The sequence below is a fragment of the Corvus kubaryi genome, unplaced genomic scaffold (genome assembly GCF_017639235.1).
Source record: "Corvus kubaryi isolate FWS band 111438036 unplaced genomic scaffold, C.kubaryi_AGA036_p1.0 65110, whole genome shotgun sequence".
In the NCBI taxonomy this organism is placed as follows: domain Eukaryota; kingdom Metazoa; phylum Chordata; class Aves; order Passeriformes; family Corvidae; genus Corvus; species Corvus kubaryi.
In genome coordinates this window covers 51779-118202 of record NW_024581773.1, presented here as the reverse complement: position 1 = coordinate 118202, position 66424 = coordinate 51779, and the positions used below count along the sequence as shown (strand labels likewise).

General features: G+C 41.8%; 2 protein-coding genes across 2 annotated transcripts; one reads left to right on the top strand and one right to left on the bottom strand.

Moving 5' to 3' along the window:
• Nucleotides 1-6401: 6401 nt before the first annotated feature.
• LOC121673028 (usherin-like) lies at nt 6402-35108 on the top strand. Its single transcript, XM_042046044.1, has 11 exons — nt 6402-6648; nt 7467-8983; nt 9987-10305; nt 22227-22436; nt 23610-23848; nt 24437-24654; nt 26656-26832; nt 27769-27852; nt 29710-29954; nt 32049-32279; nt 34491-35108. Exons 2-11 carry the CDS (start codon nt 7467-7469, stop codon nt 34578-34580), a joined length of 3330 nt encoding a protein of 1109 aa, XP_041901978.1. The 5' UTR covers nt 6402-6648; the 3' UTR covers nt 34581-35108.
• A 340-nt stretch (nt 35109-35448) lies between these two features.
• On the bottom strand, nt 35449-60892 carry LOC121673029 (BTB/POZ domain-containing protein KCTD3-like). Its single transcript, XM_042046045.1, has 18 exons — nt 60691-60892; nt 56978-57031; nt 55518-55563; nt 54580-54653; nt 54063-54121; nt 53773-53853; nt 52922-53056; nt 51994-52084; nt 49671-49861; nt 45751-45866; nt 42515-42602; nt 42267-42383; nt 41109-41279; nt 39795-39950; nt 38754-38850; nt 37287-37471; nt 37043-37181; nt 35449-36703 (listed from the first exon to the last, which is right to left on the bottom strand). The coding sequence occupies exons 1-18, from the start codon at nt 60762-60764 to the stop codon at nt 36121-36123; spliced, it is 2457 nt and encodes an 818-aa protein (XP_041901979.1). The 5' UTR covers nt 60765-60892; the 3' UTR covers nt 35449-36120.
• Nucleotides 60893-66424: the final 5532 nt, after the last annotated feature.

The following is a 66424-nucleotide window of genomic DNA, read 5'->3' as shown; positions in this document are numbered from 1 at the left end:
AGAAATTAGACAAATACAGATGGAAATACATTTTTGAAAAGGTGCCAATCAGTGATGTTTGATGAATTTTAAAGAAATAATTATGAAAGAAAAAAGAAGAGAAAAGCAAAAAAGAGAAGGAGAAAGAGGAGAATCTCACTGAAATAGCAATGTTGACTTTGCCCAAAGAGGTTTCTTTAAGGTTTTACCATCAAAAGTGCAACATCATTGGTGTTTTAAAAGTGTACTGCTACCCAAAGGCCAACTTGATTTTATCTGATTTCATTTTAATGTGCAATGCATCCTAGTTTTCTTTGTGTTGCTTTGCTTTCAAGTCAAAGCTGGGGATTCAGATGCCCGGTGAGACTGCAGCAGGTCCCAGCCATGCCAGGAAAGAAAACTGTCTCCTGTGAAAATAGGCAGCAACTCCATGAGACAGATTCAGCTACATGCAATTCACAGTTCCTTACATGCCCTGCCAAGAAGGAGGAAAATGAATTGCAATGTAATATTTTTAGATCAGGTATCAATTGTTGTTATTTGCAGAATATTTTGCGTTTAGATTACTGCTGTTTTTAAAGGTTTGTTCCTAGTACAGTCCACAAGCCCATGTAGGACAGTTGGCATAGGAAGTGATTCAGTTATGTGGCAAGTGAAACAGGCTGCGCAGATTTGGGTTTTTATTAAAAATGCTGCTAGCATGGTGCTGTTAGGAAAGGATGAGAACATGGGGTCACAGAGGAGAGAAAAGTTGTGTTCTCTGGTGTTGATGGCAAAACTACCATTTGTCTTAAAAATAAATTACAAGAACATTCTTAAAGTTAAAAAAAGAGAAAGCATTCATTTTGCCAGGAATCTCAAAAAAAGAACACTTTATGATCACACAATCAACATTTATGTTTTAATAAGAAACTATTTCATGTGCTTTACTTTGTGGGCTGAATTTATTCTAATACATTTCTAAACTAAAATTTCCTAAATTTATTTATAGAAAAGCAGGCTCAAATATAATGAATTTTTTGAATGTAATTTCCTTGCCACTGTAGAAGAAAGTGTATCGATCCATCTCTGGGCTGGGAGAGGAAGAGTGTCCTTTCATCTCAACAAAAGACAATTTGGATGAACATGCCCTGGACAAAAATGTTTAAAAATTATTTCAGGCTTAATAAGGGACAATCTGGATTTGCAAACTTAAAAAAGTTTTATTTAAATATTTGTCTAGTTTTCTTTTTTAATTTCTTTGGGTTTTTATTTGCCATAAAAATTATTACCTGTGTAGTACATTTTGCTGCTATTGAAAGCCTGTTGGGTCATATCACATAATCAAATCATTATTTGAAATTAAAAATAGGTGTTGAAAGGCAATTTTTAAAATTCTAACACGAAATGCAAAGTTCTTAAAATGAAAAATTTGAAGAGTGAAATTTACAAAAAAAAAGTTTAATGAAAAGTCTAAATTTTTTTTCATACAAATTGGGAGGAAGATAAATAGTACAACATCAATTTCTTGTAAAAAAATGGAAATTCTGATTACCTGTAGGCAAGATAATTTCTGGTTAAATGAATAACATGTTGGTTTCTGTTTGACTAACCTTTGAGGTTTTTCAGTACTAACATGGGAATAATTTATATTCCAGTCCGCATTGCTACAGGAATAGACTCATAGATTACTTGTGTATCCATAAGTTAGATCCTTGTGAATCTGAGCATAAGGCTTTAGGAAGAGAGTAGATTTTTTAAATGGAAAAGACACCGCATGCATGATATAAGCCCGCGAGCGAAGGCAGCCCAAAGGACAAGTTACTGTTTGCATGTGAATAGGAGCTCAGTGCAATGTTCAGAGTGAAGGCAGGGGCTAAGAATAGTCTGGGAAATAAGACTGAACATCAGAGTCAAGGTAGAAGTGCTCCCAGTGCTTTGCAGAAAATGGCAAAGAGTCTGGATTAGACAGGGAACTGGATAAGAGGATAATGACAAAGGTGAGGATAAACTGAGTATCTTTATAAACCCCCAAGCACTCCCCCTTGCTTCTGTCACATGTGGAGGAGTCTGTTTGACTTCCTTGATGGGGAATTTGAAAGTTTCCATCATAGGATGGTGGGATTGATCTTCTGGCTGTCAGGAGACCATAGCTTTCTCCTCCCTTTTCCAGGGAGAGTTCCCCATCTCTGCCTCTAGACAAGGGGATGTTCCACTGAACTGCCTTCCCATCGTTTATGTCCATGGGTTATGAAAGAGCTGGCTTGGATCCCTGTGCCACTACTCCAATTAACAGCGTGGTAGTGTCTGATGCCACTTTAGTTAGAGGCTTGTAGAAAGAATGAGCTAGCTTTTTATTCAGCTATAAAAGATACCTGCCAAGGAGAGATTATGGTAGAAAGAGAAGATAGGGAGAGAGAAGAAACCAGAGCCTAACCTTAACATGACTGGTGATGACTTGCTGAGCTTTGATGATTACCCCTGAAGAAGGGACAGATACTCAAGCTGCCTGTTGAGCAGCTCTTCAGTGGTTCAGAGATCTTCTGATGTGTCTGTCATGGTCTGAACTCATGCCCTGAGACCTAGGCAACTGGGTAAGCTGGCCTGCCTTGAAAGATGAGGAAAAGCCCAGAGTGACACTCCTGGAAAGTGCTGCTTCATCAGATCGATCGATTCAAAGATGACTAGGTTGTGTAGTTGTATGCAGTTTAAACATTTGTGCAGGGAGTCCACCCGTGCCGAGTATTATTGACAGCTACAGATCAATGCTAATTTTTGATCATTTTCAGCCTACAAAGACCTCTTGACCCTGTTGCCACCTTAGGGGCACTTCAAGTAGTCAAAAGCAGTCACAGTAGGCGGTGTAAAATCATCAGACCCTTCAAGGCTGTACAGCCTTGCTCATGCCTGGGAGGAGGACCAAGAGGTAGCAAAGAAGGCAGGCACCTTGCATTATGGATGCCACTGTCTTTGAACGGCATGAAAGACTATGCTAATTTGTTTCCAGACTTTTAAGTGACTTCTGTGTTCATGAATTAAAAAATAAACAAACAAAAAAGGCAATCTGAAGCAAATCTTGACAGATACATTATTCATGATTCATGTTCTCTCGTTTTATGTTTTGAAAAATGTGTTAAAACAAGGTTTTATTTTAAATAACTTTTATCCTAATTTACAGTTAGAAGAGTGGAATTAGTGGAGGAGTGTATTTGTTGCTGTTAAGAGCTTGTGCTGCCACTGGCAGCATGTGAAGCATTTTACACAGCAAAACCAAAGATCCTGCTGGAAGTAGTGGTAGTGCCGCCAGAGCTGCACCAGGAGAGGAGACCAGGCTGCCAGAAGCAAGGACTGTGTCAAAGGCTGGGCTCTGGGCTACAGAGTGTGATCAGGTCACAGTGGCTTGTCACAACCTCCCTCCTCCCTCAGATGTCCATTTCTATAAGTGTTTACATGGAAAGAATGAAAGGGCCATAGAGGAGGAATGTGAGACTGCACACACTTAAATGTTTGCTGGATTATTCTTAATTTAATGACTGATGGAGTGAGAATGCGTCACAGTTGGAGGCAGGAGGGCATGGGCTTGTAGTCCATTGGATTTCATGGTCAGTCAGTCTATGAACATCTTAATGTTCACATTAAAATTTTATTTTGTTGGTTTTCTTTTAATGGTGAATGAAATCTGGACTGTTAACATGTGTAAACATGGGATATATGAGTTTATGGCTTTGCAGAAGAAGACTGGGAGAATATTCCAGACAATGATTTTGTTCCCGCACTGTTTAAGGCTGTGTCGTTGTCCTCTGAAGCCAAAGTTACAGTGCTATCAGTGCAAGGTGTATTTTGTAATTTATATTTGACCATTCCAGCAGGACAGTATTTCTAGGCTGAAAATGTCATGGGAGGACATAAAGTGATTCTTAAAATGAATCACCGAGTCTGCCATCCATCCTCTTTTCAGCATCAGCCTTTGAGCTGAGCAAATTCACAACTGGCAATGGCAGCAGTGCAGGGGGAGAAAGCGTGGCTCTGTATTCTGGGAGTACATCCCCTGAGCTTACTTCAAAACCAAACAAAACAAAAATACATGTAAACCGTTTGCTCTTCAAGAAGTATCTGTAGGAGCCAGGGATAAAAGTCATCCCTGGAAGGAATGGTTTAGCAGTCTCCAGAGAACATGATGAACTGCAGGCAAGGAAATCCCTCCATCCTTGTTTCATTTCAAAGTGTAGTGAGGGTTGTAAATAATTAAATCTTGGGGTTTAGTGGGAAAATGGTAGAGGGTGATGAAAAATATGCTGGTTTTCTGTTTAGAAAAAACAGAAATCTAGTGTTCTGTAGCACTGCTGTCACAAGAAGCCACTCGATGATGCAGCTCATTAAAAAGCAGAGCCATAGCTTTTTGTCTGATGTTTTTAATAATGTGTTTGTACCTTCAGAGAGCCTCTGTGTAGCAGTTCAGGGGCAATAATTTAATGCTGTGTTCTCCCTTCCTCCCATCCCCACCCCCGAACCACGGAATGTAAATTTTAGGCTTTTAAAAGTTCTGTTTTGAAAACCTAATAGATAACTGTCCTCATAAAAACTATTAATACAGACTACATCCAATTGTAAAGCTAATTTTAATCATGTTTTGTGCCAACATAATTTCTGATGCCAGATTTTTATGCTAAGCATGAGCCTCGATTTAAACGTGGTTCTTTAACCTGCAGTTCATAATTTCGCAGTCGGCTGTATAGGTTTTTTGGCTATGGCAGTTTAAACGCTTCCACTTTCAAGGATCTAAGCCATAAATGTTTATTAAAAGAATCTATAATGAAATCAGGTTTGTTATTTTTTTAATGGCTGCCTTGAGTATGTTGGATGACTGAACGCACGTTGTTAATCATTAAGTACTCATGTTACAAAAAGTGTTTGATAGTATTGCCATCTAGGGGCTGAACGAAATTCTCCATACCGAAATAAACTGTAATTGAACAGGTGCTGCTATTGATAATATACATATGTTTTTGCTTTATAGCCCACATGCTTTCCATGTTTCTTATGACAAAAGATATCTCTAAATATCCCATGGCAGCCAGAGCTTTTTTATATATAATCTGTTCGAAGTGATTGCTATTTGCATTTCAGCTTATGCTTTTTTGGCAGTGATGACTGGGAATTCCTAACAAAGAATTATACTTTTTTGCATTATTAATCTTGCTAGTGTTTGCCCTGTTTAACAGAAAAAAGGAATCATTTATCAGAAAAGTATGTTTATAATCTGTACTTGTGGCATCTTCAGATTTAATATTCATAATGGTCATTCAAATGCTGTGCTATATTTATCTAAAAGACTAACTCATTGTTTTGAGGAAATAACTATTTAAATATTTATGATCTAACTTTTAATATTTTAAAAAATAAATTAATATTTCTTTAAAATTTGTTTCTGAGTCTGATAGCTTAACAAATGTTTAAATATTAAACAATTGAAAATGTTAGCATTTAACAACTTAATACGACTTACTGACACAGGGAAATTGACTTCAGCTTGTTCTATCACATGAACGCAACTGAATTCCTGCACTCCCTTTCTTGTGGTCTATATAATTCATGCCAAAGTACAGCTAAAAATGAGATTAAATATATCAGTGATCAGCTGAACTCCTTTTTTTCTTTGCTCCTCTGATCAGACACATCTGCACAGTCTCCTACTAGAACATGTTACTCCTGTTCTTTTGTTGGTCACTGTGCCTTTTGTGACTGTTCAAAATAATTCCACCCTCCTGCCTAGATCAGACTTTGTGCTGAGGCTCTCTTTGCCTGAGCAGTGTCAGGTCTGTGTCAGATGCTGTTTGGGGTGCGCTGGGACTCCAGTGGCTGCTCCTGGCCATGGCTGATGTCCATCAGCCTGCATCCCCACCATACCCCTCTGCTGGGCTGTGCTCTGGTGTGGGAGCAGGTCAGCCCCGGTCCTTGCAGCCCTGGCTGAGCCTGGTGGGATTCACAAACTGTTTATCCAGATTACAATGCCCTAAGTAGCTTGAACAGGACAGCATGCCTCTGAAATGTCACATGTACACACAAGAGGGATAAGATTTCTGTAGAGCCAGGAATCACTCATGTACCACAGATTTTTACATGCTTGAGTCCAATTTCAGGAGGCCTCATTCTCACTGAGCAAGCTCAGACACATGCTGAATGAACTGTAAGTTGTGTCCTAGCTGAGATTCAGTCTGTGGAGGAATCCCAAGGAATTAGCTCCAAAGGCTCCACCAGAATGATAGATAGTATTTTTAAACCCTAATTTCTTTTTGAGGTTCAATCATGAAAAACCCCCCAAAAAAATCCTGGTAACCAGATGGGGTATTCTGCAAAGCAGTCAGAAGTGACCCACAGCTGAGGCCTCATTTTCCAAGTGACATAAACCACAGATGCTGATTACTTTTTTAACTAACTCAAACATCTGTATTCTTGCTTCAGGGAACAAAGCATCAGGCTCATTTATTTGGATTGAAACCTTTCACAACATATCATATTCATGTCGTAGCTGTAAACAACGCCGGGCAGGTTTCAAGCCCCTGGACATCTGTGCGAACTTTGGAAGCTTCACCCAGTGGCCTGAGCGACTTCACTGTGGAAAAGAAAGAAAATGGCAGGGCTCTGCTGCTGAAATGGTCAGAGCCCTCCCAACCCAACGGTGTGATTAAGGTAATACTCATCTTGACAGTTCACTTGATTAAAAAAGAGAAGGGAAATGCTGAATATCAAATTAAAACATTTTTTGCTGAAAAAGACTCAACTGTATGCATTATAGTTTAAAATAAGATGTAAGTCCTATGTAAGCACAAGACACTCTGTGAGTTCTCTATGCTTGTCACTTTATTAAAATGAATATTAACATCCTTGTGCTACTCTGTGACTGTAAATTTTCATTTACACTGAACCAAATTGTTCATTTAATGCATAGAAAGCTGCACATGAAACCTCATAATCTTACTTGTTGTACACTGAACATCACCAAAATGTGTTTCTAGAAAACCTGGGTTTGACAGAATGTTGTTCTGAAATTTGAGACTTCTTTTAGCTCAGTGGTTTCAACTGAGTGTAAACCTTTACCTGCAAGGTTTGCAACTACAGAGGTTTATTTGGAGGTTTTTTTCCTTAAGTGATTTTCTTTAGAGCTAGTCCGTGAGAAGCTTTCTGCTGGCCTGTGAGAGCCTCGCAATGAAACTTGATAACAATCAAATATAATGAAAACTGTCACTAAGTGATTTATTACTGCATTCAAAATGAAGAAATCATGAAAATTGGATCAAAACATTCCTTTTGTATCAGTGATCTGATTGTTACTAGCAAGGAAGTAAGTTTCTGAATCATTGGCTAATAGTCCTTACCCTATTGCAAAGATTAAGGATCTCATCTACTTGTTATTGACAAAAATTGTTTTGTTTTGTTTTCCTTTTATCCTGGCTTCTGTCCTTCCTTCCCTGCCTGCCTTTCTTTCTTTTTCTTTCTTAATTCACCAGATGTACAATGTTTTCAGCGATGACCACCTGGAGTACAGTGGTTTATCTCGCCAGTTCCTGTTCCGGCGCCTCGAGCCGTACACCCTGTACACCCTCATGCTGGAGACGTGCAATGCAGCAGGCTGCACTCGCTCTCCACCCCAGCCAGTCTGGACAGATGAAGCTCCCCCAGTGTCCCAAATGGCACCTGTAATCCAGGCAGTGAATGCCACCAACATTGAACTGAGCTGGTTGCAGCCAGTTAATCCGAATGGAAAAATAATTCGCTATGAAGTTATTCACAGACGCACAGAAGAGAATGTTGTGGGGCACGGAGCAACAACGGAAGATGAGAAAATTGTTTTCACAGAATATAACACTGAAAGTAATACATTCACATATAATGATAAAGGTTTGCAGCCATGGACAAGATATGAATATAAAATACGCACCTGGAATGCAGCAGGCTATGCTGACAGCTCCTGGACAGTGGCAAAGACTAGTCAAACTGCCCCAAAAAGTCTTGCTGTCCCCAGGTTATCCGTGGTGTCGGCCAACCCCCATAATGTGCTCATATCCTGGAGGCCCCCGGCACAGCCCAATGGCATTCTGCAGTCATACAGGCTGCTGAAGAATGATGTTCTCTATCCTTTCAGCTTCGACGCTGCTACTCTCAGCTATGTGGATGAGGACTTGCTGCCCTACACGGTGTACAGCTATGCAGTGGTTGCCTGTACCATGGGGGGCTGCTCTACCAGTGAGCCAGCTGCAATACGGACACTGGAAGCAGCTCCTGCCTTGGTGGAGCCCCCATCTCTGCGGGCTGTCAGTGCCACTCAAATCAGTGCATCGTGGGCACCTCCCCAAATACAAAATGGAGATATCACCAAGTACATATTGAAATTAGGCAATGAAGAGTATTATCCTGGCAAAAGTTTGCAAATGTTGGTTTCTAACCTGCAGCCTTACACGCAGTACGATTTTGCACTGGTCGCCTGTACTGCTGGGGGCTGCACCTCTAGCACGTCTCAGTCTGTGATGACCATGGAGGCTCCACCATTAAATATGGAAGCTCCCAGGCTGCTGGTCATGGGCTCAGAGTCAATTGAAATCACATGGAAACTCCCAGATAAGCCCAATGGCAAAATCACAAGCTATGACCTAAGGAGGGATGGTGTACTTGTGTACTCTGGTCTGGAAACTCGGTATCTTGATTTCACCCTAACGCCAGGCATGGAGTACAGCTACACTGTCACAGCAAATAACAGCCAGGGCAGCGCGACCAGTCCCTCAGCTCGGATAAAAACCAACCCCTCTGCTCCATCTGGGATGTTGCCTCCTAGGCTGCAGGCATGGTCTTCCAGTGAGATTTTGGTGGCCTGGGATCCTCCTATCAAAGTAAACGGTGACATTAGAAACTACACAGTCTCAGTCCACAAGCCTGGCGAAACAGGAAAGAAGACTTTTGACTTTGATGCTTCTCATGTTTCCTTTCTGAGACGGTCATACATAGTGGCACAGCTACAGCCCTACTGCCGGTAAGTATGGAAGAACTCATTTGTTGAATAAATGCTGTGGGGTGGGGCAGTGGGCTGGCAGACAACTCAGCCATCTTGCTTAAACAGATAGTCAGACCCATGGGGTTGTTTGCTAAAAAGGAAATAATAAAACAAGGATTTGTTTTCCTTTAAATTTATAGTAACACCAGCTTTATATCATCTTAGCGAAGTACATAGTGTTGACTTAGGTTGTAATTAATAGAAGGGGTAATTCAGCACTCTGCTATAGACTCCGAAACCTGCGATCTTGTACTGGTTTATCTTTCACATGGTGTCTGCTGTTGAGAATAAATAGGGCTTTAGTTGACAACATTTGGGGTGGGGAGACCAAAGTTGTAGTAGCTGGCCCATTCACAGTGTAGTTGAGTTGATATTAATGGGGTCACACCAGGAACATGGTTGAACCCTTGAGCTGGAAACGAGTGACTTGTGATTAAGTGAAAGCTAAAACTTAAGGGAGGGCACCAGACTCTCCTGCAGAAGCACACTTGATACTGAAGTAGTATCTTCCTCACTAATTCTTGATTATTTACCTGACCTTTCCTTATGTATTTGTGTAAGCATAATTTGTGTGTGTTACATGGTTGATAAGTTTGTCTACTATTTACATATAACTAATCTAAATCCAAAGAGAGTAATAGAGTGGAGTTCTACAGCTCTCAAATGACATCCAAATCATCTCTTACAATGAATCATCATTTTGATTTATATCATCAAAATGATTTTGATCACTTGACTCCTGCAGATGTTAACTGTGCTCTGAAAAAACCCAAACCACACCCAAAGAATACCCCAGAAGACAGTGTTCTTCCTCTTTGCTATATAAAGCACAGCACATAATCTGTGTGTTCATACAAACTGTGTTCCTATATAAAATTTCCAAAGACCGGGGGAAATTGAGAAATCTGCCAGATCTCACGCACAGTTTATATTTGTATCTGCAGCGTTTTAATCACCTTTCTCCTGCTTTGCGTTCCCGAAGGTACGAAGTCCAGCTCCAAGCCTGCACGGAGCTGGGCTGTGCCTCCAGTGAGTGGGCATCAGCACAGACGCTGGAGGCGCCGCCGGCAGTGCAGCCGGCCCCTCTCATTGAAATACAAACAGCCGGCGGCTTCCAGTCGACTGCTTCCATCCTGTGGACCGGCCCCAAGCAGCCAAACGGGAAGATTTTGTACTATGAACTTTACAGGAGGCGAACAACTCAAGCTCACATAAATTTAGACCTCTCACTTGTTTACAACGGTTCGTCAACCTCCTTCAAAGACGAGAAGTTGCTGCCTTACACAGAGTACGAATATCAGGTGGGAATTGAAGCTATTTAGCAGCTCTGATTATGATTTCAGTACACTTTGAGAGCCTTACTTTACACTTACAATGAACATACACATCTCAGTTCTAATGTTAATAGCATTGTGAAACCTGAATGTTTATTGTGAATGTATTTTAAGGAGTTGAAAAGCTGAAAATAATTTCATACAAGAAATACATTCATTCAGCATTTGTTTTTCTTTAGCTTAGTGGTAGGTGCCTGTGTATCTTAAATGTTTTTGTACCCTCCAGAGCCTCAGCAAGTCCCTGTTAAGGGAAATTCTAGTTCTTAGAAGGCAGCCTTTTTTTAGTACTCTTTTTTTCTTTCTCCATCCTCCCCCAATCTACTGTGAATTAATTTTTAATTTATGATCTTAGAGCAGTTTACATTAAGAGGGACTGGGGTTGTTTTCTCTTTAAATCAGTCATTAGAATAACAAGCACATTTTTTGAGAGGTTCAAAAGTGACTTTGCTGTTGATGGTTGGTGTTATTTCTCATTTTGTTTCATATATACCTGAAGCAGTGCATTCCATGTCTTGAGCTAGGTGGTGCAATCTTTCTTTTACAGGCTCATTTGCTTTATAGGATCACAAGATCATTCAGGTTGGAAGGGCTCTCAGGAGGCCAGCCAGCCCAACTTTCTGCCTGGGTCAGTAAAGAGGTCAGATGAGGTTTTGCAGGGCTCTATCCAGATGCATCTTGAAAACCTTTGGGGAGGAGACTGCAACCTTACAGACAGTCTGCTCCATTGCCTGGCTGTCCTCATTGCAAAAAAGGGTTTTTGTTTTGTTCAGCCTGAACCTTTTTTGCTTGAACTTATACCTGTTTTCTCTTGTCCCCTCCCACCACATACTATAGTAAAGAAACAGGCTCCACCCTCTCATTAGCCTGTGGGTAGGTGCTGGGGGGCCACAATCAGGTCCCACCGAAGCCATCTCTTCCTCAGGCTGAACAAACCCAAGTCCCACAGCTTCTCCTTATAGGCAAATTTTTCCAACCCCCTGATTACCTTGGTGGCCTTCCACTGAACTTGCTCCAATTTATCAATATCTTTCTCGTATTTGGGGGCCAAAACAAAACAGACGCTAAATAAAGGCAGGTAATCACTTCTTTAATTGTCTGACTGTGCTTTTGCTAAATGGCTCAGGCTGTTGGCCATCTTTGCTGCCAAATTACCCTGCTGGCTTGTATTCAACTTTCTATCTACTAAGACCTTTAGGTCCTTTCAAGCAGAGGTGCTCACTAGTTGGTCAGTAATGCTGACCCTGTGAGGGTGCAAGAAGTTATTTCTCCCCAGGAGCAGGACTTTGCATCTGTCTTGCTGAAATTCCCATTCTCCAAGCCCTTCTGACTGGCAGATCTGCCCTTCAGCATATCACCTGGTCCCTCCAGTCTGGTGTCATCTGCAAGTTTGATGAGAGCACACTGTGTAGATCAGGTTCTTTGACAGCTCTGCTCCACTGCTGTTGCTTTTTCGTTTTTAGTAGCCAGAAACCATGAAGAATTAAACCTAAAATCTTGCTTTATCACATTATTCTGTCCAGCTGCTGTATGTATCTGTGTCATAGACTCACCAAGTCGTGCAGTTTGGAAGGGACATCCAGAAGGCATCTAGCCTAACTCCCTGCTTGAAGCAGGTCCAGATAGAGCAGGCTCTCAGGGCTATGTCCAGCTGAGTTTTGGATCAAGTCCTCCCTCCTTGCAGATGCAAGGATGGAGACTGTACAGCCTGTGTCAGCCGAACTATTGTTAGACCAGATTTCCTTTCTGCTTTAGTCAGGATCTGTGAGGAATGAGAATTCAAGTGCAGATGGGGCTGAGTAGACAGCAAGCATTGGTAGCAGACTCAAACCATACTTTTTAGGAATCTTTCTTAGATGAAGTAAAGCTCTCCAAGCTGTATGTTGTAGGTATTGGCTGTGTGATGTTCTCAGCTGGACTAACTTTTAATTATCTCAGTCAGAAGCTGTTTTTTGGGAAGTTGATACCACAGAGACTTTCTTCAGCCAACATTTTTAATGACTTATCAGTGAAAAATAAAAAAAAAAAGAAGCCTCTTGATCGGATTCCTGTGCTTTACTGTGCTGTATTCAAGACTTAGCTTTTTATCTTGGTTCTGCTCCATAACCAGGCTGAGCTTTTGATTGGAACTCTAAATCATTTTTGGTTTTTTTCACCAGTGGCCATTTATTTCACCATGAGAGGTTTTTCAATGCATCTGTTTGTCTTCTGCTGAAGTCACTTGCAGCAGTCCTCTGGGATCTACTCTGAGCCTCTCCATTGTTGACAATTTATATCTTGCCTGTGAGACAAGTTATTCATAAGTGTAGGGCTTGGCTTTTGCTATTATGCTGATGAAACCCAGATTTATATTTCACTTAAGCTGGATATTGATTCTCCTGTCTCTGCATTTGAGGCTTGTTTGCTGGACATAAAACTTTAAATGCATCTGAATTTCCTCCAGCAGAATGCAGATAAAATCAAAGTGCTGTGATGGGACTCTCTCCGGCATTTTTGGAGATACTGAGATTTAGTTCAATGCTCTAATAGCTTCTTTGGACCTGAAACCAGGACTTTTGAATATGGGGGTTTTTTGAGAGTTTTTTTCATTGGGTTTGTTGGTTTGTTTTGTTGTTTTTTGTTTGTTTTCCTGGAAACTTCAGCTGAATACTAGGTTTTATAAAATTAGGTGCAAAATTTGCACTTCCAGAAATGATGAAGTGAGTTTAGAAGCTCGTGATGACAAAAGGGACTATGGCCCTGAAATGCTTGATCACTATTCTTCAAGGAAGCCTATTTATACTTTAAGGGCCAGCATCTACATGAGCATATCAGCACCTACTAGGTTTCAGTGGGTTTTTACATGTCATACAGTGCCTACTGTTCCGTACTCCAAAACACTTAGATCTTCAAAATTCCCTCTGTTGGTCTAGTTGCACATTTAGATATTTGCATTTTCTAGAGCAACTTCTAGGTATTTGTTGGAATTCTGCCTGATATCCCCAACTCTATTAAATATGTGCTATTGCATCATCTCCTGAAACACCCCCTGACTTAAGCAAACATTACAACTCATGATGCCTAATGAGTTTGCAAGTGCAATCCTTTGATTCCTTGAATATTTCTGAAGCAGAATGTGTAAGCCCTCCTCAGGAGTCACTGAAAGACGTGTGCAGTGCTACCATCTAGCAGCCTATAGAGCCAAACCTGCTTTTCTCAGCTAAGGAAAGGCCCTTCCGAGCAGAGACTTTGTGGCATTTAGAGCAAAGCAGAGCTGTCACAGTATGGTGTGATTTCCATGCAAATGCAGTATCACTCCTCCACGATTGCACTTAATTGTGTTCTTAAAACTGCTTCTTTAGATTAATGGCTTAATGTCTTCCTGGTTTAGGACACATCCTTATTTCTATTTGGCAGGCACAGAACATGTAAAAGACCGAAGATTACAATTGTCCCTTTTCAGAAAGGTTTATGGCTCCCTGCAGAGGTTTATTCTCCAAGAGGACTGTTCAATGCACCAAATAGGGTCTGCAGTGCTGGAGCTGCCTGCCTCTGACCACTGTTGGAGGCACAGCATCCCTCCTGTGTGTGGAGTCCTTCTCAGCCTCCTGTTGCTGCAGCCAAGTGAAGGGTCTAGGAAATACCCTGAGACACACCAGGGTAAATATGTATTGGGTCCTCTCAAAGAGAAAACAAATCATATTTTGACTTTGTAGAGGTAAAGAGAAAAAAAATGGGTGCAAAGTCATGAAGATTAAGGAAGGACCAACTACATGGGGTGTAGAATATGTCAGCCCTCTTGGTCACTTTCCAATGCCAGGAAGGACACTTGGTTTACCAGCCTATCTGTCAAATTGTTGGCTGAGCTCCAGTTTGTGCTGCTTAGTTACTGACAAACAGGTCAGTGACTTCTGCAGTTTAAAATGGGGTAAAACTGGTTTTCCAACTGACCAGTGATGGATTGTCACCCATGTGTAGTATCCCTCATATCTGGCTCCTCTTCATTGTTTTAATTCCCCATTTCTTCCCATCTCTCTGACAGAAAGATGCACTGCAAAGCAGAGACATTAAAAAAAGAAAGAGTTCTTTCTTCCATTCCCTGCTTGTTATTTTGTTTGTAAGATTGTTTGTTCTTACAAGGTTTCTGCTTCCAGTTAAAGAGATTTTCTCATACTACATCTGCATTAGACTACCAAGCTTGACCTCAGGTTCTGAAAAGTAAAGCAGACATAACTATGTTGTTTCACTGATGCAATGATGATACCTACCTGAAATATCCTTTTGCAGAATGAGATACTTCCTTTCCCCTAGTAGAAGGCACACAATAGGGAAAAGGGCCATTTGAAACCATGTAATTTTACTCAGTAAGCCCCACCTCAGGCAGTATGTTTCTCTTGTCAACACAGTCTTAAATTCAGGTGTGTTGATGCAACAAAAGCTTGTTTTTTTTACAAAAGCTTGATTTTTTTTTTCATTAAATTACATACAGATATTAGACTGTATTTGTTGGCATCCAGATTTACCAGTGAGACTCTTCGAGCACCACTCTTGCAAGACCTCAGTAAATTGTGATTCTGACATATTCAAAACCATGGCAAGCTATCCTTTAAAAAGACATTAGTGTGAGTACCAGGGGAAAGTATACTCCAGGGCTCTAGATGGCTTGATATGATTTCCTTGATTGTATCTTTTTATTTATGAGGCATAATTTATGACTGCTGAAAAGCAAACTAAAATGAGTGATGACTAACTACAGCCAAAGTAATAAATCAGAAGCAAAGAAAGAAGTGGTGATTTTGATCGAATCTATTGAATTAGCTGTTGCCCTTAGCCATTACAGGTATTGGAAAGACCTTTTAATATCTGCTTATCTCTCTCATGGGAACTTGGTAACTATCTCATTATATACCCATAGGAAACAAATGATTTAATTTTCTATCTTTTAGAGTTAAACCTTTTTACATCTCTCATTAATTACGGACATTATACTATGTCATATGGAATGAGCTTCCTTTAAAATTTAGTAATTTTGTTTAAGTCCCAAAGTTTTTGCCTATTGTCTTTGCCTTCTCCAGAATGGGTTTAGTACTTTTATTATTAGCATTTGAACAGTGGAGATGAATAGCAATGTTAAGAGGCTCTAATTATCACAGTGCTGGAAGCCTGGACCTGAAATCTATCCCATTATATGTTTATGACCTCCATAAGGAGACTAACAATGTTGAAGAGGGAAAAGTTTGGATCTGAGAAGGAGCAATCAGAAAGCACACATTTGATTACTACCTTCTCTTACCCCTGCTCATGAATGGATGTGTTACTTTCTTTCCCTTGCCTTTGCTCTGTCTACCATAAACTGTGCCTACTTTTTAAACTTCCTGCTTTTCTAATACCTGCCTGACACTGAAGTGCCCAGATGTGAATACATTACCCCAATGCTGAATGCAAGATTTCGGTAGACATGCTCTGTGTTCTGAGCTCTGCTGGCATCACATAAGTAACTCCAAATTAGCCAGCCAGTACAGCAGTCAGTTCACAAAGACTTGTGAAGGATGCTGCAATTGATGGTGAGAGGGAGGTCCTTTGGTTTTCTCTAATTTCAACCAAGATTGTAGTCTCTTCAGTTTTCTTGAATATTGCTGTTTGAATGTAACCAAAAACTGGGGGCTGTGTTTCTGAATTTACTGATGTCAGATCTTATATGACCCTAAAATATCTTGCTATCTTGGAAAAGAATTATTCTGTGAAAACTCTGCATTTATGTAAGTGCAGGGTTAGAAATGGAACATATCTGAATCAAGAAATACAAAGCAAAGTTTCAAAGTAGTGCTGGGTCTTTGAGGTCTCCATGAAACAGCTTCAGAAAGAGAGAAGCGGTACAAACCACTCTGCTACAGTTTGTCTCTCCCGGCATGTGCCAAGCAGTGCCAGCATTTAGTCCTTTTTGGAAAGACCAGAAGCCACAGGTGTGTGAAGTCTTTGCTTGCCATAAGAGCAGAAATCCAAGTTGTACTTGATTCTTACACACAGAAGTAGAGTTACATGCACGTGTAAAAGGGCTGGCTTGATCTGACCTTGTGGTTCCCCAGAACCTATAGCCCTACATTAACTGCCCTACAGCTCTGAGCACTGCTCAAAGCCCAGGAGAGGTAGTGACTTACAAATGAGGCTTTTTCTAAGGCAAAAGGTTGTTTTCTGAGTGCCTGCAGGAACTTGGTGCCAGCTGCTGACACATTCAGAGCTGAGATCTTGTCTCTCAGAGAAGCACCTGTGATGGACCACAGACTAAGCACAGTATGAAGCAGCACAAGGCACAGTGCCTCTTGGAGGGAGCCAGAAGCCGCTGCTAGTTGGTAATCAGCTCTTTGGCTTGCTCTCTTGCAAACAGGAGGGGTGAGAAGCATCTGGCCTCCATGCTATGCAGAGTATCCCAGCTCTTCCTGAGCTGGGAAGTCAGGAGCAGCTCAGGACTGCTGCCTTCATTGAGGCGAGCTGCCCCCAGCACCCTTCTGCCCAGCGAGATCTCTCCAATAAGGGAGAGTTTCACATTCTCCATGGGCTGTTGGCTGCTTGAGGGTCCCCTTTGCAGGACTTTGAGTTCAAAGATTCCTTGCTACAGATTTGGGGTTTCAAGAGTGTTGCAGCAGATGAGTATGTGTGGTTCAGGCATGGAAGTCATCTCACAGGCTTCTTCCACTGTCAGCATCTACAGTAATGTGATTTTTGTGTATCTGTACCCCAGGTGATTTTGGTCCCCTTGTTTCTGCCCTTATAGGTTGTTAGCTCTACTAAGCCTGAACAGGTTCACCGTGTTAAGGTGACTCTCTTCTCAGAACTTCTCATCCTATTCCTCATAGGTTTTGCCCCTTCTTGCTGTGCCAATGAACCTTGAGGTTGTCCTGTGATCATTTTGAGTGACTGATCACAGGTTTCTTCCAGGAGCAGAGATCTGTGAAGGCTCAATTTATGATGGAAAAAACCAAGCTTAGTTACCTGTAACTGGAATTCTTCAGTCCTCTGAATATACGGTCTCCAGAGAGTTTTCCCCCCTCTCTTCTCTCTCTGGCTCCACTTCAAAGTGCAGTCTGAGCCAGGGGCCAGCAGATTGATAAAACATTAATTAGTAACCCTTCATAGCTGATTTCAGAGCCCTCTCCTGGTTTTTTTGGGACAGTGCAGCAATTAACAACAACACATCTTTTGGCAGGGTGCTGAGCCATGCACCATGATGTCAGACTTAATGCTTGTCGAGGAAGAATATTCAGAAAGTCAAGATAGAAGAAACTTTTCTTGGCTTTCTGCTGTCTATGTTTTGTCATTCAATACATCCCTAAGATGTGATTGCTTCTTGTTTGCCCCGTGTTCCTGTATTGTCTTTCATAATTCTAAGAAGATAATACTGCTGCCTATTACGCTCTTTTTATTTCTCTATTAATGAGGTTGAATATTTTCGGCGTTGATTATATCACAATTTATAAAGATTTTTTTTTACCTCAAACAGCTTTTTACGAAAGTCTAAATCATGAAATTTCAGTTTAACCAGGCTAGCCAGCCAACAGCTTCTATCCATGACTTTTTAGTGGTGACTTTTTGAGAAGCCATGAGCTCTGATTTTAAAGACACTGCTCATTGTGGATATTGTTGCCATGCTGCCCCATTTTTTCCTGCAAAGAAGTGGCTAAACACCAGTATTTCCATCAGTTCTGGGGATTTACTGCCCCGGGTTTCCAAACACTGACCAGGATTTACTTGGACAGCAATTCTCACAGGGAAATATTTGTATAACCATCCATCCTTTTACAGATGGTTGAGCAGAAACAAAGGGAGTTAAGGGAATCCAGCTAAGGTCAGTGTAAATCTGGAATTTAGATCCTCAGAAGTCCTGTTTAGCTGTCACAGCTGTCTCAGAAACTGGCGTTACAGACTCACAGATACCGAGGGGGTTTCTGCTGGACACATGTCTTGGCAGGGCTGAGTAGCTGGTGTCTGTCTAGAAGGCAGGCTCAGAGCATGTCTGTCTGTCAGGCCCACACAAATGTGGCCGTGACCTCAGCCTTTTTTTCCAGAGAGACAGGCATGTGGCAGCATGGTGTGGACATCAACTTCCCCTCAACCTCTGTAGGGAAGTGCTGGGCTGGGGAATCATGTCTGCTCCTGCTTGCTCCTCCTCTGCCCAGTCAACTTTGGTTTAACTGTGTTCATGGAAAATGAAACAGCTTCAAAGGGATCACTGGCAGCATCCCAAGAACAGAGATGGGTCATCCACTCAGGCATTCCCACTCCAGAGGGCAGCAGGCCCAACTGCCTCTGTTGGAGCATGTGATTGAACCTCAGTTACCTGACTCCTGAAGGAGTCCTTTAACCACTTAGCTGTAGTATGGAAGGGGATGAGCGTAGAGTCACAGAACCACAGAATCTCCTGAGTTGGAAGGGAATCACAAGGATCATCGAAGTCCAACTCCTGGACCTGCACAGGACACCCCAAGAGTCACACCATGCACCTGAGCGTTGTCCAAATCCTCCTTGAGCTCTGCCAGGCTTGGTGCTGTGACCATTTTCTTGGGGAGCCTGTTCCAGTGCCCAACCACCCTCTGAGTGAAGAACCTTTTCCTGGTATCCAACCTAAAGCTCCCCTGACACCGCTTTGTTCCCTCTGGTCCTGTCACTGGTCACCAGAGAGCAGAGATTGGTGCCTGTCCCTTCACTGCCCCTTATGAGGAAGCTGCAGGCCATGGTGAGGTGTCCCCTCAGTCTCCTCCAGGCTGCACTGGATTGGAATTGTTTTTACAAGATTATTATTAGAACCCCAGGCCACACTAATGACCTCAGACCTGGTGATGAGGTGACAATAAACTGCAGTGTGTGAGGACAACACCATCAGCTCAGGAAGATGCTTTGAAGGTTGCTCAAGTACAAGAGGCCTTGCTACATTGTTCTCACCGAAGGAAGGAGATGGAAGTGCATCAGGAGCCAGTTAAGGAGTATATGCATGTCATTGTCACCTCCCTGCTCACACAAGCAGGACGTCCCTTCATCAGTCGGGCTCCCAACCCACAACTGTGGTATCTGATACAGGGCACTGCAACAGAGGAGAGGGAAGGCGGCAGTGCTTCTCCAAAAACATTGCTGTTGCTTTTCTTCTGGTTTCAGCCCATTCCCAGGCTCAAAGCAACCACACACTCATATGCACATCATGTTCCCATTATTTTGTCCACAGTTTTCAGGACAGGATATGTCTTCATTTCTATTTAAGCAATTCAAAACTGCTGGCACCCAGTGATGAAGTTCTGGATGCAGCTGTGGAAGCGGAAATTGGCACTGGGACAAATGATGGCCTCCCCACTGTCATTCTTTCTTTCATTCTTTTTCCTTCTTTCTCTCTGTTTTTCCCAGGGGTGACTGGGCTGCTGTGACAGTAGAAACATTCAGGAATTCCAAGCCCTCTGTTTTGCTCTTTTACTTCCTCCGAAATGCACATTAGTCCTGCGCAAAATACAAGAGCAAATGAGATAATGGGGAACAGAATGTCCCAGGGTCAGAAGGACTCACCTCTGCTATAAATCTCTCAGTTCTGTGGCACGAGAGGACCACGTGCTGCTTGGGATGGGGATCTTCTGTGACAGTGGCCTTTTCTGGCTCCTGGCCCTTTCCTAGTGACAGGAGTGGGCTGCCTGGGGAAGAGGTCACAGCACCAAGCCTGACAGAGTTCAAGAAGCATTTGGACAACACTATTGGGTACATGGTGTGACTCTTGGGAATGGTCCTGTGCGGGGCCGGGAGTTGGACTCGATGATCCTTGCGGGTCCCTTCCAGCTCAGCTTATTCTGTGATTCTGTGACTTAAGACTTCTTCCTAAAAGACAAGGTGTATGCACCTATGATAGGTGAGGGATTGATGAAGGGAGTTCTCTCCATCCAACCCTTGGTGAAGCGTTTGTTTGCCAAGTGAGTTGCATCCCTCTCTCCTCCAAAATTCCTTGGGAATCCCATTCTGAAGCTGAATTCCTGTGCTACACAGGAAGGCTCTGCTCCTAACTCATCACCTTCACTTTAGTTGTGGGCAGCTTGCTCAGCAGGTCTGGTCCGTCACTGTTACACTCCCTTCTCATTAAGGCCAGAGCCTGGATATAACTGGAGCATTTGAGCCCAGGTAAGTGCTGAGCTAGTGCCAGTGCCACACTCAGAGCTGCTTTTTCCATATGTGGTTTATTCTTTCCACAAAGAAATATGCCCCTTGAAATGAATGACTGTGGGTAAATCTTTGTAGCAGCTGGAACTGAACTGAGATACAGGGTTTGACCTACTGCAGTAAAGTGAACAGAGTTTGACTTTATTAATAGTTCACAACAAAGATGTATTACTGATTCCACTGAAATGAAAGTGCTTTGGCTGAGCTTTTTATTGCAGGGCATCATCTGTACTTAGTATAGTTCTGTATGTTACTGATGGAATCAGGAAAGATCTTTGGGTTTGTAATAGGCAGAACCACAGCCTTCAAAGCCACTGTAGTTGTTTTTATCTGTTTTCCGTCCCATGGCTCCTTGTGCAGTATCCTGTGTTCTTGGAAATTAATATCGCAAGCTGGAAAGACTCAGGGTCAGTTTTGAAGACCTGGTACTTCTAAACCTCCTGGCTTTTTTCAAGACATAGTCCCAACATTCCCTTCCCCAGGACCAGTGCCCAAAGTAGATCGCATAAGAATGTGTTTTAGTGTAGTTAGAACTGCTCGACATGAAAGCTTACTAAGGAATACTTACACTAAAAATCGCTCAGACAGTCCTCTTGTATTGCCATTTAGATCTATCATTCTGATTGATCACTATGTGGTTGGCTAATATTGAGTCTAATTTAACCCTATATGCTCACACATCCATCTATTCTGTCTATTGTACCTGACATTCTACAAATTACTTACTCATGCAAATGATGACCTAAGGCAACCTTTTATGATATTCGTGTTTAATTATACAAATGCTTTTTGATAAATAAGATTATACATCCTTCCATATGTTTATTCAGTCCTTGATGAAAGCAAAATTTAATTTTCATGCAGATTTGTTGGAGAGTGTGTTTAATAAGTGCTGAGTTTTATGTAGTCTGCAGATCACTCTGGTTTTGGGTAGCTGACAAAATCAGTAGGCATAGTTCATAGAGACATGTGGGTTTTAATCAGGCCTAATTCAAGCTGCTAATTTTTGAAATCTTGGAACTGAAGTCATTGCCTTTGTGCTCATGCAATAAAGCAAATGTTGTTGTGAAAATAAATGAGAGATGCTGAATTAACTATACACTTCAGTGGGCTTTATTTATATTATGAGTTACTGAAAATGTTGCCAAATAACTGATACATTAATATTTTTAAGAGAAGGATGTTCCTGTAAAACTCACTGGTTCTAAAGAATAACTAGAGTTTGGCTTGTGTGATTCAGTCAAGGTGAACACAACTTTTAAGTGCCACCCAAGGCTAGGCTGAATTCATCGGGGCTGCCTGCATACATGAAGAAATTGTGCAGAAGGGAGAAATTGCCAGGACTAGATATCAGTATGTCTTTGAAAACATTGTCCTTGTTGATCACAGCTCCTCCAGGAGTCCTCCTGGCATGGTATGACACAGACAGTGGTAGGAATTTGGAGTGTGGGGATGAGGTGTGAAGAAGACACGGGAGCACACACTGCCTGAGGCATGACTTTTGCTTCTTTTCCCTAAGTGTGGCAGTGGGAAATATTCCACTCTTCTGTTAAAAAATCACTGGGTCAACACAGGTGCTGGGTGGCCATCAAGGGACATTTCCCATGGGTGCCATTGCACCATGTTTTACCCCGTGTCAGTAGAGCTGTAGTAGCCCCTCTGGCTAAAAGCAGGTGTTTTGTAGGCTTGAGTCTTTTGGTGACAGTTTCTTTGTTTTCCTGTCGAAGGTGTGGTCAGTAAACTCTGTGGGCCGGACACCAAGCAGCTGGTCCCGCTGCCGAACAGGCCCTGCCCCTCCCGAGGGCCTGGGAGCTCCCCTCTTCAACACAGTGGCATCCACTGTGGCTGTGGTGAGCATCAGCCCCCCTCTTAAGCCTAACGGGGTGGTCAGTATCTACAGGCTGTTTTCTAATGATACCACAGGGACTGATGTGGTGGTGAGTATTGTCAGCACTTTTTCTGTACTTCCATTTCCACTTGTATTTTCTAGCTTTAACAATTTTGTTCTTACAAGCTGCTACTGTTGGTCACAGACTGCCTTCCTCTCCTGGCCTCCCACTGTTAGCTGCTTTGCAATTCACTGTCCTGTCCATGAGCTTAAGCTGTCTGATTCCACATTACCCATTTATTCCTTCCAGTGCACTTGGCTGTGGCTGTGTCTGATTCAGCCAGTTCGTCCCAGTGGTGCGTGCATGGCCTTCCATTTCCATTCCCTCACACCTGCCATGCTGCTGGCTTGGCTCTGGCATCAAGAAGTACCAAGTGCTTCCCTTTGCTTGCTTGACTCTGTCCTTCCTATTTTTTGCTGAACTCTGCTAAATCACATGCTGCCAAATGAGAGCAGATGTTGCCTCTTGTTGGTGTTTCCTACACATTTTTGTTTCTTTGGCTTAAAATAAGCTATACCAACAAACGACTACGGTGAGAAGGTGAAATGGCAGTTCCTGTGAGCAGTTTCGGAACAGAGCACTGATTCCTTTGCCAGAAATGCCAGGTCTCCCTTGCTGAGCTTTGCAAAGTTTCCTAACAGGCTCACCCAGCACAATGTCTGTTTGAATGCAGAGCAGGATCATGTTGGCCCTTGACTTAGATGTACCTACCAGAGAGCACATTCTCCTGTCTGGGAGTGACCTGACCCACCAGACACACTGGTGTCAAGCTGCCCAGCACTGTTTCCTGCCTCCACATTGAGGAAGCCTGTGAGATATGCATGATTATTTGCTAGCGCATTTATCATGGAGCTATTTTCCACATTAATTTATTTTCTGCTTCAGTACCACTTTTCCCAGAGTCTTTCTTTAATGGTTTTCAGCTTCTTTGTTGCTGAGAATGACATTTCCAGTTGACATACAGTGATCACAGCTCAACTAAAGATGTCTTGAGGCCATTGATGGCATGGTCTTTTCCTTTGAAGAGTGTCCTTTAACTTCATAGTGGGAGAAAAATGCCGAGTTCCCATTACACAACAGCTGCATTAGTGTCAGACTTAAAGGACATGCAGAATCTTCTGTCCATCTTCTTCTGGGGTTAATTCACCTCCATAACTCTTATTTAGTATTTAGTACTTGTGGTGCTTGAAGCTGTGACAAGTTCCCTCTTAATTTTTACAGCTGTCAGAAGGGACTGCCACCCAACAGACAATACATGGGCTAAAACCTTTCACCACATACTCCATTGGCGTGGAGGCCTGCACCTGTTTCAACTGTTGCAGCAAAGGACCCATGGCTGAATTCACCACGCAGCCAGCTCCACCCTCAGAGCAGCCTCCGCCGCAGATCCGCACTGTGACCTCCAGGAACGCCTCTTTCCAGTGGAATGCGCCTCAGTCACCCAATGGCATTGTCACCAGGTAGGAGCTGCTACCCAGCTGAACCTGAACACCTTGGCTGGAGGTGATGCCAGAACAATTTCAGCTGGAATTGCATGGCTGAGAGCACTGAACAGTTGTGGCATCCATCTTCCTTCCTTGGCATGTTGGTGGTGATATTCCCTGTGGCCTGAACACCATCTGGGAAGTGTTTACATACACTGTATGTGATTGCGTTTCTCCTGAGCAGGATATTGTGGAGGATGAAGGTGGAAAGGATGAGCTCTTGTGAGTGGAGGTGATTTGTTTTCAGCTATGGTTGCATAGTCAAATAGTTCTGAGTTCAACTGGCAGTGAAGAGATAGCTGCAATCTGGAGTTACTTAGGCAAAAATCCTGACTTGCACAAGTGAGCAGCAAGGTAACAGGCGTCAACACTTTCATTGTGAGTGACTTATGGACCACCACAACTGCTCAGTTATCTGACAGTTAGGACCATAATCTCCAAGAGAAAAACTGGTATCAGGTCTATTCTTCTCTGGTAGCCAGACAGCAATTAGGATGAAATGTAGAATTGGTTTTTATGTTATTAAAGGCCCTTCATTCATAAAAATCTCAACTTTGTTCTCAGCTATGAGCTCCACGTGTACATGGCGTGTCCTCTGAACCTACAGCCAGCAGTGAAGGCTTGCAGTCCGGGCCCGACTGAGGTGAAGTACACAGGGAAAGGACAGAGTGCCAACGTGTCCAACCTAGAACCTTACACAACTTACAACCTGCGAGTTGTGTCCTACAACTCTGTTGGCAGCAGCGCTTCTGAATGGATCGGATTCACTACAGAAAAGGAGCGTGAGTATGAGAAGTGGTTCATAAACCAGTGATGCCTGCTTCTGAGGTCTGGGGCTGCACAGAGCCAAATGACTTCCCCACCTTTGGGAAGGAGGAGGTCCCCAGAAACCTCTTCTTCCATGTCCCTGATGACTGTCTCTCTGCTGCACGTTCATTGAAATTCTGCTCTGGGGCTTAACTGCTCATTCCTTCAAAAATATTTCTTTGCTCATCATCTGATGTCACATCCTCTATCTTGGGAGCCTGGAAACCTTTTATTTTACTGAAAATGGGCAGCAAAGCTGTAGAACATAAAATGTTCAAGTATTACCAGAAGGGTGATGTGTAGTAATAAATATACTGTCATAAATAATCCCTTGGAAAAGTGGAGATCTTGAAAGAGACATGGTGATTGTTTTCAGGAACACTCTTACTGTCCTAATTCATGCCACACTTCTGCTAGGTGTCATAAAAGTTTTCCTTGGATGTCATCTGAATGACCGGATGCTTGTAAGCACTGAAGTAAGAATTTGTTGCTGTCCAACCACCGCAGGCAGTGCTTTAGGCCATGTGGGGGTATGCATGGAAATTAAACATGCAGGACCTGTGCCTACAGGCAGAATAGATTTTGCCATCAAAACTGAATTTGTAGTAGTCTAACATCAGCTTTTATTAAAAAGATCTATAGTGCTGTAGCCAGAGTCATTCCATAACAGATGAGATGGGCATTTCATCTCACTCTGTCAGGTCAGGGCAAAGATGATGTTCACTTTTTATCTCATGTCAGGATTTCAGAATCACCTTCCTAAAAATCTCTTTTGCATAATTTGGTAGTTCTGCCAAGTAATTACTAAAAACCTGTAATCTGATACATCCTTAGCTGAAAATTTCAGGTGGAACAGGCCCAGATTTTCTTTAATGTCACCACTGAAAAAAGGACCACACCAAAACCAAAGCAAAGAACAAAAAAAACCAAAACAAACAAACAAACAAAAAAACCCAAAAAAAACCCACCAAAAAACCCCCCCACAATAAAACAACCAACCAAACAAAAAAACAAGCAAATAAAAGAAAGATCCCTTATCTCCAAAGCTGTGTTTTATTAAATTGCAAGTTAAAAGGCTGGAGCACGATTATGAACTTCTAAATGGAGAAAATTCATAAGGAGCTGGTGAGACACATAGAACAAAAGGATTTGAAAGCAATTTTTAAACCCCCACCCACTAGGTCCAAAGTCCTCTTCTGTCAGTCTTGCTTTTCTTGCCTTGCTGACCTCTTCACACCAGGTTTCCAGAGTCCCTCTGGCTGTCTCCTTCCTTGAGTCCCTCTGACTGCTTCCTCTTACCTCCAAGGCTTGCTTTAGTGACAGTGGGCAATTAGCAGCAAAGTGCAGCTGGACAAGCAGCTTTCTTATGAACAAACCAGCAAATACGGGGCAGATGGCTTAATGGCAACACCACAAGAAAGGACCTCAAACTTAAATGAAGTTTTTTGTCAGCAAGCTGATGAACTCTTCTTCCCTGAAGTGAGTTCTGGGTTTCTTTTCTCTCTGCCTGCCATCTGTTCTTGCTTTTCTGAAACCCCATGTTTTCATGTATGCGCATGTGTTATAGATGATCTTGGCAATTTCTTGGGGCTTGCAAAAGAACCCTCTTCATAGCAGTTCCCACAGCCCAGCCTGCTGCAGTCAGGCTTGCACAACCTCCTGTGTCTCCCTGTCTTCTACCTTAATTTACACAGTTTTAGTGTCTGTACCACATTCACAAAGGCAAAGGGAGGGAGTTCAATATTTGTTTTCAGGATATATTTCTGCTTTCTCAGTGCAGAGGCTGGCATGCTAGAGCAGCTTTTTCTATTCTCCTTGTATCTTCCCTAATCATACACATGGATATGCGAGAGAGGGAGTGCATGTGGCAGAGAGCTTGTATCATGCAGAATCTCTTTCTATTCATTGTATAACTCAGTCACTGAATCACTTCCAGCCTACTGGCTAGAAATGAGCTCTTTTTCCTTGTTTTGCAGCACCTCGGTACATAGCTCCGTTCTCTGTGGTCAGCAATTTATCCACCATCCACATCGACTGGAGCCGCACCTTCATGCTGAACGGGCGTCTGAAGGAGTACGCGCTGACGGAGAGCGGGCAGCGCATCTACAGCGGCTTCGACACCGAGCTCTACTTGCCAAGGACATCGGACAAAAGTCGGTTTCCTACCGCTTCCTCTCGGGGAAAGTCTGTTGAGCTAAGTTAATATTAGTGTGTGCTAAAATTAAAAAAAAAATCTCCATTGCAATCCCAAGCTAAGACCAAAGGAGCATACAGGCACACCAAAATGTATCTAAGCAAATCCTTGAAATAACATCCATGGAGCTGAGCTTTCTCTTAAACATCATGCCTGACTGGGTGAGACTGTTTTGATTCACTGTGAGGGTCAAGCTTTCCCAAATCCTAGAGCTGTTGTTGCAATTCCGTCCTTCAGGGCTATGGTCTGGGAAATGTACAGAAATCTTCAGTTTCAGGAAAGACTGAAGCTTGAATTTTCATTTGAATCAAATTAAGTCAGTAGCTCTTGGAACAATTTGCAGTCTTTAAAATACAAGGAAACTATCAACAGGGGAAAAAAGGAAAAGAATAATCAGCAAGAAAAAAGTTTTCTGTTTTTATGACATTGGGATTTTGTATGTCAAAGAATTTTGTAATACATTTTTTATCTTCCTGATTACTACAATGGTGCTAATACCCTTTTTTTTTTTTTTTAATTCAAATGTTCTTAAGATGTTTGTTTTAGCTATGAATGAAGTACGAGGAATTTAAGGCAAAGTGATGAAAAAATTGAAAGTTGCCAGTTACATTGGAAGAGGGAGAATTGAGTAGTGAAAGAAGAACTTATTTTGTAGTAACATCATAGTGATGATTGCTTATGATCTGCCATAGTTCATAGTTTAGAAATTCAATACTCATGTGTAAAGAATTGTGAAGCTCTGGTCTGGTACTCAGGTGGGTTATGATAGGTTATGTGCTATTCCTGCCTTGGTTTTTTAGAGCTGGCTGTTTACTGGTGAATCATGGTGAAAAGGCAACCTCTACAGAATTTTTATTTCTGCTGCTGACAGTATTTTCTAATTTTTCTTGCTCAGCCTTTTTGTTTCAAGTGACCTGCATGACCGATGAAGGGAGTGCTGTGACACCGGTCATCAAGTACAATGCTGGAGAGGGAGTTGGTAAGTGAAGAAATTACCTAGCACCTGTTCATTTGATGTGTTTGTGCTCGAAATTTGACATGTAGTGCATGCCAGGCAGGATAGCATCTCACTGCAGTATCAGGGGCTTTCTTAGGGCCTTGTGTATGAGGTATGTGTATAATGTGCTTTTTTTGCCATGTATGGATTTCTGTTCCTTTACACCACAGAATCCTGAGTACTTTAGGTTGGAAAGGACCTTTAAGATCATTGAGTCCAACCATCATAGAATCATAAAATGATTGGGTTGGAAGGGACTTCAAAGATCATCTACTTCCATGCCATGGAGGACAACTTCCATTAGACCAGGTTGCTCAAAGCCCCATCCTGCCTGGCCTTGAATGCTTACAGGGGTGGGACAATTCTCAAAATTAGTTTCAGATCCTCTCCTCAGATATGTAATATTTTTTCTTTTATTTTTACCTAAGTATATTGCTCCAAAATGTTGTGCTTTTTCCTGCTAAATAGAATCTGCTCTCTTCCAGATTTAATTTCCAAATTTGGATCATCCTGAATTTCAGTCCTGTCCTCCAAAGTTCCTCCTCAGTTTGACAGTGAAAATACACATCCTCTCTCCTTCCAGTATCCCACCCAACCCAGTAAGGGACATATGCCTGCTCCTTTCCTTTGACCAACGAGCAGATTCACCTGGGATGTGTTCCCCTAGCCAGTTTATGAGAATGTCAAACTAGACATTGTCAGGACCCAGTTTATAACACCTGCCACTTCCCTTCTGTCCACGAGGCTTTGGCCTGTTTTGTGGAAGCGAGAGAGTTTGGTGTGGTGACATCCTCTTGTCCATTGAGTAGTAGATGTCTAACAGTAAAACGTTCCAGGTTTTTTAAGTCCTTAGTTTTCTGTTAACCAAAGCCAAGTTCAAACCGTTTCTAGCTGAATTAATTAACTGGTTTAACTAAGTTCTTTTTCATGTAGTATCTTGTCCAGCTTTTTAAAATAGATCTGCCTTATATTTGCAATTACTCTTTACTCTACATTTCCCTTATATCCCTTTTCATGCTTTCACTCCATTATCCTGCAGAATTTCAGGCAAGGCTGCCTTAAAGGCATTATAAAATGTTTTCAGTTGCTCTACGTCCACCACCTTCCATCCTCTGCCCCTTTGTTCTTTTGGTTGTTGCTTTTACCCAGAGTTTATTGAAAACTTGAATGGCACTGTAGGGAACTTGCAGAGAAGGCTTGCAAGCAAAGGTGTTGGAAATTCCTTGGCCAAGAGTTTGGTTATACATGTAGGATTGCAAATAACCAGAAATCCTGTCACTGAAATTCCTTACACTTGGGTTGTGAATGAGTAAAGCCAACCAAGTGACTGTTTTGTTTTCGAGCAGGTGGGGGATAGGAGTAGTAAAATGTTTCATGTTGCTTGCTTTTGTATTAATGTATTAAAGCCTTCCTCCCTCTCTTTTGTTAACTGCACAGGCCTGTAACTGCACAGTTGTTCTGCAGAGAATGTCCTCTGTCTGTACCGCTCTGAAATTACCGTAGTAATTTCCACTCTTCAAGGTTACTTGGAGAACCCATTTTTCCTCACATTCCACCACCACCACCTCCTTTTGGAAGAGCTGCTGATGCAGTGGTGATTTCCAGCCTAAGCAGCAATGCCAGAGCTTTAAGCAGGGTCTCTTGAGGGTAGTAAGTTTTTTATTACAGCCCGCTAGCATATTGAACCATTATGCCACCTTGAACATAAGTGCAAATAAGCACATGACGACAAAATTACTTAAATTTCTGCCTAATTTATTAGCGAGGAAAGGGATAGCATATTGTTAAATGCTTCTTGAAATAACTGTCCCTTTCTCCCCTAATCTCTCTTTTTTACAGGTCTGATCTTGACAACACCTGGAGAGAAGGACAAAGCAGAGTCCAAACATGCAAAATTCTACAACGAGTTGTGGTTTGCAGTGCTGATGGTAGTTCTAGGATTGATCCTCTTGGCTATTCTTCTCTCCTTAATTCTTCAGAGGAAGGTCCACAAGCAACCCTACGCACGAGACAGGCCTCCTTTAGTTCCACTCCAAAAAAGAACATCACCAATGAGTGTGTATTCATCAGGTGAAACCCATCCGGTATGTTTGGAAAAATGCAATGTTGTGTATCCATGATGTTATACTTCTATCTGCCCCGTCAACACACACATGGACTTTTTCTTCCTCCTTCCAACATTTTTTTGCACACTTGGTTACCAAATGGAGACTGTTCAGTGTAGGGAAAGGACTGCCTGGTCCCATATGGGCCATATCTACATGGGCACAGAGAGCAAGGTTACAGGTGCTTAGTCCAAACAGAGCCCTGGGACACCTGGTCTGCAGGCCCTGAAATGCTTCTGATGCCTAAGACAAACTTTGGATCTGGAGTCACAGAAAATGCAAAGCCACTGCTGTCACCTCATGTTAGTTGACATCTGCAATAGAGCTGAGAAGTCTTTGGCATGCTGTGAGAAGGTAGGTGAATGGCTAACCAGGATCAATCTGACAGTCTTTGTCAGGTATCCAGGAGATACGCCTGCAAAGAACAAGACTTAGGGAGAGGCATTATTTCTTGCCAGTATCCATCTACCACCCAGCTGGACTGCTCTAGGACAAGCTGCATACCAGGAAGGTTTGGAGTAGAGAGAGTAATTAGGGAAAAAGCTAGGGAATTTCACAAAATGCATGTGTGCATTTGTGCACAGAGACCTACAGTGGGACCATCAGAGAGGTGGGAGGGGAACTACTGGGGAGTGACATAGAGGAAGATTTTGTATCATTTTTTTCATGAAAAGCTGTAATTCTGAAAAAAGCCACATAAAAAACATGTTCCATCGTGTAGCAGAGTAGTAGTGCTATTCTACCCCTTGAAAAAGCAAAACAAAAGCAAAATGGCAATTGTTATGGGATTGAGAATGGGAGCAGCCATGCCTTCCATTTCCATGCTTCTTCCCAGGCACAGGCCATGAGATGATTCTTCTTCTCACTTCTCAGCTTCTTTTTCCTGTGAGCGCCATCAAGCAGCAGTGACTCCTGCATCCTTCATGCATTCTGTTCCTTCTTGTCTCGGTGCCAAGACACTGCATCTGTGCCTCAACCAAGAAGCTCTTGGAAACAATGGGATTTCCAGTGTGCCCCTTCTCCTGGCAAAGGCTATGAGCATAAGAAACTTATTTTTTTGGTCTCATGGTTTTGATTCCTTTTCCTCTACAGTCTGTCATCTTGTGTTATTCCTCTTGACTTTGAAATGTCTTTGCTGTTGGCATGCCTGCACAATTCCCTTTCATGTTCCTGCCCTTTCTTTTCTTTGTTTTGTTTTTTCTTTTTCCAGAAGCTCATGAACTTATTAGAAAGGAAGGTTCTTTAGCACAGCAGTTGAAGGACTGATCTGAGAAGTTAGGACAGAGCTACTATGGAGTGGCAAAACGGCTTGTTTTACAACTGTTAGTGAGGTCGTGGCAAGCAATGCTGGCTGCCCACACGGTACTTGACCACTTATATAGTGCCTGGTCTTTGCCAGTTCCCCTACTGCCCCACATTCTGCTACACTGCTCTCCCTCACAGAGCTGCAGCTAATTCACACCCTCTGTCAGGTACACCTACACTGCACCTTGCCCTGCCCTAATGCTTTTCCTCCCTCTCTTTAAACTCAGTTTGAGACCATTGCTGACACGTCCGATTCATCAAGCAGTGTCACTCTCAAAAGATACACGATGCACTTTGAGGTAGAGTCCTCAGCTTGCAGAGTGGCCAGACGTGTGATGTGTCAGATGACCCAAGCATGCACAAAGGCATCTGACACTGCATGTTTCTCCTGGTGGGTGCATGATTTTTCCCCGATCATGAAAAGGTCTGCAAACATCCCCTTGCTGTGCAACTCTGGGCTATCCTGGTAATCAAAAATCTTTGGACTTCTGTTTGTTGGTCCTTCAAAAAAAAAAAAAAAAAAAATAGGAGGAAGAAGAAAAAAGTTGGGGAAAATCCTGGTTTAGCATTGGTAGTTTTTTTGTTTGTTTTGAATGATATGATTGTTCTATAGTGGGGAATGGTCTGGGGTTTTTTCTGTTTATAATTGTGCATGATTTTTGAGGCATGGTTTTCTCTGTTCTCCTCCATTCCTGCTTTGTTTTTGTTCAGATAAAGTATTCAAAACCATGCCCTTTATTTATTTATTACTTTGTGTCTTCCTCACAGGGACTAGCAGATACGAAAATTCCAGGGGCTGGTTCTCCCACAAGCAACCGCAGTGTCCGTATCACGCCTGGGGGAAGGAGGCCCAGTCAGGGCCAGCTGAGTCGCACGTATTCCCCCACCTCGCTCCATCGCAGTGTCAGCCAGCTGCTCGACCTCTACGACAAGAAGACTTTTGAAGAATCACCTTGGGATGCCATCCTTCGCAACCATCGCACTACTGGCCGTGGCTTGGTAAGGGCTCCTGCTTCTCTGGGACGCTGCTGTGCGTCACCTGCTAGAGATTTGTCTGTTCTGTTGGAATCATATAAAGGCCTAAGTATCGAAAGTTCCTGGAGATACAGCCAAAAGGCCTAGAAGGACATGGGCAGAGGTTAGATCCTCAAAATTCTTCAAGTCTACTGCTCTCTTCTAGAGTTGCAGGTGCTCACACACTGCTCTTAGAGGATGCAAGGGATCCATGTGCATCTCTTTATGGTTTCCATTGAACTATTAACTCCATGGTCGGCCGAGGAAATGCACCTTGAAGAATTCCCTTCTATTTGGTGGGCTTTTTTTTCCATGCATTTCAGCAAATGTCTGAGGTGGGATTGTCTTGGCATCCTTCACACACTTAATGCCAGAGGCAGGAGCTTGTATTCTAGTGACTCCTGTTCTGTTAACAGGGACTCAACTGCTGATGAGACCTGCTCTCTGTCCTCTGCTCAGTCACAATGCAGAGATTATGTGAATGCTCAGATCTCCTGGTGTGTGACAAATTAATTCAAACTCTGCCCACATGGGACTGGAATGATGCTGGGGGGCAGGAAAAGTATTTCTCTTTTAATATAGGACAGGACTAGACAGTGTCATCAACAGGGATCTGAACATACAAATACAAGACATGATTTTCAAGCCAAGGACAGTGATGGCTTCCCTTCCTTTGTCACGAGGAAATGGGCTTTTTAACTTCCACCCTTCCCATACCAAATGTGTGAGAAAGGGTTCAGAGGTCAGTGAGACACAAAATTAAGGTTCCTAAAAAGGACTCAGAATGGGGGTGAAGGGTCTGTGTAGTAGTAACAAAATTAGATGGAGTGTGCAAGTTAGTGAGTGGATCTTGTCCAAAATGCAAATTAACTGGAGGATAGTCTGGCCATAAATCTAAGGAGCTTCCTCAGACTTTCACCTTCAGTATACAAAAACAGCTGGAAGGGCTGAAACATACAGGCTTATCAAAGTACAGGGGTGTTGGTTCCAGCACTGCCAAACCCACTTAGACGCCAACAGCAGGACCAAGGAAGTTGATAAGGCTTAATTAAGAAGGCTGTAATAACTCTAGGCAAAACCCCTATAGGTACAGGTTAACCTTCAGCCTGCACTCTGCAGCTCATGGACTTCCCAATTCAGAGGTATCATGAGTCAGCCTTGCCATTTTCTCAGAGCTATCACATCCTTGTGATTTAATTCCTTGGGGACTAACAACTCACCCAGGGTGTACCTCTCTATGATCTCATTAGCCAAAAGAACAGCTTCCTGCTGCTGAGAGGAAGCTCTTGCTCTACCCATGTATCTTGGGCTGATACCATGACTTAGGCAGCAAACCCTGCCATACGCATGCTCGAATGATTTTTAAAATACTCCAATGAGCTTCAGGAGTGGCAGAAGCAGGAAAACAAAAACTTTCATTTCCTTTTGGTAGCAGACAACCCTGACAGCATGAGCTCAGTTTTTTATCTGCTCTTCTGTCCATCCTCTGTACATTGATTTACATTGCCCTGAACCAGAGTCTTTGCTCCCGTGTTGCTCAGCTACTCTCTTGCAAACAAACATCCTGCAATGCTTTTGACTCAGTTCTTCTCTTTATTACACTCAGTAGCTTAGGAATGGTGGTTTCAAAGTTTGGTTCACCCCCTTGTCCAGCTTGCAAATCAATATAGTGAATGGCTGTAGAGGCCCAGGACACAAATCTGCAGTAACACTGCTCGTGCCCTCTTTATGCTATAGAAACAATTTATTTCTCTCCTGCTTTCAACTGTCTCTGGCCTAATGTAGGAGTGCAGGTGGAAGCTCAGACACTCCCTTGGAAGCTTGAAGAACAAAATCTTACCTAAACCACGTGTGTGATGTGGTTGTTAAGAAAACAAAAGTGTAAACATGTATTCTTTTCATAGCTCCAAGTTCTCAGTACACTGTAACAAACACTATATTATTGACCATTTGTCAGATATATAGAGCAATTGAAGTAATTGATGGTATTTTTTTTACTGTGAAAATCTAACTGGCTTGGATTCAGGTGCTTGAATGCTTTAGATTCTTATCTTATCCTGGGAGGAAAGGGAAGACATTAGAAATGCACTTATTTATCTACTTAAGAACTATTTTTAGTGGATAGGAGGAAAGAGAAATACCCCTTTAGTCTGGTACAGCTGTGGTTGACATGCTTCTTTTTTCCCTTCCTTACAGTATGTAGATGAAGAGGATCTTGTCAATGTCATCAAAGGCTTCAGCACCGTCACCAAAGAGCACACCACATTCACTGACACCCACCTCTGAAGAACAAAACCACCTTTTCTAGAAAATGGAAGTGGGTAACTTGCCAAAAGCAGCCTGCATGGCCTTTGCAGGCAGGGATAGGTCTGCCGTTTCCCCACCCCATGCCTTGGAGTTAAAAGATAAAACTTTTTTTTGGGAGGGGATGTGGGAGGGTAAGTTGGCCTTTTTTTCAACATCTCTTTCACTGTATAGTAAAAACTGTGTGCTAGCACTGACACCTCAGAAAGGTAAGAGAACAGTCTGAAGATCCCTAAGTCATACTGTAGTAAAAGACTGTGAAGGTAGAGACTCTCATCTTTGTCACTCATCCAGCTTTCCCAACTGAGGAGGGTTGTAGGGGCACAGGAGGGAGGGAGGGAGGGGGGCAGCATGTTTGGTAAAGAAAAGTCTTTTACATGTCCAAAAACCAGAATGTGGCTAAAAGGGGCCTGCGCGGCAGGATCTCCATGTTGTCTCCTGGCCTGACAGAGCTCCACCACAAAATTGTGTTCATGCACAGGTGAATAAACAGCACTGAAGGAATTCTTATGAAGTTGTTCTAGCCTTTGTGTTCTCTCACTCCCTCTTCCCCACCCTCTCGACTCAAAAAGCCCAGCAAAAGAGGTCATTAATAAATGCTGAACTCCAAGCATGCTTTTTCACTTGCTGTCACATCCTTCCCTTCTGCTTATGTATTACGAATTCACAGGCAATAAAACCTGTTCACCATCCACAGTAAACTAGGTGCAAACAGCAAGCAGCCAGTGTGACACAGGTATGAAATACCATGTCAAGGCACTTGTAATTGAGAATTATTACACCATGACAGTAAACCTACTCCTATATTCATCTCTGTCCTTTTTCCAGAGAAAGTGACAAGGAGGCCCTCAAGAGACTGCCAGTTCTGTGTATTCTGCCAAGCATATTTTTATGCATTCTCTCAGTCACAATCAGCAAAATCCATCATCTGATACCACACATTTTCAGAAAGTACAAGCAACACTCCTCTGGCAATTTATTTGGACTAAGAGGCAAAATAATATGCTATTTTGAATAGCTTCCTCCTTAACCTGCACAAAACATTTCAGATATCAGACAGCAGCATACAGAGCAAGGAGCCCATTCATAAAACAAAACTGCAGAGGCAGCTCTGTGAATTAGGCAAAATCCACCACTCCAGACAGCAGCAGCTCTGTAGAGTAACATGTGGCTGCATCTGAAGGGTATCCTCTGCTCAGCAACCAAGTTTTCCTTTAGCACCGTCCCTTTCCCCAAAACAAAAATAATCACAACATATCACATGCCTGACCACATTTACGCAAGAACGCACAACAATATTTTGGACCAAGTACCGTACTACATTTTGGAGCATTACATAGAGCCACACATGGATGTGGACAACCCTTCAAAGCTTAGCAGCTAGGTACTTTTTCATAACCTTACAAATTTTATTCTGGTATCAGAACAAAATCCCATTCAAGAAACAACCTACAACACATAACATTATGCCTGCTACCAGCCAGAGGGCACCTGCACCTTGTTTTTGCCACCAGACCCGTTTTCACAAGCCGTAGTCTTGGCAGGATGAGTCATTCTTCCGGTGTCGTGGTGAAGCAGCTGTCTTTGTAGGTGATGGAGAAGCTGCACCAGGTACTTCAGGCCCACCTTCAGCAAGGACTGGTGCAGAGGCCAGGAGAGGCACTTTCTTCCTTCCCAGGAAACCAGCTCCTTCAAACCCCATTTTCTTTTTGCTTTCTGCTTTGGTTTCATTTTCTTCTTCTGGTCCTCTTCTTTTGAGATCCAGAGAATTCTCTGGCAGGCGGTGAACCTCTGTACTGCAACACCCACCTGCATCTGTCACACCTGTGCCTCGCGCTTCAAGTGCTGTTGATTGGCCTGCCTTCCTCTCAGATGCACTGCTCTCAGCTGTTGCCTTCCTGGCCTCTGTCTGGCTTGAAATCCCATTTGTGGCAGCTGCCTTTTCTGTTGGGCTTTTGCTGGATAAGTTAAAAGCCTGGAAGTCCCGGTAACTGTGAAAGCTCTCTGTCCGCCTCGCTCTTGCCAAAAGGGGGCTTTCTCTGTATGGCCGCACAGAACCATACGTGGCAGTTTCGTGGATTGTTTCATGGTGCTGCAATTGGAGGCTTCAGAAAATACAAGAAGAGTAGATGTTAGGCTGAGAATAGCAGCCAGGTCTTCTGCACACCACTGCTCCCACCTACCACTGCAATTCCCACTACAATAGCAATACACTCATCACAGCCACCACACAAAGGCTTCCAGATCACTTCAGACTCTCAGAGGATACTTTAGTCTGCACAAATACAAACCAGAAGAAACCAAGGAGTATGTGTGTGTAGTTCAAGCCACTACGGGCATAAATTCAGGGGCTTAGCTACAGCATTCAAGTCACCAAACCCCTTTGCTTACCTGAAAAGTAAAACCTTTGGTGTCTGCAGCCAGTGCCACCCTTGGTGACTTACCTGGAATTAGATTCTCGAAGCCGGTTTGGCTGAACAACTGAGGTGGCAGGACTGATGTTGGGTGTGGCACAGCGAGAGGTACTCAAGTCACACTGGTCAAGCAGCTTGAGCAACTCTTCTTCTGTGGGGCCACCAACATCTGCAAGAGAGAGAGCTCTTAGAGGCCAAATCCATTTACTGCAGTCAGACACATCTGAGGACACAAAAAAGAACCACACCACAGTCCTAGCATAACACAACTTACCTTTGTCTTCACTTTTATTAACCATGTCCATAGCTGTGGTCAGGTCCCACATCTGGATGCTGCCATTAGAATGTCCAGTGAAGAGGTAGCGGCGTGGCCGGGAGCCCATCCTGCTGGATCCTTCACATTCTCGCACAGTAAATGACGAGATGGTAGTGCAGTCAACTGCCTGGATCTCACAGATCCTACAGGAAGAGAAACCCCAAATTACCAGAATGATTGCACCTGGCAGAGTTTCGCCAGTGAAGTCAGAACTGGTTCAATTTTCTGAGAAGGCACCAAACTTGCCATGAGAAAAAGACTTTTCCGCCAGATGAAATTCCTTCCCCTGCATGCCTGGCACACTGCTCAGCTGCAGACAATCCCTTCCCACCCCCAGTCCATCTGCACTCTTACTGCTTGTTTACTGGGCAACACCAACGTGTTTTATGTCCATTTTCTATTTGCAATGATTAGAAAGCTAAGGCTCTCACAAGAATGACAGAAACCAGCCCCCTCATATGCTAAACACTCTAGGAAATGAACCTGCAGAAACAGCAAATATAACCACACAGAAGATATGCATAAAGATCCAAAGATGATATATCCAATGTTATCTATAAAGATAACTTTTGTCATATCACAAGTGCAATTTCACTTGTCATGGCAGATCTCCATTTCTTTTTTCCCCTTTATTTCAGAAGTTTATGGGGAGTGAGGAGAAGAGAAGGACTCCCAAAACTAAGCTGCTCATGCTCTGGGTTTGCTTTACTGGTGCTTTGCAGTGAACTTTTCACCCAAGCAGTGCCCAAATAAGTCATAGTGTTGAGGCATTAATGTTTTCATCCAGATTCAAAGTTATTAGACAAGAGATGCAAAAATGAAGCATAGAACTGAGATGCACTGTTTTTTCTGATCTCTTGTCATCTTCCTAGGCTGAGAGGAAGAAAAGCAGCTGTGGTTATTTGACAGCCATGCAGTAGAATATTATGAAGTCAAGCTTAAGAAATAATTGAATAGATGACCTAGAAAACAGTATCTCTGTTTTAAAGGTTCTAATACCTTCAAAGCCAAGTGCAAAGGAAGAGAGATACCCTGTCTACTTTTGTGAGCAGCATAATCACTGCCACCGTAAATTTCAGCATTAGTTTTGAAATTTAATGGTAGCATGGTACCATGGTTGAAAGTCACATATTCTGTAGAGGCACAGAAATGTTTGCTTTGTGAGCTCACCAGTGTTAGCCATCACGAAGTGAGTCTCTGATATCACACTACTCAAAAAGCCTTTTTTTGGCTTTAAGGTTATAACAGTCGTTAAGTAACAGTTCTGTTACTAGCACACAGACAAGAGTTCAGCCAGAGCTGTCAAGCACAGTAGAAGACTATTATGTGCAACTGCATGCACTCAGCATGGAGGAGGGAGACATCACCACCTGAACAGGCGTAGTCCTGCTCCTTTCACACTTAAAAACCTCAGCATGGATGTACCTTTTCCCAGTTGAAGACAGCCTTACAAACAGCTTATTCGTAATGGGAACAACTTTTTGGATAAACACCTGTTGATCATCACGTTCACCAAAGGGTCCTAGAGGAAAAAAAGAAAGATCACATATTTGTTTGTTTCAATTCCCTCACCTTTTTCCCCAATCAGTTGTGAAGACCCAGACTTATATGAGTATGACCACTGTAGTTTTAAAGCATCAGGAGCAGGGAGCCAAAAACCATCAGTAGCTAGCAAAAGCCAAATCAGTCTTTGTTGTTCTAAGGGACACACATTCTTAAATTCTTGTGTGTGTTCCTAGAGGAATTACTATGTCAGCACAAACCCTACACTAGGTCTTTATAATAACAGTAAGTACTTTGTTATTTTGCAGCTCCTAGATGTCTAAAGGCTTAATCAGATTTCTTGCCATAGTACTGACCCCAGGCTGTGTTCACAGGGCATCCTATTCATCAAAGGTTCATTTGCAAGGCTCAGACCACCAAGGAATCTACCTGTCTACCCCTATTTACCAACACACATTCCTTCAGTACCTTGCTACAGCAATGCGCTAGCACCATTTGCCTCTGCAGTTGCAAGGCTTCGGTGAACTTTGTCACAACTTCAAAGTCATTTAAGAATTTTTTCCATGCTTTGTTTAACCCCAGCTGAACAGTGAACTGGAATTTGCAGACCAAATGTTTGCTATGCTCATCTGCTTAATACAGTCTCTTGTGCTTTCTCTCATTCTCTAGTTAAATCAGAATTGAAATGCTACATCAGTTTGCTCAAGGAAGAGGTATAGTATCGGTGTTCCAAAGGTTTTTTGTCCCTTCTGTCATTTGGAGTAAGTCCTTTAAGTGTACTCACTCTCTACAGCCTAAATAATAATTCCAAGTGACTATTACAGATCCTTGCCATAGTTTCAAGGGGAAAGCAGTGTATAAGAGCTTACACCCATCGGCTTACATGTTATAGGGCTGAAGGTCTGCTAAACCATTATGAGACTAGTGAAGTTACAGGCACAGCACAACCAAGAGACATCCTACCAATGTCATTTCCAGAACAATAGCTGCCATGACTCTCCGCTTCCTCCAGGGATAAGATTTTGAATGATGCAAGAGGTGTTGAGCCTGGCTGAGTCGAAATCATGCCCCGGAACCGAGTCACAGTCCATGTCCGTACATGGTTGTTATCAGCACAAACTAGGAAGGAAAAGATGGGCACTTACAAAGGATGACAAAACATTTAGATAAACTTCTCTAATGATTATCTACATTATAGTTTTTCCAGACTGAGTGATCAAAAATTTAGTCAATGTGAGGTCACATAGCATCTCCAGACAATTTTCTAACAGCCTACAAATTCTTGCTGATGTCCTGTTTTCGACTAGTTTTGTATCTTCCCTCAGAAATTCAAGAAGCTGAGACAGGTGCAACACAAAACTAAGGTCTGGTTTAGCACCAATAGCCTACAGCCCGCTTCAATCCCCTGTGTGCAGATGCTAGGACAAGGTGTCATGAGAGCAGCCTGGCAGCAGAACCCTCCTCACACAATAACCCTATTGAATTTAAATCATCAATTATCTCAGTTTTGTACATACACATGTGCCCTCTCCTGGTACTGAGGGTTTAGCAGCAACTTGCAGGGGAACAGATGACCTATGGGCTGTTTATTTGCAGTATAATTGGATACCATTTTCCTGTTCCTTTTTTTCAAATAATGGGATAGCAGCAAGATGTAAATCAGTTCTCTGCCATGCCCTGGCTGCTGGATTCTGGGTTAAATAGATTTTTACAGAGGAAGGAGCCACTGCATCTTCTCTGCAAGTAAGACACCTTCCTGAGCATAAGACAGGACAAGCAGAATAGCACAACAAACACTGGGAGACTGCTGAGAAAAGAAACAGAGACAGCCCTTTGAAGTCACAGGAAGGCTTTTTCTAGGGCCCAGGAGGAGATAGTGCACATTTTGCTGCAGCCCAGAAACCTCCTGAAAGGCTTTTAAAAGAAGACTAGTCCTGAAGGACCTATGCACAACAATAAAACTTGACAGAGATACATTTGTTTACAAACCCTTTTATTTCCACAAATGGCAACCTTGGAATAAGACACAAATGAAAGAGTGAGTTGTTCTAGTATCTGGTCAAATAAAACTTGTGCCTTTCAACTGCTAAAGGCTTTGAAGAATGCTTACTTTAAGAAAGAGGATCCAAGCAAATCTAGCCTTTCCCCTGCCCTCAAATCTGTCCAACTCATTTCTATTACATGTGGGAATGATGCAAGTTACAGAGCATAGCATACAAATACTGCATTGCTCAGGAGGAGGGGAGAACCACCAATCCACATCTGTGCACACCTTACCTGACACAAGGTGTTTCTCTGAGAGCATGATCTTCGTGACAGGGCTTCGATGAACCGTGAAGGTCTGAAAGAGCTGAGGGCCAGACCCAACTGTCTCAGGGTGCTGTACAATCACCCTCACTGCTCCAGAGCTCGTGCCATATGCAATCTCAATCCAATTGCCACTTACACCTAAAACAAGCAAGAACACAGTTGTTCCCCCAGGAATGAAAGCTTGGCTTACTGGGGGCCAGGGAAGGAGACAGTAGAAAACAGTATTTCCAAGCTTCCACAGTAAGAAAGCTATGGTTTTTAAACACTGTTTACTCATTGTTTTCCCATAAACAGGAAGGGCATTTTGCAACTAAAATAACCCCAAGGTCTGTAGCAATTCCATACTACATGCTTCAACATTGTCTTAACAAAAAGCCTTCTTTCCCATTCTCTTCCTCCCTCCTGTGAAAAAAGTAATGGCTAAAGTCAGATGATCAGATATTTTGGCACCCCTCACAGTGATATGATCTATAAGTTCCACATAATATTTATTTTTCTGCCATAGTTGGAGGCAAATGGGAAAGCAAAGCAAAACAGGAAGAACTACAGTTAAAACAGTCACTGTGGTATCGATATCATTATGCGAGTAACCACTTTCTTCCAGTCTGGGCTTTTTTGAGTTTTACTTTGCTTTGGGTTTTTGTTGTTGCTGTTGTTTCTCTTTTAATTTAAAAGATAACTGCACAATGATGACAAAAGGGTGCACAGACAGAATACCAAAGCATCATCCAGCTGCATAAGGAAATGTTTCTTACTCTATTGGTTATAAAGTTAGACACAACAGCAAGGTTGTGTCTCCCCCTTACCCAGTTTGGCACAAACAATTTCAGCAAATACAATTCACAATCTAAGTGCTTCTCTTGTGCAAAAGGCTTAAAACCAACCAAGATACATTAGGCACAAGCATTAATATAGGAATACCTGTAAGTGTATGTACCTATTTATACAGATGTACAGGTGTAAGGGAAAACAGCTATGCCTAGTGTTCATCATTCATTTGAAGGTGATTAAATGAAGAAAAATTCTTTGTTTATGTTAAGGACTACCTTGTGTAATCCTGCTATGAAAAAAACCCCCCACATTTCTAACATACCCTCCACGAAGAGACAGTGATAGAATACTAACTTGTTTTAGGTGTGAGGTAGACACTGAGGGCTGTTATAGCATCGTTGGAAGGATCATGGTACAATTCTGTCACAAGAAGATCATTGTCTTTCATTCGAAGTGGGAACTTCTGCATGTCTGTGGGGAGGAGACATTTATTACTCTCATTAGACAGAGTTGTTCTGATGCTACTTAAATCCACTAAAGAGAGTAACAAAAATGCTGCTCAGTACCACCTCCATTTATTCCACCCTGCTCCCATTTCTTACCTATGTAGTAGATAGACCCATTGTTACAGCCCAGCAGCAGGAAAGACCCAGCAGTATCATAGCTTGTGATAGGAACAACATCCTGAACCTAGTGCATATAGAAAAGAAAAAATAATCAAATCAAGAATTTAGGTTGCTACTTCCTCAGTTTTCAGACATTTTTGGTATATTTTGTTTAACATCACTTGAGTTTGGTACTGGACTGAAGCCATTGTGCACACACTTGCATGTACAACGGCATTCCTTGAAGCACTGCATATTCCTCTACCAAACTGGATCTGAAGTCCTGGAGCTCAGCGGACACATGCAGACAAATCAGTACAACTGCTCTGGAAGATCCTTCTCCATGTGAAGGAACAGAGCTTAGAGAGTTGCAGCTAAACCACATCTTCAAAAGTGGATTTTTTTTCCTATATGCCAGGGAGTGTATTTCACCCTTTCTGTCCTCTCCCTTCTTCCATTTCTGACAAGTCCTTAGGAGATTTCTGGACCAAGGAACTAGATGTTACCTCTCTACACCTTCTTTTATCCCAAGTTTTGTATCCCTCTGCCAAACTGTGGAAATCTCTGCCTCAAGCAGATATATAATGAGGGCTAAAAATTCTTGTTCTGTTACAGTTTCTCACTTCCAACACACAACCACACCATGTAAACTGGAAGACAGCCCTGTCATATTTTACTTACTGGTCTACGACTCAAGGTGAAGGATTACACATGCCTTTTCTTTGCCCTCTAGGATTAAAAGGAGTGCTTATTCCTTTAAGAGGGACAGAGATCTCAAGCAAAGAAAAAGTTTAGTTTATCTTAGGTAAGATCACTTATTTCAGTAATTCTTTTTTCTTCAGGCCCGGAGAAGAAAAAGCCAAAAGCCATTTTGTCCAGAGCACTCAAACATGCACAGTATCATGGTATTTGTCCTGTACCTGTATGTTTCATTCAGTCAGTTAACTTAATGTACATTGAATACTAATTCATGGACACTTCAGCCTAAGTTCTCATTTCTCTCTGACCAGCAGATTGGTCTGACCTCCAATTGCTACAGAGACTTGAAAAATCATTTGCAAAATACTTACCATGAATCAGTTGGATAAAAGCAAAACAAACCAACCACAGAAACCTCCCCACATTGCAAAGAGCTCAGACTCTAAACCAGTAGCCCTTCCTAATTAAGTATGGCTGTAAGCCCCTAAAACATATTGTAAACATTATCTTCTTTCCTTCTGCAGCAGACAGGAACACCAGAGGTGATCCAGCAGCTGCCATCTGCCAAGATGTGAACTTTCATTAGGAAACAGTCACTGGTAAAAAAGCATGGCCAGTGAGAAACCTCACTTTGCAGAGTAGGATTTTCTGTCACACTTTACTGCTTTATGTTGCCTCTTAAACTATAGCACTTAATATGCTGCTTCTTTAAGCTCTCCTCTGCTAAGAATCTCATTACTGATGTAACTAGCACCCACACCCTCCTCCTCCTCCTCCTTGTAGCATGCAACTGAAACACTGCCAGAGGAATAAGTACTAGGGAAACAACCTCAGCAGTCTGCTCAAATCTCCAAGAAGAGAAGAAGATAAAAGAACCAATCAGATGCTGAGATCAGAATTACATCTTCAGGGTGTAATACATCAGAGAACACCACATAAGGAAGAACAGATTTGCACAAACTAAGCCTCCTTAAAGCAGAACTTAGAAAGACATCAGCCTGAAAGAAGATCAAGTTCTTGCTCTGAAATGGGGAATCAGCAAACTATTCTACCAAAATTTCTCTCACAGAGAGTATGACAGCATTTCAAGTCCAGAGCTGTGGGCAGCTCATGGAAAGCAGTCAGTTAAATATCAGATATTCTCATTAGGAATTTTAAGATCAGCCCTGCCACTTTACATCTTTATGGGGTTCTTCAAGAAAAGAATGTGTTCTAAAGGGAGATGAAGATCTACAGGAAGACAGTTGTGGGTTGTTTTGGGTTTTTTACTAACAAAAGAGCCCAAGATTCAGAAAGCACCCTGAAACTTTGTTTTGGGTTTTTTTGTTGGTTTGGTTTTATGTGGGTGGTTTTTTGTTAATTTTTTGTTTGTTTGTTTATGAAAGGAGCTATTCTCATCCTCTTGAAAAAAAACCAGCCAAAATGTTTTATAGACATATTGGCATATAAGCCTCTCAAAGATTTTCTACTCTTCAATAAGAAATACTTTCACAAATGAATAGTCAGTCAAACTGAGGAATTATTTAGGTGATCAGAAAAATTTCTGTGGCTCCCCCAGAAACAAAGATGATGAATAGGACATCAGTTTTTATTTCTTATGACTTGCTCCTTTAGAAAATATTATTAAACACCAGTTTGCCACATAGCATTAAGTTGTCTCTTAACAGAAGATTTTGCAAGGCATCAGTAAAACTTTAAATAATGTTTTGTTTAATTCAAGGCCATGCTAACATGTCTGTGTCTGCTGCAGAAGCAGTGCTATCCCACACCTATTACCTGCGTTATTTGTTACTAGTACTGTCACATAAGAGTCAAATCAGAACTTAGTCAGCAAACAGTGCAGCAACCTCAGGTCAGTTCTGCCTCTTGAGATTTGCAAGGCATTTTTGGGATTGCTATTGCATCCAGGTTTTGTGCCACAAAGGTGTACATCTGGCTGTGTTATTTGAATGCTTGACTGTTTCTCAGACTCATACTGACTCCAGGGATCTCTCTATTTAATGTGCATTCTGACAACAGGAATCAAATCAGTGCAGCCAGAAGCATCCACACACAAGACAGTCATCTTTAAAATATAATCATGTGCTCTTCTGCTGAAGAGGAGTCTCCCATTGTAAAGCAGCTTTGGAGACCCCCAGATACCAGATTCCCTTCTTGTTTTCTTCTTCTTTCAGATGGTCCAGAAATTGCTGTCATACATTCCCCACAATTTTATTTCCTATGATCCTAGTGAAGTTTTACAGAGTTAGTAATCCATAACGAAGTTTAAATATATTGGCACTTGACATTTATTACCCCAAATCACACCATATCCTTTGATTTAAAAGCCTAAAAAGCTTGGTTGGTAGTAGCACCAAACAAGTCAACATTCTGTTCACAGGCACAACACCCAGGTGATAAACTCCATAACACAAGTCAGGGCTGAAAACACTATGAAGAGCATTTTCCATATACTTTTAGATTATTTTATTCTCTTTTTACTAGAAAGCTTTTTTTACCAGCTTGTAAAAAGTGATGTGGAAAATTGAACAGACCTGCCAATGCTGAGTCACAGCGTTCCATACTCCCACTTTCCCTGTGTGGCTTGTAGCCACCAGCTGGTTGCCAATGAAGAAGAGAGCATCTACAGGGACTCCAAGACTGAACACTCCTACAAAAAATGAAGATGCTGTGAAGCTCATCTAAAGTAAAGATAAAAACACAGTAACAATGGAATCTCTCCATTATTATCACAACACATTTATTAGAGTAGCAAGCAAAGTAGCTGGGTTTGCAGTGTGCTAGGTGAGGCACCATGCATGCGGCAAACTGGGTTCCATTAAATGGCAGCATGATGTCTTCTCTGCTAATACCATTATTATTTGGAAAGGAGAAAGGAGGCAAGAGAAGCTAGAAGAGCCCTTATGAAATATACAAACTTTTTTCTACAGCCATCAAGTTCTCAAACGGCTTTAAAATTAAAAAAAAATCATATTACATCAAGCAGGAGTTTTTGTTGCTGTTTTGTGGTTTGTTTTTTTTTCTTCCTATGACTACGAAGTGTCATTTAAGAAACAGTAATTCCAAGGGTTTTACAACTTTGTACCATACTAGTTTGCAATTACCTGTTAAAGTATTAGAAGTTCTTGATCCCCTTTTTTTTAAGTCCAGTCAAGCAAAAATATTTTGAAAATGTATTTGAGGAACTAAATATGGCTACAAGGCTTCAGCCTTATTCTTGGGAAAATACTGAACAACTTAGATGTGACCCTACTTGAATACATTCTAATTTCTCTTCTAGCAGAAATGCTTGGACCCAGAAAAATAAGCAGCCTGCAAAAGCCTACTTCTTTCTTTCTATCTCCAGATCTTTTAGTTTGGTTGTGGTCCATAAGCAGAGAGTACAGGCTAACAGGCTATTGAAACTTGAAGCTATAGAGGGAAGCAGTTTCATATTCAACTATTCATATTCATTTCACATACTATTCAAATTTGGAAAATAAAACTTACCAGCAAACGCTGACCTTCCAAGTAAAGGAAATGTGTCATCAACATTTCACTCAATAAAAATCAAAACAGTGCAGAGCCTGACAGGCATCAGTGGCTGTGGTTATAGTTGACCTTAACATCTGGGGCCTTCCACAAAATCGATAGTTTCTTTAGAGCTTCCAAGTCTCACCAAAGATCCAACATGAATAACTTTAACTGAACTGTAAACTTGGATAGCAAACTACATTTTGTACTACTTATTCTTCATGTATTTAAAAGTTACAGCAAACTCAAAAGGTCTGAGGTAATTTCCAAGTTTGGCAGCAAACTGGCCCTGCAATTAACTTGGTTTGTAAATAATTCTAGGCTATGTTTTTCTGCCTGGTAAGTACAAAAGTACTGGAGATACATTACAACACCAAAGTGTCAAGCTTCGCTCACAAGTTTCTTATTCCATCTTGCTCACTCTACATATTTATATTACTTCTCACTAGTATACCTTAACTGCAGCAGATAGATGTTGTCAAAACAAGAGTATCCAGTAGCAGGAAAATTCCTCAACATTGTTTTGGACAAATTCAAATGAATAGTGTCATTCCCACACAAGAATCAGCCCTCTGTAAGACCCAAGAAGGAATCTCAGGAAATTGTTTTAATTATGGTGCTAAACCATTTTCCAGGGCAAAGCACAATCATTCAATGCAGATAAGATTCAGCAGTACAGGCCCATGAAAAAGGCAGTAATAAAAAAATCCACAGAAACTACTAGAATTGATTACTCCAGAGAAGGATGAGGTTCAAGGAAATCAAGGAAGACAGCTTGAATGGTCTGGAGGAATTTGAAGTGTCAGTCCTGCTTAGGCTCAACAATCTTGAGACTTGTCCACAGGGGAGACAACACTATATGTAATGACAGGCTCTTGTCCTAAGGGTCCCTCTCAGTAAAATACTGCTTACAGCAGCAACCCAGCAGCAGTGTCTTGTGTAAGTAATATTGAAAGGGAAGAAAGCGCTCTGGGAGAGCTCTATCACAAAGATGCCAGCCCACACAATTTGCTGGGGATGGTGTCGCCAGGCTCCAGCAACTGTTTGGAACAAGTAGTTTCTTTCACAAGATGACAGCAGTGTACTGTATCTCTAACACAAAGCAGCACTGCAAGCATTTGTCTCTACAAGGAAACAAAACAGCTACATTCAAGTTGTAACTACTAAACGCAAGCACTTTCTTAAACCAATCAACATGACCTACTATCCAAAGAACAGCAGTACATTTTGGTCAATGTCATTCTGACTGGGAAATTCATCCTGTAGGCACATTCTCTCTGCTTCGCCCCTCCTCCTGCCCCAAGTGGCAATTACTCTGTTTCACACTGTCACTTCAGTGCAGTACAGCCTGTTTAGCAAAGTCCTTGCTTCAGTTTTGTTGCCATTTTCAGTCATAGTCTAAGCTATCAGAACTTTATGATACTGGCATATTTTAGAGTTTTGATTTGAAAATAAAGTCTACAATGGTTTTTTGTGTTTCTTTGCACTTGATTTAAAAAAATCCAAGATGCTGCTTCTTGTATCTTACTGCAAATCCCAAGGTAACACAAGCAGCTAACTGAAAGCAGAAAATGCAGGAGGAATGTAATGGCACAGTGCTTAAAGCAATGCCTGTAACAGGAGTACAGCTGTCACACCAACTCTTCCCTGTCCTTAAGATTCAGTCAACAGGAGCATAAGAGAAGAAAAGGCTTCTCAGGTACGATAATTACTCGCTGTGTTTAATGGAGAGAATTTCATCTTCAACTGTTAAACACACCTTTTGTTTTTCTTTAATACAGTGGAATCTCCTTTTCCATTTTGCTAACCATGATTATATATAAGAACTCTAGGAGTCACAAGTAAAAGAGCTCATACAAGACCTTTGCCTTTCCCCATCTTCAAATATGACTTAGTGTTTCCACATATTCATGCAGGGAAAAAAAAAACAACACCCATTAACATGGCTAAAAATTGCCTGAGGATCTGTCAAGCTCTTCTTTAAAGGCACATGAGTCAAAACTTGAATTTGGCCACTTTAATTTATGGCCACTACAATTCTCAAGGCTTCAACTATGGAGATACATCTAATAACAAATTAGCTCAGCATTAAGTTTCAGAGAAAAGTGCTCACATAACCAGACTGCTGTCACACTTTGTTAGCAGTATCCACTGCCAGAGGAAACAGACATTACTGGCATAGCAGTGGTTATTCAAACACCAGGGATTAGGACAGAGGAAGTTCCAAATACCGTTCTCGTCAGTGCCTCCCAAATTTGCCCTATATTTGAACAGCAATGACTCAGACAAGCCATCAGAACAGTACCAGGGAATATTTACTTCTGGAAATGTCTTCTTGCTGTTTCTAAAGCTTACAATTTTGTGTCCTTCAGTGTCAAGGTGTGTAAGCAGTAATTCCTGTATGCTAAAAGGAATAGTGTGGGCTTTTTTTCCTACTCTGACACCCAAGTTATAAACCCAAGAAATTTTCATCTTCCAAATTCCGTTTATGAACCACATTTGACAGAGAACTAAAGTATTTTCATCATCTCCATGTAAAAATGTGGCTTTAGTAACACAAAGAAAAGGAAAGAGCAGAATCTCTTTGTATCTGTAGATTTCCACCTCCAAAGCTTAATTCTTCTGTATTATGGCCTAGATTCAAATGGAAGTCTAAGGGAAATTTTAACTCTTAATTTGAATTTTTACACAAAAACCTCAAACTGAACAGTAAGTATTGGTTACTATCTCTTCAGTAAACAGAGTTCTCTTTTATTCTCCATCTCTTTGATTTTGAGACAGGATTCCTGGTGCAGAACTGAAGAAAGTTAATATACTCCAACAGTTTGCTGTACTATAGCTTGTTTGGTCAATCTGTGGAAGTGAATACTGAACACAAGGTGTCAGACTTCTTTCTAGTTACACACACAAAAGAAGAAACAAAACAGGAAATTATAGTTACCAATTTCACTGCCACTACCACCATCTTGAATGCTCCACAAGATAATGCTACTCTCTGAGGCAACTGCAACCATCTTGTCCTTGTCTCCATGAGGTCCTCCAACCACCTTGGCATTGAGAGCCACTCGCTCAATGGTCCAGTCCAGATAAGGACTTGTGAACACCTGCTGCCACCCAGATGACTCCTTGATTCTGGAAGGGCAAAAGGGAGAATGGGGAGCAGATGTTAGAGATTCAAGAACAGACAGCCCAGTCTAATCCTGAACGAGTGTGGATGATTCAGTCTTACACTCTAAGCAACAAAGCTTCAAATTCTAGTTAAGAACTACAGTCTACAAGAGCTGCACTTTTTCCCATTTTGAAGTCTGATATTGCATATTATTTCAGTGCTCTGCAGCTACTGGAATCCTGTGCTGGGCTTTTTCTTCATATAAGCACATCTGATATAGAAGTTATAAGATGAACTCAAAAGTCTGGGTTAGACAAACGCTAGATAATGAGGTTCAGCATAAGATTTTAGAAGAAAACTCATTAATATCCTTATATATCATGCAAGAAACCCAATCATGCTTTAGCACAAAGCTCTGCTCTCCAGCCACAATTTCTGTTCATGGTATACTGTAAGCAGATAATACTAAATTGAGTGTAAATTTTATTTTTAGAGGATCATTTCCCTGTGCATTTTAAAGACTTACATGGTGTCAGCACTATTTATCTGACAACTTCAGGCAATAATTTAGATAATTTGCAATGGAGCTAAAGCAGACTAGACCTCTGCAGTCAAATGATATAAATATTAAAATTAAAAGCAGAAAGATATGTGTACTTTTCAGCATTTTTGCCATTATTTCACTTCAGCATTGCATCCTGCTTGGAGCTGAAGCACCCCAGATCACTGTGCTCTAACCATTCAACATGCAGAAGTTGTAGTGAAAAGATTTAAGAGCACAACTGCAATAGCAAGACTTTGTCTTGGTTGCATTCATTCTCACAAACTTTATGATCAAATTTTAAAAACTTTTGTCATACTTTAAAAGAAAAAAAAATCTTTAAGATGCACTGTGCTTTGCTGCAGAAGAATGGAGGAGAGAAAATTCTACCATTGTATTTCTAGAGCCCGTTCAGGTTTTGAAAGCAAAAAAAAAAAAAAAAATACAAGACTGCTACCTTGAGTATCTGTGAAGAAAAGCAGCACTTTAAACTGGCATGTTGACCTGCACCCTCTCTCAGCAACCATTCAAGTCTGACATGGTTCATCAAAAGCATCAATAATGGCATAATCTCAATGGCAACAAGACTTGTTAAGTAGTTTGCCAAGCAGGAAAGAGGAAGAATTTTTCACTTAAAGTGAGCTAGCAGCCAAGGAAAACAGTCAGAGGTAAAATCCTAAGAAGGGGACAATTAGCACAAAACCAGTTGCAAATCATTTCCTCTTTCTCTGTCAGACCACATGAAGCATAATTGAAAACAAAAACCACATTTAATAAAAATTAAAGCCAAAAAAATTGCAGTGGTGAATGCTAGTTAGATGTGATTTAAGTTACAAAGTTTAAGCAACTGAGTTAGTATTCTAGAGAGTGAAAAAGGCAGCAAACTACAGCTTTAGCTTGGCAGTAATCAGAAAGAAACAGTTCACACTACACTCTTCTCCCTTCTGTTTTTGAACCACAGTATGACAGCCCTGTTAGACTGGTACGGGCAACAGCCTTGCTAAAACTTTCCATTACTTTCCATCGAAAAGACAGCCACCAATTAAATCAAGACTACGAGATGTGACCTAAAACCAGCTTCTGTAATATGGAGGTATTGCTTATGTTCACCTGATCTTAAAAAATAGCCAGTCTGTTTTCAAGACATTGAAGATATTTTTCAGCCATCCAAGTGAAGCAGCGTTTAACAGTTTTGTTCAGCTAAAAACCATGACATTTAAGGCAAGGCAGCAAAATTATGCAGCAAAAATTCATTAACTGTTTCAAGTTCCTTGATACTGTAACTTCACAGACTGTTTCTAAACCCACAGCAGGAAAAACTTTGAAGTGAATTTTCATTTAAAAGACTGCTTTAAAACAGGCTTTTGAAACAGTTTTACTGCAGTTAATTTGCAACTTTTTCAACAGTATCAAGAACTCACATCAAGGCAGAAAAATCTGAGTTCCTATCAAGCAGTTTATTTTCACCAAAAAAAAGCAACAACTCGTATTTAAAGAATCAGACTGAAGGCATTTAACTACTGCTATTTCAGAGTAAGCTTTTTGCTTTGCTCTTAGCCAAAGATTATATTTTTTTTTAGATTCCTGTAACCCAACAAAGAACACTACTCATACCTGTAGCAAACAGCAAAATGGGCGTAGGCAGCTACTATCCAATTGTGGTGGCCAGCTACTATTAAGACTTTCCGTGGGTCCACAGGAAATCCTAAAAACAACAAAGCTGAAATCAGGCAAGTGACAAGCAGAGACATCTATAACAGGACAGAGCTCTCTGCTAGGATGTGCAACAGAAACTTTCATAATTAAGTTTTTCAAGAAATATTTTCAGCAATATTCTAGTTAGCAGTATTGTTCCTCACAGCCTTGATATGCTAAAGAACTAATCCCTGAAGACTGCACCATCTACCTCATTTCCCCCAGGACTGCCTGCTTCCAAACCTACAGCAGCTCACTAAGAAGAATCAGCAACTCATATCCTTATTTTATGTTACATACATTAACATAGTCAAGATTTTCCTAACACTGCTACAATTTACAGGATTGCAACAGAAATATGACATTTCTAACAGCATCATTTTGCTTGCAAAGTCAAAAGCTGGAAAACGACAGAATTAAGGTCTATCTCACTAACAATTTTTCCGTGAAGACTACCTTTACTCTGAAAACTTGACTCTTGCAGGGTAAGTGAGGCATCAGGAGCAAGAAAGAGGTGGAAGAACAGGAAGCAGGCCCTGAACAAAGACCAAAGAGACAGTGGCTCTCTGGTTTTATTATGGCTTTAGTACAGTGTGAGGCATTTGTCTAAGGGGCTGGGCTAAGACTGCATGAAGAACTTTGATTTGCCTTTCTCTCAAGCCTCACATCTGGATTGTGCAACAGTGAGCCTTCAATACTGCATAGGGAGTAGTGTTTAAGTATTCAGCAATTTTAACCATGCAAACACAGAACAGCAGATTTAAACCAGATACAGGCACACAGTTCTTATTTCCCAGAGACAATCATCTTTGCAATTTGATTTGGTTTTAAAACTGACACTCCTCACCTAGTCTGACTGTACCTTCCCCTGTACCAGCAAGTGTAGGCTGGACACCACCTCCATGCATCTCACTCTCAGTCTGACCCGTTCTGATGTCAGTCGGTGGCCCAGTAGTATTATTTATTTTACGGCTGGGAATGCCTATTAAAAAAAAAAAAAAAAAGTTTTGTCCCCCTCCTTAAACTTTAGCAATATAACAGATTTTAGTTCACTTTCAAAATATAGGATTAACACCTGTGCATTTTGATCAAAAGTTTAATTTATCTGCTGTAAGAAACAGGCAATATTGTAACACTGAAACAAAAAGTGCTTTTGCTCTGTATGTTGACTTTCACAATTCAAGGAATTATCTTCAAAAAACTTGTTGATAAATGGCTAGACATCCTTTAGACTTCAGGCTAACACATGTACTGTGTTCATCTCTACAGAGAACTAAAAAAGTCAAACAGGTACTCATATTGGTAAGGAAAGCTCATTAGGGGTGATTTGTCACCTAGGCAATAGGACACCCAAGGTAACTACGTTCAGAAAGAAGAAAGCACCTCATGCTGATGACATTAAACTGAAAGGCTCCTGGAGAACCTCTGCTCTAGTCTACAACCAAACACAGCCTGCTTAGTACTAACATGCCACACCCCTTGCCCAGTACTCTAAACATGCTGTTTGTTACAGCACAGAGATGCAAGTCTTGGGTTTTAACCACAATAATGTTCAGTTCAACCATTTGTCCTTAGCTTTCCATAGGAAGGCTTTCTCAGGACAGTTTGACAGCCAGGGTAACCACCCCAGCCAATCATCCCCACAAACCAAAGCAGCAAGTGACTGCATGCAACATCAGATCATGAACACAAGAATACCTGGAGGAGGTAGGTAGCCATGAAAAAGGACACTGCCACAAGATGAGCGCTCCAGTTCTTCACATAGTAGCAATCTTCTCACTAAGGAGGAAACCCAGATATGACCACAGCTTTCACTTCCTTGAAAACATTACATTATCTCAAATATCCTTCCTTTTTTGAAAACTTTTACTTTGAGAAAAAAAAAAACAAAACCCTTTGCCCTTCAGGGTCATAACTGTTCAGGATTTGTCAGTAGACCATTACTACAATAATAAATATGAGCTCACATTAAGAAAAAAAAAAATTACCTAAAGGAGTGATTCCATAGAATTCAGCTTCATGTCTGAGAACATTAATACTCACTCCCCTACAGAAATAGAAAAAAACAAACCAAAAGCAACAAGAACTAAGTGAGTCAATATCTTGAATATAAAGGCTTGCATATAACTGGATATTACACAATCTAAATACCAAGCTACCTAACAGTTTACAGAATTACCACAAAATGCATTTAACATGTTGATGTTTGAGATTTCAAGGTGATCTTAATTTAACTTTCATTAAAATAAAGATACAGAAATAATAAAGAAATACACTGCAAGAAGTGGTCTAAATTATAAGAATCTACTAGCAAAATAGAATGTCGCCGTTTCTGCCTCCACCATGACATACATGTATTCTAGACATGGCCCCACATCTAGGAGGGAGCTCAGCCATATACCAGGCACCCAACCAGATAAGCAAAATGTAATATCTCTCATTTGAAAAAGTTTCTAACGCTTCTGATTGAATTAACTTCCATTTGAAATAATTAGAACTTCTTACCGTAAGTCTAACTCCTTTGTGCGAAGAAAATTTAAAATGGGTGCAAATGCTGCTGGATCTCGATCAATAAATATCTACAAAGAAAAATTTCTGTACTTGAGTACTATTATGGAGCAACCATCAACTAAAGTGCTATTTTATGCTGAATGTGGGAAGGAGAAGTTGAAGATGAGGTAGCAAGCAGACAAACAAAACCCAAAGTTTTTGAGCCCTTCTTTGTTCTCGTTATTCTACTATCCACTAATTTAACATTCCTAAAGGACATATTTACAAACACAGTTGCAAATAGATGGCACTTAATAAATCTGTTCTTTAGGTTCTCATCTCCACAAAGGAAAATGGATGCTTCCACTTTCTAGCATATGTTCAATATGCAGTAACTGTAATAAGATCTCAGGAGAGGTTTAGACGTTTTAAAATTCAATTACCATCAAAACTACCTCTACACTTTTAGCAAAGTGCTTGTGTGCCTCACTATCACTCAACAACATTACTGTAACTGTAGTTTCCCATTTAAGAATATCATACCCACAGACTGGAATGACCATTTTGCTACATGTTTTTGCCAAAAAAAAAATAAAAGCTACATTTCCACGTTGGATTACTCAACTACATACGTAATGCCTATCTAAAGAAAATTACAACTCCCTGCAATACAGCAGTTAGCATTTTCTCTGCTTAAGAAAAGCGGAGTTGCTGTTTCTGCATTACCTGCACAATGCAGAATAAGAATAGAAATATGTACATTATTCCAGTTACACTCAGCTTGAAACACAGATGAGAACCCAGAAAGCCAGAGATGTCACTAATTTTGATGGAAGTTTAGCCTGACTCAGGCAGTGTAATTCCATTAGCACCCACAGTGAAAATGCTTTAGGAGAGAACCTAACCAAAAGCATAACATTGAATTAACGAGTTACAGCACATTCATTACTCACAGCACCAGTTTCATCCTTTAGTGTTGAAATTCTTCCACTCAGCAAACTGAAAAACAGGAAATCTTCGTTAGATGTCCCCCAGAAATGCACTGACACAAGCACAGTATAGCAACACTCTGGTTACTTAGCTCTAGTTGGTGACATTTTGGTAACACAGTGTATCTGAGCAAAGAAAACAGCCAGAATGCTGGAGGAGTGAAATATCTCTCCTGAACAAAGGACAAGTGTACGCACACCTAAGGAAAGGCTGAGAGCTGCATCATAAGGACCTTCAGATTCACAAAGAAAATAGACACAAGGCCTAGCCTGAAAGGATGAAGAAGTTTTCCAAGGCACTTAGAGGGCTGTATAGTTTGTTAAAATCTGATTAAATTGCTAAAAGCTGCTGAAGCAAAAAGGAAGAGGAGACCACCCAATCTGCAAGGATTTACTGGACAAGAATGGGATTAATTATTTTGACACAATTTTACTTCAAAGTTTTCTTCCATCAGATCAAAATACTTTTTCTCCAGACCCATATACAACACAATGCCAAAATCTCATTTTATAAGTAAGATGGACACCAACATCAACAGCTTTCATTTGATTCTGGATGACAATTATATGAGATTTTCCAGTATTGGATAACTTTCAGGACAACCTCCTTAGACAGCATATTTAGTGTTGAGAGACTGGGGAATACCATGAGACTTCCTCCTTGTGCCTTTCCTTGCATGCCTCAAAAAAGGTGACATTTCCTTGGCATTTCATTTATCTGAACATTTCATTAAAATAGGAACAGGAAATGCTGCATATGTCAGCTGCCAGGCTTTTATTGGGAAAGAAGTTTAGAATATAAAAATTAAACGTAAGGAAGCAAAATTGCCAGCATTTAGGTTTTCCTTTGTGGGTTTAGGATTAACTGAGGTGATAGAGGTACAGCAGCTGCAGAACAAAATACAAACCTAAGCAGCACAACCTGCAGAAGTAGTAAAGGCAGTGACATAAAAGGAAGATGTTCAATAATTCAGCACTTCCTGTATCACAAGTTAAAACCCTCAAAACCTTGAGTTAACTCAGAGTAGAGCAATAACTCAAAAAAACCCCAAACCAAACAAAACCAAAAATGTTACAGGCAGTGCTAATGCATATGGCCAGCAAGATCACGAGTGGTAATAGAGTCACAGCCACTGGCTTGTCCCTTTCCTGCAGAATTGGAGGTTATTTCCACAATACTCCATCTAAAAAGTGACAACTCCTCAGCGCATATAAGCTGCCATGGCTACATTCAAGCAAGAGGATGCCTCTTGAATAACAGCTTATTTCAAATGAATCTGTCCCATTGCTTGAGAAGGGGGGGAAAAAATTAAGGATACTAATAAAGATACTATTTACAACATAAATTAAGAACTGAGAACATAAATATTATTTTAATGACTGTTAATTTGTCTTTGTTAAATGTGATGATATATTACAAATACCTGGAAAAAAATGAGTCTGGAATCCACATCAGTGTTTGTCTTGACGTGCTGAACCTATGAAAACAAAGTTACAAGTTCAGAAACAGCTATAAAGTTGGAAAGAAGCCTGCTTTATCTAACATTCTTTGATTTGTCCTACAAAGCTAATATCAAACAAGTCTGGGAAGTTTGAGATCTTTTAATATCTGCACAAAGTCAGAAGTTGCAGACTCTTTGCACAGATCGTCCTTCAGCATGAAGCAGGACTGTCTGGAGACCACAAAAGTATCATTTTTTTATCTGTTTGTAACACACTGTCCCAAACATCCTGTATTTCCTGGTTCTCCCACTTCAACATTCATGCTTGCAAAAATAAAAAAGGCCCACAAAAACCAAACACTGCTCCACACACAAAATCCAAACACTAAAATATAAATTTATCAACAGTGTGCAATATTTGTCAATAACTGCACACTACTCTGCTGCTCTTACTCAGGACTGAAAGGGTGCTACATTATGCACTGCAAGAGACTACAGTGAGCTTCAAGTTAATATTTCATAGGAACTTGAATTATTTGCCATTTTGCTATTTGGGTCCCTCTTGGGGAGGCAGAGGGGCAATAACAATAACAGTTAAAAGAAAAAAATCATTGACTCTGAATCATATTGTGAAATAATACAAATTATAATATTACTTATGATGCCAGACAGTACTTTACATAATAAATAACTATGGATTATTTTATACTACTTCTGGTTTTGATTTAACATGAAGGAAGACAACTTAACTAGCAGCTTGGACAATTAGCTCATGCTCTGCATCACTCTCTGTACATATCCTCTTACTAGTGCCATGACTAAGAAACCTCTGGTGACCTCTTCATTAGTGGAAAACAAAAAAAGAATATGCAAAAGTAAAATTCCATTACAACTCTCCATCTAGTACAGGATCACAAAATATTTTTGGAATAAAACTACTTAGTCATAATTTACCTAATTTTCACTACTAGTATTGTCCAGTTTTGAAGGGGAGAAAAATGTAAACAAACCCCATTACTTTATGCCCCCTAGGAGGCAGAAACACAAAGGCTCTACGGAACTACCACCCTGCATGAAATGTGGATTGTGCATCTGCTCACTGCAAACATCACAATGGCAAATCTGTCCTGAACAGAAAACGTACAGTACCAGTGTTCTAAGCACAAGCATGCACAAAGTCTTTTCTGGAAAAAAAAAGCCAAAAAAACACTTCTCTAGCACTTCTAAGTAGTTTTGCTCAGCTTTTCTTATCAGTAATACAGGTGACTACCTCTGTCTACATTAAGAGTAAGGGATGATTCATTTGACTACATTATAACATGTGAAAACAATGAATTACATTAATTTTGTCCAGAATTAATCCAAACACTGCTTGTAATTATGGGGATTGATGCAGCATCACCACCATCTTCTTTCAATTTTATCAGCCTGTTTAGACAGCACCAGGATTTCCTGTCTATAATTTAGCACTGTGGTACCAGTTTAGTAAGCAATAGCTCACACTAACATATACTTTAGAACTTTTAATACACAGACATTAATCTATGTAAACAACCAGAGTCCTCCTTTCCAGGATGCAGAAAGCAGCTTAGCCTGCAGTATTTACATGCATAGGTGTATCTGCAGCTCCATACAGCGGTCAGACAGGCATTGTATAAGGAAAACTAGGCAAACCCAGTGCAATATCCTCAAAACACTCCTAAGCATATGCCAGCTTTCAGTTATTTTAAAGCAAATATAATCAACTGGAAACAGACATGTCAAGTGTCAGTTATAAAACAAACATTTTAATAGTCTGCTGTCCTTGTGGAGTTACCTTGTAACCAGAGGGAGATACAGAGCCAAAAGAATTCACCCAATTTGTTACAGTAATTTCTATGAACATTAACTTGCAAGAGACTTCTGTTCACAGTAAAGGAATCCTCAGAAGTTGTGACCAGGAAGTGACGGAGCAGCCACACACAACAGAGAAGCCCTGATCATCCCAGGGAGCAGTGGGAACCTAGTGTCTGAACATGGAAAAGTTGGGGTGTCTGTGGTACATGCTCCAAAGTATAACTGGTGTCAGAAACAGAGGGGAGTGCTCATTTCCTCTTCTCATACAGTTCTACAAACAAAACTAAGAGTTCCAGGTTTCTAGTGAGTGTAATGAAGACTAAGGAAGAGGAGGAAATGTGTACAGAACCGCACTCTTGCCCATTTGCTGTGCACATCATCCACTCCACTATCAGCTGAAAGTCACCTGCCTTTCCAAGCTGAAAAACATGGCTCAGGTATAGTTTTCAAAAGACATGGGCACTACAAGGGAAGCTGAGCTTGCAAAAGACCAAAACTTCTCACTCAGAAGTACTATAGTAGAGGGTTTCCCTATTAAACGGGAAATATCCATGCACACATTTCCTACTCCTTACATCCAAATGTTGACTAGAATCTAGACCATCAGCTAGAAATTAATTACATGCACTTGTTAGGTTGCCTCATTCTTCCTACTTCTCTGTGTAGGCAAGCCCTCTGAAGATGTGTATTTTTTACCTGATGTGTGTCCTGTACATAATTCTCAGTTCTCTGCAGAGGCATTTAATAAGGAAGATGAAACTAAGAATTTGAAGCAGCTTTTAGATTCCACAGGTAATAAAACCTTAGAAGATGAATTGCCCTGTAATTTCAAAGACAGAGTCTGCTGAAGAACTTATTCTGCATTAACACAAAATATGGTCCAAGCCTACATCCAAGTTACCCTGAAAGCATCATTATAGGTGAGTTTTGCCTGTGCAAGTTACAAGCAGTTTCTCTGGGTTGAACCAGGTTCTTAATGTCTTATTAAAACACAGGGATTCTGCATCAATTTCTATGGCACTCTAAGAAAGGCAGCAGCACAGTTTAGTTATCAGATCAAGTTCATGTTCTGAGTAATGCAAGAAAATTCTTAAAATAGCTGTAGTAGTTCCTACTACTTATAGCTGGCTCCACGCTGTACACACTACTTGGGAAAACACATTACCTCAGTTTCCACTAGCTACGGTAATCCGAATGATTTCACGCCTGAGCATTTTGACAGGAATGTTTGCACTGTTTATCACGCAGATTCTGACCACAGCTGTCCCACAATTCTCTGCCTCAGCCTGCCAAAATGTCTACATCTGCCAGCTTCCACACTTTCCAGCGTACATTGGAAAACAATGCAACTCTTTATTCTCATGGATACCAGTATCATATCAGCGATTTTAATATCTTAGTCTCTGAGGCAGCTAGACAGACTGCTCACCAGAAGCCTATGGTTGTGATGGCAAAGCAAAGCTTCTATCCCTGAAGAAGCAGTATTCGCGGAGTCTCTAAGGTGTATGTAGAGCAGTACGTATCTAGGCTGCCGTGGCATTGCGGGCAGACACCACGCGGAGCTGCCAACACACCCCGTGTCCATCCCCCGGTACCCCCAGCCCCTGCAAAGTGCTGGGCGAAGGCTCATCCCGGCCGTCCCGGCGGCAGCACCAGAGCGCAGAGCCCACGGAACCCCGCCGGGCAGTCCCAGGCGGGTCGGCACCGCCGCCCTCCCGGGCCGGGCCGGCCTAGCCCCCATAGCCGGGCAGCGCCTCCGCCGTGCGGGCCCCGGCAGGGCCCCCTGGGCGCTGCCCCTCGCTCCGCTGCCCGCCGGAATGCGCCGGCCGCCACCGCCGGCCCCGGGCCCGCCCGCTCACCTGGTGCCGCCCACGTTGAGCTGGATGATCTCCCCGCTCCCGGCGCCAGCGAAGCCGCCGCCGTTCCCCGCCATCTTCCCCGCCGCCTGCTCCAGCCGGCGCCCGCCGCCGCCTCCCGCCGGGACCTCGCGGTCGAGGGAAGCAGCGGCGGAGCCAGGCGAAGGCGGCGGGGAAGGAGGCGGCGGGGGGTCGGCCAGCGGCGGCCGGGGCAGGGTCGGCGCCCGGCCGGGCTGCGGCCCCGCGGGCTCCCGGCGCTCAGGCCCGGCCAGGGGCGGCACACGCCATGGCAGCGCGGCAGCACCGGCAGGAGGAGCGGGGCCGGCGCGGGCCAAAAGGCCGCAGAGCGCCGGCGGAACGCGGCCCGTGCAGGAGGCGGGGCCGGCCCGGCTGCGGCGGGAGGAGCCCGCAGCGCCCCGCGGGCAGCGACGCGCCCGGAAGGGGCCGGCGGGAGCACACCCGCCCCGGGAGCGGCGTCACGCCTCGGGGAGAGGAGCTGCGGCACCGGGATTCTCGTCTTGTGTGGTTTTAAAGGAACGGGGAGCCGCCCGTGCCGCCATCAGGCCCCAGCGACCCCCGCCTAAAATAAAGAGAAGGGCAACGGAGCTGGTGAAGGGTCTGGAAGTGCAAGTCCTGCGAGGAGCGGCTGAGGGTGTTCAGCCTGGAGAAAAGGAGGTTCAGGGGTCACCTTATCGCTCTCTACAACTCCCTGAAAGGAGGGTGTAGTCAGTCTCTTCTCCCAGGCAACCAGTGTCAGGACAAGAGGACACAGCCTCAGGCTGCACCAGGGGAGGTTTAGGTTGGACCTTAGGATGAATTCCTTCACAGAAAGGGTGATCAGACATTGGAATAGACTGCTCAGGGAGGTGGTGGAGGAAAGACTGGATGTGGCACTTGGTGCCATGCTTTGTATGACAGAGAATGTTTAGTCATAAGTTGGGCTTCAGAGGTCGTGAAAGCCATGACTAGAGTGAGGGCTCATTCGGCCTTGCATCCCCCCACCCACAGGCACCCCAGGCTTAGAAGTTCAGGCCCCTAGTAAATGCCAATTCCATGTGAGAGAGGCACAGAAACAGAAAATTGCTTGAAAACAAGATGAGAAGGCAGTAGGCAGTGCTGTGTAGTTTAAAACCTGGGTTGCAGGCCACGATCATTAATCAAATTCACCAATTAAAGGACAAAAATATTAGACATGACATATCTGAGCCCACAATGCAGTTTCAGGAAAAAAATCCATCGCAGCACCCCATAAAGAAAAATTGAGGTGGAAATAAATGATAGTGTGGTTAGTAAAGGAAGTCATAAAATCATGGTTTGTATTTTTGAGGGTAGGCTTTATGATCAATTCCTACACTCAAACAAGGTAAAGAATAAGCAAACATGAGCCTGGTATTTTAATGTAAGTTTTAAGTGGAATTTGCCTAGACGTTGAAAACCCACTGAAAGGATCCACACTCTTTAAATCAAATGTTTTTCTGTGGGAATGAATGGATAGACTTCAGGCATGCTCAAATATTGTATTTTGAAAACACTGTGAGCCTAGGAGTAAACTGCTTGAAGTTACCCTGGCTGCTTCCCAACTTGCATACCTTGGAAATTAAAGGTTTATTCCTCTAGTCATATTGTAGAGTTGAATTGACCAAAGCTATGAAGAGGCCCTTGCCAGACCATGAAGTTTTTTGGAGGAATGACTTCTCTATCACCAGACGCTATTGCTGTCACAGCTGTGCTAGCAGTCAGGAGCTGAGTGTCGAACCAGCATTGTGTGTAAAAGTCAAATACTTCTGTTATGTGTTCTGCATGTGTTAATACAGCTGCTTCTATGGTGTGTTTTGCCCTACAGCCCGAGGGAAAAGGAAAATTGAAAAGCAGCTGAACATGTCACCAAGCCGTAGGCCTTCATACTTTCTGTATGCTTTGGAGTCTGGCTGTAGTTTGCCTTTCTTCTTGGGCTCAAGAAGAGACATGCTTTCAGATTTCTGCTGAGTTGTCTTCTCCTTTCATGGAAATTATAGTAATAGGAAGTAATAAATGTTCAGGTGTGCTATCAGGCACAGAAGGAGACTGAACTTCTGTTATGTTCTGGTGAAGTCCTCTAACCATTAAAATATGGGATAAGAGAATGGGACGGGATATTTCTTTTCTTGTTGTTGCGAGGAAGACTGACACTCCCTACTTCAAGCCCCCAGCTTGGCTCCTAAACCATGTTTGCCTCACGGTGTCTAAATGCCATGAAATTTAAGTTTTGCCTCTTCTTAAATAAAACTTAACCATCACTGGCATTTGTCATTCGCTTAATGAAATTCCATCTGGGAAGAAGTAAAGCAAGAAAGTCAGCTGTGCATTGATGCATTCTCTTACAGCTGCAGTCCTCAAAGACTTCCACTAGATGCCTCTATTGTTATTAAACTTCTGAAATGTAATTCCTGTTTAGTCTAACCATTTAAGTCATGTTATCAAGACCTTTTCTCTTGATGTTGCAACTAAAGTACATGATTTGCAATCACTAAAAAAGCCCCCAAGCCCATTTCAAAGCACACATCTCATCAGATTTATACAATATACAAAGCAACTTTATGTTGCTAGTTTCTACGATCATTTTATTAATTCATAACCCCCTCCCAACTACCAGTCAAAAAAGGGTCACATGTGGACTCATATGCAAAAAGTAGACATCTGAATAAAACATATGTCCTTCCAAGTGATGACTGTACTGTTTAAGAAATAAGGAGGCCTGTGCAATGGGTTGTTGGCTCTGTGGTGACGCACACTAAAATTCGATTTCTTCAATTGCAATATTCAAGCTAAGACTACAAGGAAGGATTTCTTTCCCACTTTTTCCATTTGGGTATTAGTACAGCTTTCTTGTGGAACACCCTGTATCCTGGCTAAGAAGCTAATTATTCCATTCAAAAGAAGTCAAATTCTGCTGTATAAACTGTAATAAGGGACGCCTCCCAATGGTACCCTTGCCCTTAAGCTACTTATAATAAAAGTCCAGAGAGGAATTGCTACTCTTTGGCAAGTTTGCCAGGTACCTGTTTTGCTAATTATTAACTGAGAAGCAATGTGGGTCCTGAAGGAGCCAAGGGAAGTTTGGTAATAAATTCCTTCTCTGTCTCCTAAGTAGATCCATCGAGAGGGAGATTTTCTCACAAAATATGAGACCTTTGTGACAGGGATCTTGTCTCTATAGCTTCCTGTAAACTGTCAGTCTTGATTGCTGGTGTAACACAATAACAATGCCAAATAAAAACATTTCTACCATCTGCTCTAAAGGGAGGAGCCTTGGAACCTCCCTACTAAAGTCACTCTGGAAAATGATGCCATGAGTCACTAGGAACAATGGTTCATGCATGCTCAGTTTTTCCTCAGTTTTTCAGCTTTGCTTACAATCACTTTGCTTGAAGGGCCTAAACTTTGAAGGTAATTCACTTAGTAGCTGGCATCCAGTAAAGAGTGCTAGAATAACTTCAAATAAGCCACAGGGGAGAGAGAAAGCTCGTGGGATTAGGCGGAGTATGCATTTCTTCATTCCTGAACATATGGTTGTTGCTTGCAAATTAGGAAACAACCTTTCTTTTCAGCGTCCAGATGTGGTGCTGCACAGTGGGTGGCTCCCAAGGAGGTTCCCTTTGCCCAGAGCAGCTCCACCCCACAGCTGAATAAAAAGGATGTTACCAGAAATGTCTATAAAGGCCTCTTTTTCCCATCTTAAAATAGAATGAAAGGAAGGAGATGATCCAGAATCAGGTCAGAAGCAGCTTCCCAGAAGGGGAAGAAAGAGTCATCAATGTTCTGTAAAGAACTCTGTATCCGGGTGTGCTGAATTCTGTGGAAAATTATTAAATCCTTCATTTTCAGAAAAAAAAGACCCAAAATCTTTGGCTCAACAAGTCGAGGGGAAATTATTTTTATGGTCCAGCACAGCATTTGTTCTCAGCTACCAAGTTTGGGATGTCCACTACTCCTGCTACAGAGCACTACTGAGGTCTGCTCCCCAGCTGACTGACTGCCAGGACCACATGCCACTCAACAGCTTTTCTGTCAGAATTTCTGCATTTGATATGTTCCCCTGCTAAAAAAAAAAAAAAAAAGAATCCAAGTCTACCATCTTTTTGAAAAGTCCTCTTCTTTATAGTAGTCTACACAAATTTAGTATACAAGTAAGGGTTAAATTAATCACAACCTAATAATTTGCAGTATATCCTGGTGGGGCTGGGTGAGCTGAGACGGCTCAAGTACAGTAAATTTGCAAGTGGTTTTACTAGTATGTGCAGTGTCCACAGTGTGGGGCTGTTTGCTAGTACATGTCAGTTGTGCAAGCCCAGGCTTTTTTGCTTTCAGGGCAGTGGCAAACACCACTGCTGCAGACTCCAGTTTGATTTGAAAACCCCTTGAAGTTCGTGTGCAGTGGACGCATTTGTTTTCATCATTTAAGTCATTCAGCTAAAGTTCTCTACATTTCTGTATGAAGTCAGATTCTGTTTATGAACTGGATGTAGCTAGTATCAAATATCTTCCCTGAGACTGACATCTATCCTACTCAAACAGGGTTAGATTGCCGTAAAGGAGCAGAGCTTCATTTATGTTGGACTGCTGTGCATTAAGCATCCCTGTTCTTCAGTCTGGGTTTGTTTGTAAGAGCCACAGAGAGAATTAAACAACATAGGAAAGACTTTCTAAAGAAGAGAACACAAATTTTGAATATAAGTATATCAGATATATCTGTGAAAAACTTTGATATACTCAGTTACGTTGTTGTCTTTATGCTCCGTCACTTTTCAGTCCAACAGTGTTGATTATGCTCAAGCATTTCAACACTTGCTTTGTGGTTCCTCGTTTCAATTGCAACAACTGGAGAGTTAGAGACAGACACTTCATATTCTGTATGTGAAGTTGATACTGGAGCACCAAAAAGCTTTTTGACTTCTGTGAGCTAAAAGAACAGTTGTCATTTGGTCTAACCTACCAGCAAAATAACCCTATGCAACACCTTCTTCCTCGGTTGGACTCTTACCCTATGTTTGTAATAGATCTGGATGTCTTTCTTGATAGGCTGATGGGCAGCCACTGGAATCAAAGCCACAGCATCAGCAGGTGACCTGTAAACATTTAATTACCTTTCCGTGTAAAATTCATTCCATGTCTGCAATACATTCTTGTCTGCGTTCTTTTTACAGCCATCAGTTTGCCTTCTAATGAAGAAATGTTGAAGTGAGTATTCAGCTGGGTATTTGTGGGCTGATCTAGACAACTGCTATTTAAAAACCAAAGTCTCATACCATACAACAGCACAAGGGGGCATGAGTTTTCAAAATATTTTCTTATTGAATGGTTTTCATTGCTGGCTTTGCCTGAAGGAAGAGATACCTGCTAATTCCTAGAAGTCCTTCCAGCTTGATCTTCTGTGTACTCGAGTTGATGAGTACTTAAACCCAGATATCCAGAAAGCTCATTTGTGAGCAAGGTGCCCTGAATTCACCTTGCCTCATTTACTGCAAAGGGTTCAAAACTGTGCCGTATCTATTTTTACTCACTGATTTTTTGAAATCACACATATCTGTGTGAACATCTGGGTGAAGCTTTTGGAGATTGAAAATATAAATTTAAACATGAATTCCAATCTATTTTTCATCACTGTTAATATTTTAAGCAGGAACACCTATAATGTCAGCACCTTGCCTGAGTGACTGTCAACCAACACTTAGCAAAACATGTGTGTGTGTATGTGTGT

Coding starts and splice junctions, on each gene's coding strand:
- LOC121673028 (XM_042046044.1), top strand. CDS start 7,467: ATGTACAATGTTTTCAGCGATGACCACCTGGAGTACAGTGGTTTATCT. Junction 10,306..22,226: donor ACACAGAGTACGAATATCAG/GTGGGAATTGAA, acceptor TTCCTGTCGAAG/GTGTGGTCAGTAAACTCTGT. Junction 26,833..27,768: donor GCCAAGGACATCGGACAAAA/GTCGGTTTCCTA, acceptor TTTCTTGCTCAG/CCTTTTTGTTTCAAGTGACC.
- LOC121673029 (XM_042046045.1), bottom strand. CDS start 60,764: ATGGCGGGGAACGGCGGCGGCTTCGCTGGCGCCGGGAGCGGGGAGATC. Junction 53,854..54,062: donor CTATGGAATCACTCCTTTAG/GTAATTTTTTTT, acceptor TTTCCTCCTTAG/TGAGAAGATTGCTACTATGT. Junction 38,851..39,794: donor TTGTTCTGGAAATGACATTG/GTAGGATGTCTC, acceptor TTTTTCCTCTAG/GACCCTTTGGTGAACGTGAT.